Raw genomic sequence first — 60,990 nt, 5'->3', positions numbered from 1 at the left:
AGAACCATGTGTTCTTTTAAAAAATGATATTGTCCATTTTTTTCGTGCGAAAAATCGCACCCTGTCTGCAAAGGCCTTAACTCTAACCCTAACCCTAACCTCAGTAAGACTAAACCTAACCCTAACCCTAACTTCAGTAAAACTATGCCTGCCAGTGAGCCAATCAGACACAGGTAACCCATAACGTTTGTGGAATTCATAATGATGTGTCACTCCAATGAACTACATCGGCCAATGAGGTATCTATGTTTCTATATGTATGCTCCCCACCCCTTTCTATATGTATGCTCCCCACCCCCTCTACTCGGCCACACCCATGGTGGGCGTGGTCAGGAATAAGGTGCATAAAGCTTGGCATCAATCCAGGGCTCTCAGATCGGTCACCATGAAGATACTGGGGATATTGGTAGTCGTTGCCCTGTTCCTGGAGACTGTCTCCACCGCGTCTGTAAGTTTGACATTTCTCCAGTCATATGAAGTGTTAGTTTTTGTACTTTACATAAATACATCTGATGCAATTTGATTTAAATATAATTTAAACATGATCTCTAAAATAGAGACAGTGGTTCTAAAAGGGTTCCAGGGGGTCCCATGCAAAATTAGTTAATACTGTATAGCATCCAAATCAGTTTAACCACTTTAACCCTATATACATTCACTATTTGTAAATAGACGATCTACAAGCTCATGCATTGTGAGCTTGTAGATTGGCTATTTTCAAAATATCTTGATATATTTTTTTAAACTTGTAATATTTTTGATACATTTTAACAGCACAGATATGGGGGTCCCTGGCACAAAATATTTTCAGATGGGGGTCCACGGCAAAATACATATTGATTTGGGGGTCCTTGACATGAAATACATTTTCAGGACTTTTGACCTTGACAGCTGTCACTTTCACCAAATATTTAATGTTTCATTTTATTATTATTTATGTTTATTTGGAAGGGACAGCTCATATTACTGAACACCACGTACAATGCTGTGTAAATACACCAGATTTAGCATGAATGCTAATGTCCATCCGTAGTGCCCATACAGAAAACAAGCAACATTACAAGAAAGAGCACATTGAAAGGCTACAAACAGAAGAAAAAAACAACTGTAAAAAAAGGCCTAGTTTTGACCTAAAATACAAGACAAAAAAAAACAACATTTTTTTTGCCAATGTTTGATTGTCCATGATCCATTATTTTAGTTGGGCCTTAAAATATGTAAAGGATGGACACTCTTTATTGTACAGCCATGTGCATAATTGATCATTGAAAAATCCTGTGCTGTCTTGGAATAAACAAAACACATCGCCATGACACGTGGTACCAACATCCGTTCTCGAACCAACTGGTTCTGGAACAACTTCTACCTCTAAGATTCTTCATTTTAATTTAATGTATAGCTAGGAGTGGTGTACACAGAAGGAGGCATGGTGAAAGGGGACAGCATTCGTCTTGGATTTGGTCGTCGTATGGACGTCTTCAAGGGAATTCCTTTCGCTGACATCCCTGGGAGGTTTGAGAAGCCTAAGCCTCACCCCGGGTGGGATGGTGAGTAGAAACTCATTCAACATCTTATTGAATACTTCTATGGATTCAGTTGCATTCATTGTAAGTCTACTAACTGAATGACAAAGTGGTACATTTTAAGTTAAATATACTGTGACATAATTATTTTGTCAAAGGAGTCCTCTCTACAAATAATTTATTTATTAGGACAGACTGTTGAAAAACTGAGTAAATCGAATAAGTATTCCAAATGAGGCTACAGCAAGTAGGACTTGTTACTCATTTACTTGAGTATACCATGCACAGTATACATCTGCTGCTATGCTCACGCACCTTAGTATCTTATCTCAGGTGAGGTACCATGTGTAAACATGTAGATAATTTGTCATTTTGTTCTAGTTTTTTTCTTGTCCCCCCCCCCTTCTTCTTCTTCCCTTTCTTTCTTCTATGGAAATAACGATACGATGGGAACTATGCACAGAAACGAATTTCACCCTTCTTTACTCTGTAAACCTGTAATGTGACAATGAAGCTGATTCTGATTCTGATACTTCCCTGCCCAGACCATTCCTGCCACCATTGCAGGGGACTGAACTGGCAACCTTCCTGTCACAAGAATGAATGTTCCTTAAACCTTTAGGCTACCACCTGCCCGATCACCGCTGTTTCTTGTCTCAGGTGTTCTACCGGCCAAAGAATACAGACAGAGATGCCTTCAGAGCACCCTGACCATGACCTCTACCCGTGGCTCAGAGGACTGTCTTTACCTTAACATCTGGGTTCCTCAAGGCCGTACAGGTATAACCGCAGTGCTTTTAATTCTTCCATAAAAGATACATGTCATTTCTGAATAACTGCTTAGCAAAGTGCAGTAAAATGTTGGGTCAAGGAAATGCATGGAGTGTCACTCACTAGGGTGTAAAACGGTGTCCCTCCGGTGCTCTTCAGTTTGGGGATCCTGATAGTTTATATGAGCCATGAAATAGTGAAAGCTTTTTAAACCTATTACCCTCTTGAGTACCTCGCAGTACCTCCAGTAACTTTGAACTAGAGTATCATGTTATCAAACAAAATGTAACAAATGACAAAATATCTGGTCCTTCTCTTACTAGTATCTACTAACCTGCCAGTCATGGTTTGGATCTATGGAGGAGGATTCCTTGCCGGAGGTTCTATGGGACCTAATTTCCTGGATAACTATCTGTACAGCGGACAGGAGATTGGTGATAGGGGAGATGTCATTGTAGTGTCAATGGGCTATCGGTTGGGAACCCTGGGCTTCCTCAGTACAGGAGATTCCAGCTTACCTGGTACGTTTTAATGTATTTTCTATTTTATACCACAGTATATAAAAGGCCATGTACTGAATTCAGTTATATCAGAAACACATGTTTTACTTCCCAGATATGTGGGTGTTTCTTTGAAGAAAGCTGCTTCTAGCTCATAGCAGTTTCTACGTTAACAGGAAACTATGGACTGTGGGATCAACATGCTGCCATTGCCTGGGTACACAGGAATATTCGGGCCTTTGGAGGAAACACTGACCAGATCACAATCTTTGGCGAGTCTGCTGGTGGCGCAAGTGTCAACTTCCAGGTTAGCTGGACATTTGGCTTGTATATATAATATATATATGGTATATAAAGGTATTATTATAGGACCCGTTCTTGGTTTTCTTTTACTGATTAAGGATATGATTTTTTTCTCTCTCTCTCCACAAACAAGATTGTCAGTCCTCACAATAAAGGGCTGATCAAGAGAGCCATCAGCCAGAGTGGCGTTGCCCTTTGCCCATGGGCCGTTAACAAGAGCCCCCGGAAGCTGGCGGAGGAGGTAGCAAACAAATCCTCTCACCTGTGTAACCTTTCTGACTATACTTTGTATTATATATATTTTTTTTATTCATTCATATATCTCTGTTTGCCAATTACAGGCAAACAGTATGTAAACTGTATGACGGTCATTGTCAAATGACTCACAAGGGGGGGGGGGGGGAGTCATTTTTCTGCAACAAACAGTTGTAGCCAATTGCAATAGGATCTGAAACAAAATTTGTAAGAGCAAACAGTGTTTTGAAGACAATGAGAGAAAAAAAGGAGTGGCCCCATCTTCCTTGAACTAATTGGTGTGTTCGCTGTTAAGTTTGCTGCCAAGTGGTTTGTGAGATTAGACAGACAGGGGCGAAAACATAATCTCCACCTTCCGTCCTGGCAGAGATAAAAAGTGAAATAGGGGTGAAACCATGTTCAATCCCTATTTCATGCTGTGAATGTTTTTGTTTGTAGTAGTATTAAAGTATTAAGTATTAAGTTTTAAAATCCTGTGTTCTTCCCGATGAACATTCATCCTTATATATAGGTTGCGCTGAAGGTCAACTGTCCTACTGATGACAACATGGTAGCCTGTTTGAAAACGACTGATCCTGTGCTCCTCACCATGGCCGGAAATCCCAACCTCTCTAGCTCACCTGATAGTAAGTATACTTCACTAGACAGCCAGCTGCAAACAGTACAAAGCAAAGCAGCAAAATAGCAAACTGTGGACATTTATAGAACTGAATGTATCAAATCAATTATTTGGACATGATTTGGATTAAAAACACCCCCCACAAATCCATCTTGGTATACTCAAGGTACGTGAAATTGAGGTCAGGTAGGTAATTGTGGGCCAGCAATCGGAATTTGCCAATTAGGATGGAATATGAAAAATGGGACGGATCCGTCTTGATCTCTTGACTATAGAGATAATGGCCCTCATTTATCAACGCAGCGTATAAACCGGCGTATATTTTTCCATATATTCGGCCGTGCACCAACGTCGAAGTCACATTTATCAAAGGATCCTAAACAGCTGATCCGAGCGTACATCAGGTCGGGGCTTTGATAAATCTCACGTCTGAAAACGAGCGTCATTTAAATAACACGCCCTTAAATATTCTCAAAACGCCCCGATTTTACGACATGAAGACGAACCAGAATACGACCTAAGACATGAAAAGCCAATAAGAAATAGCTTCCCCCGATCGCCTCGTCACACACGCACACGCCCCTCTCTCTCTCTCACACACTCACACACACGCGCCTGCCTGTGTTTTTCATGTAATCCGCAGCGGTATCTTTGTCACTTAGGCTTAGCCTATATGAATGACATATTATGATAACAATCACATCGCCATGAATGGAATACGTTTGTATATTAATTTATTTACCCCATACCGAGCAGTGCGCGTTCAATTTACACTAAAATAAAGCAGTCAGACTCGGCCAGGCTGCAGTGATTCCGTGCCGCCACGTTAATAGAGATTGGAGCGTCGGGTTTATATCCTTAACCCAGCCAGGTTGTAGTCTTCATAACTCTCTATGACATAACGCCATAACATAGGACAAGCTACTGTAAGTTTGTAGTCCATGAAATGATCGTCGGGAGTCCCGAAAATGCGCTCGCATGAAGCGCTGTATATTTTGAAAATAGCCAATGCAACCGAATGACTGTTAAAGCAGTTTGTTTAAATTACTTTATAAAATGTTATATTTTCACAGGGATTATTTATTAGTGTAGATATACATTTTGGAGTGGATATATGTGTCCAGATGCCTGTCAGACCGTCAGACAATGCTGCTCCGCAGGTCTAGAATGGAATAAACGGGCGCAGCCAACGTCAACAACTGGTCTCGACCAGACGTGAGATCTCAGCGTAAAGTAGGATGAAGCCCACGTCAGGATATATTGATAAATGCCGAAAGGTGCGGTGATCTCGCCGTACGCTCATTATTCGGGCTGCACCGCGTTGATAAATGAGGGCCACTGTGTACCAATATATTTAAAAAAATGTTTTGCAAAAATCGGCCTCCTGGTGGCGCTATAATAGGGCAATGTTAAAAGGGTGGCATTTGTATCCTCAACGTAAATGCCAATGTCCGTGCAAACGCTGCTTTCATGATTTGCGGCATTTTGTTCAAAACGGGCCACTTCTGCAAACTTAAGATGTCAATCTTAGCCAATCAGGATGGAATATGAAAAATCTGAAAGATCACTTTCGTTGATTGACTATAGAGATACTGTGTACCAATTTGCGTGATGTTTGGACAAAATCTGTAGGAGAACTATCAAAAAATCTGCCTCCTGGTGGCGCTATAACAGGCTCATATGAAAGATTTGGGGCAGAGGTTCTGCTCTGGCATCCAGGGAGTGTGTGTGCACACTGCATATTTCGAAATATGCAGTATACACTGTACCAGTGATTCTTAAGCTTTTGAATATCAAGGACCCCCAGTTTGATATATAGGCCCTTTGATATCATTTTTTAAATCTCTGGGACCGCAATCTGTAAAATCCGAGTTAATTTAAGTCTGTGTGTGGCTGAACACTCTCAGAGTTACCCGTAAGGGTTCATTTTGACCCCTGGTGGCCCCCGGACCTGACGTTGAGAACCACTAACAAATTGAGTACAAATTAACATTATCTGCCCTCCTCCAGACCCCGTTGTGACCAAGCTGGAGATTGCTCCAGTGGTTGACGGAGACTTCCTTCCTGACCATCCTAGCAAGCTGTTCCACAACGCCGCTGACATCGACTATCTGGCTGGTGCCAATGACATGGACGGTCACATCTTCACTGCCATAGATGTCCCCTCAATCAACACCCCGCTGATCGACACACCTGTGTGAGTTCGTCTGACACAGAGGGAACCATGAAGCCCGAGCCGTTCATACTTCGTTGTACGCCGGTGTCGCGTGCCATTCCTTACCAAGGTGCCAAAGTACCAACAACTTAAGGATGCTGTTGTACAGCTTGGTTACAAATGCAAACAGCTTGTGTTCATATTTGGAAGCCGGTAATGTCCATACATTTGCTGTGAGAGGCCTACAGATTGCAGGAATGCCCAAGCCAAAAGCTAAGGCATTGGCAAAATTCTGTTCAGTGTCTGTGATAATTGGCAATCGCCACATATGGAGGAGGCGATGCTTCCTCTACCCGTGATCTGTATCCTGAAATACTTGTTCTCGTTGAGTTTTTCCAAGTTTGTGCATCTACTATTGTTTGTGTTCAAGAATTTCTTGTTAAATGTGAACGCAAATAAAGATGTTAAGTGTGTGTGTGTGTGTGTGTGTGTGTGTGTGTGTGTGTGTGTGTGTGTGTGTGTGTGTGTGTGTGTGTGTACACTGAGGTGGTATTATCTAAACGGTGTTTTACCATTAAACCAAATTTTCAAATAATTGCAGGGATAATGTTAAGAGACTCCTGGGTGCTTACACCAGGGAGAAGGGGCAGGCTGGTTTGGACAAGGCCTTCGACACATACTCCTCAACCTGGGACAAAAATCCTAGTCAAAGAGACATCAAACAAACTATCGTGATGATTGGGACCGACTACATCTTTATGATTCCTACGCAGGTTGCCCTCTACCTTCATGCTGCCAACGCCACGTGAGAACGTCTTTCTTAGGGTTCGATTTGTTTTTAAAAAACAGAGGGGGGGGGGGGGTATTTTCTTAACCACTTAAACCCTGTATACTTTATCGTATACGACAATAGCAAAAATTGCCGATCGACAAGCTCACAAGGCATCGAGATGCGTTTTGAGCTAGTAGATTAACAATTTTCACTATACAGTATACAGTGTATATATAAATATTATTAAGAAAAGATAGATTTAGACAGAATTTGACAAATAGAGACGCCACATGATGTTAACATACATTTTATATGAAATTGTGACATTATAAAACATAAATATCAACCATATCAAAAGGAAATATATTTAATTCAGTCTTTCCAAATGCAGGGATAAAATATATTCCCTCCTCTGGTTATAAAAATTGAGTGGGTCAGAGTCTCTTGCTCCCCCACCTCTGTGCAGTGGGGTTGAGCACATGGGAAGCTGATTGCCCTCTTAAATTAGACCCTAGAACGTATCTCCATATTCTGTTAAAATCATCCCCTGAGATCTGCTGATGCATTTTTTTTAAATTATATCCATGTTCCCTTCTTTCGAAGAACCGGTCGTACCTACTCGTATCTGTTCAATGAGCCTAACCGCCTGGGTGGTCTGGCGAAGCCCTACCCAAGCTGGATGGGTGCTGACCATATGGATGACCTGCAGTATGTGTTTGGAAAGCCTTTATCCACACCCCTGGGTTACTGGCCCAGCCACCGTGATCTCTCCAGATACATAATCGCCTACTGGACCAACTTTGCCAAGACTGGGTATAACTACAACTACAGACATACAACACAGCTACTCGCTCACGATCATCATTATGGCAATTTTAGCTTCAGTCATTGTTAAATCCCATGGCAGATCTGAGCAACAGAGGGACAATGATAAGACTATTGATAAGACTAAACATACAGTAATTTCTCTAATTCAGCTGCTGTTTGACTTGTCGTCTATACAGAGACCCCAACGTGGGAGGGCTTAATGTGCCCGTTACCTGGCCTGCATTCACCCATGCAACTGAGGAATACCTGGAGATCAATGCCAAGATGAACGGGAACTCTGGAAAGCGGCAACTGAGGCTGCGCTATGTCCAATTCTGGACTGTTTTCTTGCCCAACCTTCCATAATTAAAGGGATAAACGATTGTTAATAAACAAGCTTGAATTCAAATAAAATGGATAGATGTGATAAGACAGTAACAATTCATATATATATTAAAGCACTCCCTTTCTACACAGTGTACCTTACTTAAGTAGGTCTGAGAGGCTTATTGTCAGCCAGAGCGTGGGAGTCTATCCCCGTTTCACAATGCGCTAGACCTAAAATACCTCATGAAAAATGACGTTCTTATTTGTTTCTGGTCCTTTATCTTATCTCTAACTTCATGTTTTTGTTGGTTATTTTGAGAATCAGACCACCTGTTTCCAGTCAAGGTCAGTGTGCTTTGATCTCTAAACTGACAGGCAGAATGAGGTGCACAGTAAATCCTCAGTGTTAATTTACCTCCGAAGAGAGTACAAATGGAAGTAAATGGACAATTTAGACCCCCTTGGGTTACTGAGGTAGATAGGATATATATCCATATTTTGCTAAGAAAGGAAAATATATAGTATATAAAATATACAGACTATAAATGGATGAATAGCAACTCAAGAAGATATAAGATATACATGTAAGATATACTGAATGTATATTAACCCATTTAGGCCGGGAAAGTATCTGTGTCATTCTAGATTTCTTTGGCTATTAAAAAATAGCAGATATACAAGCTCATAGTGCGGCACTTATGAGCTTGTAGATCTGCCATTTTTTAAATATTTTGAAAATGTGTGCAAATCTTGTAATATATATGTTTTTAAGCAAACATTTGTAAAATATTTTGTTCCCGGGACCTCTAGAAGCAAAGATTAGTTAAAAATCTTTCAAAAAAATATATGTATTCAAAGATTTGCACAAAATGTTCAAGATTTAAAAAAGAATAGCAGATCTACAAGGCTACAAGCTTGTACAGTATATCTGCTATTTTTGAGTATAAAATAATGGTCATAGCTAAAAATCTAAAATGACAGTACTGTTACCGGTCTTAATGGGTTGATACAGAAGAATTGCAAATAGCAATAAATAATAACTATAACAATTCTGAGCTAGATACAATTAAATACATGTACAATAGCATGTGCTCTGTTGGTGAGCAGGTCATTACAGGTTAAAGACAGCTGGGTCCTAGTTCAGAGTTCTGATAGCCTGAGGGAAAGCCTCTCTGTCTCTCTAGAGATAATAATGATATGCCATATTGCAAATTATTGCTGTCGGATGGAAACCTTGCATGTCCTAAACCGTTTTCCATTTACTTTTCAGGAAAAGGAAAAAATGATCTGTGTTCAAATGGATCCAATGTAGTTATTAGTCACAAGCTCTTGTTAATACTTGTCATTGGTTAAATATGTATACAAACTCACAGACAGACTCAACCACTTTCAACCTGGTGTCCTTATTTTGCGAATGTCATATACATTAAGTGATTCTTTTTCTTTTTTTTTTATGTAAAAAATGAATTAAAAATAGCTGACCTAATGTGACTTTTGTACACCACTGTCATACAACGGTGTATAAAATAGGGCATTTGTTTAAGAAAAAGGATGAAATAGACACAAGGTTTATGCCCGGCAGCAACAAGATTGATACAGAATGATATTCCATGATTGACCCCTGGGTGTCTCCGGACACCACTCTGAGAACCATTGGTGTTGATTGTGTCCACAGTGGGGACAGGTCACAGATATATATAACACGCTTGGAAGAGTAGTGACAGATGTTTGTGGGGAGCCGTGATGAGAACATTATGGATTTTGATCGTTATTGTCCTCTTTGTAGAGACAACCTCAGCTGCCTCTGTGAGTGTATATTCTATTTTTACTCTGGGACAATGTATAAAGCAAAAGCATGTATAATATCTGTCGCTTTGTAAAACTCTTAAGATTGATTTATGTTGATCTGATTTTTAGGACAGCTCAAGCGAAGCGAGCTGTCCTCTATGGAGAGAGATGAAAGGCGTCTGAGGTATGTGGGATGTAACCTCTGCAGGCTTATAAAGAGAGGAGGTGGCTTAGGCGAAAAAGGGGCGTAACGGGGCGTGATTTGGTCAGGGACTCTCTGTTTGTGGGAAAAAGTGGGCCGGCTTGCTAAAAAAGGGTCTGGTTGCCACCGATTGGTTGCTGCAACTTGGATTCATGCAGGGAGACGCCCCCTCTTTGCTCCAAACACCGATTGGTTGCTGCAACTTGGATTCATGCAGGGAGACGCCCCCTCTTTGCTCCGAAAAATTTGGAACGGCTGCCTGTTGTCACAGGCACTCAGGCACTGCAGAGAAGTAGACACAGTGGTGGAAAAAGTACTCAAATTCTTTACTTAAGTAAAAGTACCAATACTGCAATATAAAAATACTCCGTTACAAGTAAAAGTCCAGAATTAAAAATGTACTTGAGTAAAAGTACAAAAGTATTGGCATCAAAATGTACTTAAAGTACCAAAAGTAAAAGTACTAAATATTTGAAAATAGCCGATCTACAAATATTTGAAAATAGCCGATCTACAAGCTCACAAGGCGTCGCGATGCGACGCGTTGTGAGCTTGTAGATCTGCTATTTTCAAATAGCCTATAGGTATGAAATAGGGCTAAAGTGGTTAATGTATATTTCATTATATCATAGTTTATATCTGAAAAGTAACTAGTAACTAAAGTTTTCAACTAAATGTAGAGTAAAAGTGCAATATTTGCCTCTGAGATGTAGTGGAGTAGAAGTAAAAGTATTGTAAATTGGAAATACTCAAGTAAAGTACAAATACCTCAAAACTGTACTCAAGTACAGTACTTTAGTAAATGTACTTAGTTACTTTCCACCACTGAGTAGACATGTAGACTATAGACTATGGAGGCATCAGAATTTTGTATTAAATTATAGAATGCACCAAAACATTAATAAGTGTTGACTTGAATCTATTTAAGCCACAATAAAGCCCCGCTTTTATTTTTGATTTTTATTTGGGGTTTATTTAGCATAGTTTTAGATGATTTTCTGTGCACATTTCTTCATTTAAGCATCGCGAGCTGCGAACGGCCTTTTTGCATGTAGTTGAAGCGCAAGGGGCGGCGGGGGGGAGAGAGTCGCAGATAGACAGCTGGAGAGTTGAATAACCTCCTCTTCAAATAACCAGATTTATTTACCAAAGTAGCCTATGTAGGCGACCTACATGTTTATGTTTTAGCTTAGACACGGGTAGCCTACAATAGTTGGTAGATGATTGGTAAATTATTAACCATGACAACGACTCAAAGACTTTTATTTTGTACTTTCTTGAACCACAAGCATATCGCTGCACCAGTAGGCTACATGAGAGAGAAAAAGGGGGGTGGGACCACTTGATACACAAAAACAAAGCTGGCAATGTATTGCTAATATCCAGGGATGCTTTGTTAGGCTACAGAGTGCAAAGCACTACATTTAGCCAGTGAGAATTGCAGTGTACATAAAGTGCGCTCGGAAAGGTTTATTTTAGGAGCGCTTTGTGATGCACCGTGCAGTCAAATCCGCGGTGTCAATAAATTCCACTGCCCGCTCTTTGATGAGTCCTCCATCCTCCATGAATCGAATACAAACTGCAACTAGTTCCCGTTTGGAAAGCGGGAAATCTTTATACGCGAGTAGGCCTATTGCAAAATATTGTCCAATGTCCACTGAGTTCAGCCTTTATTTTACCAAGCAGGACTGATGCTGCAGCCTGAAGCAGCTTGCCCTGAAAGTGGTTTAGGCGACCGTTCGTTTAGGCGTCCTCGCGTCGCTGAGTTTGCTCTGGACAAACTTTTTTTTTTACGCTGGTGCCATTGCTGCCTCTCTGCTGTCTCAAGAATCAAACATGAAGAGAACGAGGCCACTCAGGCCAGGACATGTGTGTGGTGTTTATATTGTGCGCTTATGTCAATAAACCGGTTCTGTGAATGAGGGACACAGACAGACACATTTCACACTCGAGTGTGAAATGGGATTCTGAGAATACACATTGGCTCAATTGCTCAAAAGACCCAACATCCTCCAGACACGCAGGACGTAGAGAGAGAATGGATGTGTATTACGTTATTTGTCAGCCTTAAGTATAGGGGCGATATTCATAGTAAATACACAAAAAGCTGTCTGGCGGAGTTAAGGCACAGTGGCCCTCATTTATCAACGCGGTGTAGCCCGAATAATGAACGTACGGCGATATCACCGCACCTTTCGGCATTTATCAATATATCCTGACGTGGGCTTCATCCTACTTTACGCTGAGATCTCACGTCTGGTCGAGACCAATTGTTGACGTTGGCTGCACCCGTTTATTCCATTCTAGACCTGCGGAGCAGACGGTCTGACAGGCATCTGGACACATATATCCACTCCAAAATGTATATCTACACTAATAAATAATCCCTGTGAAAATATAACATTTTATAAAGTAATTTAAACAAACTGCTTTAACAGTCATTCGGTTAGGCTTGCAGATCTGCATGGCTGCGTTGGCTATTTGAAAATAGCAGATCTACAAGCTCACAACAGGTCCCATCACTACGCGTTGTGAGCTTGTAGATCTGCTATTTTCAGCGCAGCAGCGATTCTGCGAGATAATTTTCGGGAGCCCCGAGTCCCCGACATTCTTTTCATGGACAGTGAGGTCCAGAGAGAGAGAGAGAGAGAGAGAGAGAGAGAGAGAGAGAGAGAGAGAGAGAGAGAGAGAGAGAGAGAGATAACCACGATAACGCAATGGTGATTATGAACCACGTACCCAAACCCGTTAAAGGCTGCTTTTCCCAAGCTGAACTATACTATTGTTCAATGAAAAGCATTGTAATCCGATTAGTGGCCATTTTTTCATAATGTATTCGAGTGCAATACACCTACCAACCGATAGGGTCACTCTGTTAAAAGCATATGGCCACCGATCAGATTAAAATGCTTTTTATTGAACAATACGGATGATACAGGTACTTTTGAGATTTCCCATGTTTTTAGCAGTGGTGGAAAAAGTACTCAAATTCTTTACTTAAGTAAAAGTACCAATACTGCAATATAGAAATACTCTTGTTACAAGTAAAAGTCCAGAATTCAAAATTTACTTGAGTAAAAGTACAAAAGTATTGGCATCAAAATGCACTTAAAGTACCAAAAGTAAAAGTACTAAATATTTGAAAATAGCAGATCTTCAAGCTCACAACGGGTCGCGATGCGACGCGTTGTGAGCTTGTAGACCGGCTAGGTATAAAATAGGGTTAAAGTGGTTAATGTATGTTTCATTATATCATAATTTATATCTGAAAAGTAACTAGTAACTAAAGTTTTCAAATACATGTAGTGGAGTAAAAGTACAATAGTTGCCTCTGAGATGTAGTGGAGTAGTAGTAAAAGTATTGGAAATTGGAAATACTCAAGTAAAGTACAGATACCTCAAAATTGTACTTATAAGTACAGTACTTGAGTAAATGTACTTAGTTACTTTCCACCACTGGTTTTTAGTGTATTGAAATAATGTCATGCATATTTGTCCAGTGCATAGCCTACTGCAGGCCTTGTTGACTAGATTTAGAATAGATTTTTAAGCTCTTGCTCCTGAAATGATCGATTATTTTTTAAGGGGAAACGCCATCATTTAACATGCAAGTCAATGGGTGAGAAGGACATTGCCAGGCACAAGTGTAGGTAATTAATGTATTTGTGCAAGATGACCCTGCTACTGTATATAAAATGTGTATATTACTCGTTCATCATGGTTCATGTTCAAATAGCTCAATCCAAAATATAATGCTGTAGGCCTAAGTGTTAGGCTGTATTTACGCACCTGCTTAATTGTAATTAATGCTTAAATATAGTTATGACCGGTATTTTTTATCAGATGTCTGATACATTTGATTCATTCCGGACATTGGGACCAGCAGGTTACAATCCTATATCGTAACCCCTGGTATTGACCACATTGCTTAGCAGAGTTCAGTGATGCAAATGCATGTCAAGTTGATCAACAGATTGTATTATTCTCCAATGCAATAACAGTACTGAAATGAAGGCTATAAGGGCAATAATGGGAGCCCTTTCTTTTTTAACTTCAAAGTTACTTTTCACAGTAACGCATTACTTTTTGGTGTAAGTAACTAGTAAAGTAACTGAGTTACTTTTACATGACAAGTAACTAGTAATGGTAACTAGTCACTGGTTTTCAGTAACTAGCACACCACTAGCACAACACTACAACGGTGTCTAACCGAGAGTTATACTTCTCCAGTACAACGGTGTCTAACCGAGAGTTATACTTCTCCAGTACAACGGTGTCTAACCGAGAGTTATACTTCTCCAGTACAACGGTGTCTAACCGAGAGTTATACTTCTCCAGTACAACGGTGTCTAACCGAGAGTTATACTTCTCCAGTACAACGGTGTCTAACTGAGAGTCCATGCAGATCACAGTTGACAAATATTATATATTATCGGAGCTATTATTAATGTTATCGGTTTTATCGTGATGACGTCATAATTCCTGATATCGAACCGATAATTATCGGGCCGATACTTATCGTGCACTAATAATTTTATCGCAAATTATTGTCTCCGCCAGGCCGAAGGCATGGCGAGAGAGTATGTTTTACCCCCTGTCCGTCCGTGTGTCTGTGTGTGTGTGTGTCCGTGTGTCTGTGAACAGCTAATCTCTGGCACCGTTGGCTTGATCGCAGTGAAACTGTGCACACACACTCCCTGGATGCCAGAGCAGAACCTCTGCCCCAAATTTTTCACATGGGCCTTTTATAGCGCCACCAGGAGGCTGATTTGTGCAAAAGACATTTTTGGACAGTACTCCTACAGATTTTATCCAAACATCACGCAAATCGGTGCACAGTATCTCTATAGTCATGTGATCAACACAGATCTGCCTGATTTTCCATATTCCATCCTGATTGGCTAAGGTTGGCTTCCAAAGTTTGCAGGATTGGTCCATTTTGAACTAAATGCCTCAAATCATGAACGCAGCTTGTGATTTATGTGAAATTTAACACGCATGTTCCCACTAGGCCGAGGAAGAAATGCCATTTGAAAATGTTCAAATCAGCCTCATGGTGGCGCTATAAAAGGCAGATTTGTGTTTTTAACTATCTGCACCGATCTGCGTGAAACTTTGCACACATACTCCCTAGAGGCCAAGGAAAAATATCTGCCCTGCATTTTTCACATTAGCCTTTTATAGCGCCACCAGGAGGCCGACTTATGTAAAACTTTTTTTTTTTTAGATTAAGCCTTCACATTTTTTCCAAATTTCACGCAAATCGGTACACATGATCTCTATAGTCATGTGATCAAGATGCATCTGTTTGATATTTCATATTCCATCGTGATTGGCTAACATTGACATCTAAAGTTTGCAGGAGTGGCCCGCTTTGAACAAAATGCCGCAAATCATGAACACAGCGTCCAATTGTGGTGGAACTTTGCACGCACATTTGCACTACGTTGAAGAACAAACGCCACCCTTTTAACATTGCCCTATTATAGCGCCACCAGGAGGCAGATGTTTCTTTTTTATATTACTTTTAATTTTGTCCAAACATGCAAATCAGTACACATGATCTCTATAGTCAAGTGATCAAGATGGATCTGTCAAATTTTTTATATTCCATCCTGATTGGCGAATTCCAAAAATTGCTGGCCCACAATAACCTACCTGACCTGGCGGAGACCTGTGCTCCGAGGAGCACTTTTTCTGGTTTTTATATTTTTCTCTGTTGTTGGTGACAACTCTAGTGCGACGCCACGACGGCACGACGGTGTCATGAATGCGTCCTTTCACAATATTGTGCGTCAGCGACGCAGGACGCAGGCCTATGAGCATCTCTGCTCAGTGCGGCTGCAGAGTTCATGTGCAACATCGCATGGCTGTGGCTTTACAGTTTTCCTTCGCCGTGTCTGTAGGTCACCCCCAGGGACCCCCAAGGGTCTCCAGGGACCCCTAAGGGGGGGGGGCGACCGCGGACCTCCTTTTTTTTTTTTTTTTTTTTTTTTTCATCCCATGCTTTTGTACCCCCAAAACTATTTTCTTTTTTTTGGGGGGGGGGGGGGGTCCTGCGCTGTCCATCATGACATCTATGTCATTCTTTCTTGTTTATTTAAATATATCCCACAAACATTTAGATATATACTCATTTGAACTAATACCAATTTGAAGATAAAATTATGACTTAAAGTTTGTCAGTAATAATTTCTACAATATTGAAGATTTTATCTATCAAAGTGTAAAGCTACTCACAATTAAAAAAAAACATTGGTATACAAATAATAACTTTTATGTGTTGCCTACACAGTAAAAACCTCAGTGTTAACTTACCCACTAGCTCAGAGTATACAAATGTGGGTACATTTGGTTACATTTATACACTGTCCAAGTTCCATTAACACTGATGATTTGACTGTGTGTAGCTGGGGAGGGTGGAGACAGAGGGGGGCTGGGTTCAGGGTCAGAGTATTCGCCTTGGACTCCTCCGTTCCATGGATGTCTTCAAGGGAATTCCCTTTGCTGCTCAACCCGGGAAATTTGAAAAACCCAAACGTCATCCTGGCTGGGAAGGTGAGTTCAAACACGAATATGTTTTCATTATGTAATACAGAACAGTTTGCAAAGATGTCGTCTCATACAAGTGTCTACTGGATCCATTATTGGTGTATACTTGCAAGCAGTGCAGGCCTAAGGTTTTTTGGGACCCTAAACAAAAATAAGTCTATATCGGGCCCTCTGTTTTGGTTGAAAACTACCCCCATTAAGCCACAGCCAGCAAGATCAGAATGAGATTTGAGAATGAGATTTATTGTCAGGTCACAGTTTTACAGTTGTAAAGAAGTGGGTGAAATTGTTGTTTTCATTTAGGCTCCATAATTTGCAGTTTTCCTTATCTGGCCCCCTCATATGTTTTCAATGAGTATAACGTGATTAAAATTGTGTTTGAAAGTGGACCTACGTATGAGGATGCCTGTCTGATAAAATGAATATCAAATATCTAATTATTGAATCAAGCAACTTAAAAACTGTCCGGGGTGCACACAAAAGCCTGAATAGATGTCAAAATTACCCCAGAAGTGTTTTAAATGAAAATACACCTTTAAGCCCTATTTTATACTTTGTTGTACAACAGTCTCACATGATCTACAAGCTCATAACACATTGCCTCGTGACATGTGAGCTTATAGAGCCGTTATTGTCACTATTTCTGAAAATGTATCCAGTGGTGTGTTCTAGATTTTTTTGGAGGGTATACTATGATTATTCCCTGCCTCCCACACGCACGGCATGCGCGTGTCTATAATTAATTAAACGTAAAAATTGCGTCTATACGCAAGACGCATCAGATGGGGTAAGAGGACGCTTACAAGCCGGGGCTGCAGCGAAACTCTTAAACAGATCGCTTTGAAAGAACTGCTTCTTTTTTGGCTGTGGTCGTGGTCCCATCTTCGTTTCCAAGAGTCAGGAGCAGACTGAACTAAAACCAACATTTCATTGTCTCGTTTCCAAGTACTCTAATCACTGCCTTATTAGAGTACTTAATTAGTATTCGCGTCATTGAGTTAATGTGTGAATTCCATCGCAGCCATTACTTATCACCTCAAGAACAATAGCTACACACATGATAAGCCATCAACTCAGAGTTAGCCCACATTCTTGCTGCCCCCAGCCACTCCTCCTGGGCAGCAGCGTATCAGACCGTATCAACATATCAGATACGCTGTTTTGAAGGTAACAGTTTTTGAAGGTATACGGTGGCGAAGAAAAAAATCTACAGGGCATACTACGTATATAGCGTACCACGGTAGAACACATCACTGAATGTATCATATTATTAAAATCTATAATTGTATTTATTTTTTCAAATAAAAAAGAAAATAAGTTATTTGATTAGTGTGTAAACAGTTATTAACTAATAACTGTTTCACCACTACATGTATTAAATTGAGCCCACTTGCAAGAGCTTTACAGCAATAGACAGAGAATAAGCTACAGTTGGCATGGTTGCATGATGGCTATGACTGTATTATTAGCATTTAGTAAGAAGTAGCTTTCATCATTACTCTCCGTTTCTGTATTTTAAAAATGCAATATATCCATTTAACACAAGAATGGCATGTGGAATTTATTATTCAATCTCTAATACATGTTTCATTATATTTCATATTTCATCTCACTTCAGGCATTCTGAAAGCTACCAAGTTTGCAAAGAGGTGTCTCCAGAGTATACTTGGAAGTCCAGCCTTTGGTAGTGAGGACTGTCTTCACCTCAACATATGGGTGCCTCAAGGCCTATATGGTACGTTTACAAATTAAACAAAAAAATATATATATATATATATGTTCATATATTGTCACTGTCGGGCAGAAACTTTGTATCATCATATTTGATATTCTCTTTTTCTCATAAGATAATGCCCTATTTTATACTGATGTGATTCATTGAAAGATGTGATTCATTGAAAAATGACAATTATTTCTTTTTCTCTTTGAGTGTCTACCAATCTCCCGGTCATGGTGTGGTTTTATGGAGGAGGGTTCCTATTTGGTGGTTCTATGGGGCCCAACTTCCTGGACAACTACATGTATAGTGGACAGGAGATCGCAGACAGGGGAGATGTTATTGTAGTGACAGTGGGCTATCGTGTGGGAACCCTGGGCTTCCTCAGCACTGGAGATTCTAGTTTACCTGGTAGGTTTAACCACTTAACGGGGCATTGAAAACCTGGGCTGATTTTGTCATTTGTTTTCTAGTTCAGGTTAAAAACTACTGCAGATTAAAAACACGGCAGGCTAGAAAGCAACGCAGCTGCAGACAATATTAATTATGGATTTAGGAGTGTCCAGAGCCATAGACAGTAGTCAACAGTATTGCGAATGCACATTGACACACCTAAATCTAACTCAACTATTAATAATTCGATTAGCTGCTGCTGTGTTGCTTACTACAGTATGTAACATCACGGTGTCCTACTAAGGGGCGGGCAGACTTAAGCAGCCTAATGCAGCCTGACATAGTTTGTAACCTGTACTTGAAAATAAATTACATCCAGGGTCCCCTGGCCCACTTTTTTTGTTCTAAACCGAAAATAGCGATCTACAAGCTCACAATACGTTGCAATGTGACACGTTGAGTTTGGCTATTTTCACCCATATGTTCGCCAATGTGATTCAGCCTAATCTACAGTGTGTTTCATTGTATGATATTTTCCTCTCGCCAAAATAACAGATTTTCTGTTGTTTTTGGTGAGTGACAACAACATCGAACAAAGTATTACTTAGACTTGAAGCAATGGTGGTCAAATTTTGAATGGGAGAAAACATTTGCTTAGTCATTGTTGGTTGTTTTATCTTATATTATCCAGTCACAATGGAACATAGTCAAATGTTTGTGACTCACAGTGGTCTTTATTCATGACAGGAAACTATGGTCTGTGGGACCAGCATGCTGCCATCGCCTGGGTACACAGGAACATCCACTCATTTGGAGGTGACCCTGACAGCATCACTCTCTTTGGCGAGTCTGCTGGTGGAGCTAGTGTGAGCTACCAGGTGAGGTGCTGTAATAATCTTTCATATCACTCAGATCTTTTTCTCTTTTTCGACATCTTGACCCAAAATAGAGGTCCATTGGTCACAGAGCCGGATAAGATGTTATCTCTCTGTGCTAATGCCTTAAACATGTAATGATGTTGTAGTAGGAATACACACAGAAGCACCCGGAAGGAAGCAGACTGTAAGGGGGAGGAGCCAAACCCACGTTCCTGTTTGAAAAAGGAGGTTGTGCCCCCAGAGGCAAAAACAAATAATAATTTGTCTTTCTTTTTACCGAATGGTTTCCCAGATTGTAACAATCGTTATTGCTTAATTGATTTTTTATCTATTTTTATTTGTACCTTCACCATCTCTTCCACCCCCTCCAGTGCAGCCCCAACAATGGAGCCAGCCTTTCAAACCAGACTGTTCAGATTGTTTGTGCCCCCGCACTGTTCTTATCCCCCCCCCCTCCAGCAGGCAATAATTTAACCGTAATGCAAGTTGATACTTCTCCACAGACTCTGAGTCCCTACAACAAGGGACTGGTGAAGAGAGCGATCTCCCAGAGTGGGGTTGCTTTCTGTCCCTGGGCTTTCAATAAGAACCCCCGTCAGCTGGCAGAGGAGGTACCGCATGTGAAATCATTCTGAAATATGTTTGAAAAATGTATGCAATTTTTGTTTTGTTTAATGAAGTGGCATTATCTAACAATAAATGCACGCACCTCTGAGTCTGCGTGTCAGTGTAACTGTCCTTCCCGTATCTTGAGAACCGTCCGTCCGATCAATCAACTTCGAATTCGATGTGTGAGCTGTATTCAGCAGAAATGCTAAACACAACATCAACATGACTTCACAACACCAACACAGCTACGCAACCCCAACATATACAACCCCAACACAACATCAAAGCCAAGTTAGCCAACTACCAACACATCAGCACAACTTCACAACACTTACATAGCTACACAATACTAACACAACATTAACACAACTACACAACACTTTAAAATGAAAATACTTAAAATGACACATTTATGTGAAACAAAATCCTCAGGTTGCCCAGAAGATTGGTTGTCCCACCGATGACAAGATGGCGGACTGTTTGAAATCAACTAATGCTAAGACACTGGCCATGGCTGCTCCTCAAAACTCAACTGGAGATCCATCAAGTGAGTATGATTTTGTCTACTAATGGAAGGATTTAATTCAAAAACTCTGTGTGTGTGTGTGTGTGTGTGTGTGTGTGTGTGTGTGTGTGTGTGTGTGTGTGTGTGTGTGTGTGTGTTAATGAATGTTATTACTTGCAATAGCAAGTAATAACATTCATTAAGTCATTGCAGCTCTTCTGTACATGGATAACACTACTAAATTACACTAATTATGACTCTTGTTTACAGACCCTGGTATGTTGACTTCCCCATGGCTGGCTGCTGTCGTTGATGGAGACTTCCTTCCAGATGAACCACATAACCTGTTCCATAATGCTGCTGACATTGACTATGTTGCTGGCATCAATAACATGGATGGTCACATGGTCATTGTCGAAGACATCCCTTCCATTGACAGCATTGGGGAGACCCCAGAGTACTACATTTTTTTTATAGTGTTACCACAAAGTAAAGCATCAGTGATTTAAATGGCTGTAATACGATAGTAATCACTGCTATAGATCTTGCTAAACTGTAGGTCTCCACATCTCCTCAGCTCTTTAGGAAACAGAATATACATTTTCAGATCGGGATACCAATTTCATCCAATCAGAGAGAACTCATACTAACAGGATAATAAACAAGTGAAATTGAAAGTGATGACACAAATCAATTAACAGACACAATTGAAGCACAATCTGATGTATTTTCAGTTTACTAAAGATTTGGAGAGATGGGGAGACCCATTACTGTACAAACACGCTCTATAACTATAAGAACTTCAACTTTTGTTTGTTTTGTTGAAACAAATAAATGTCTAATACACCTCATTTAAATCATTTAGAATACTGTGGTTTTAGAGTTGACAGGGAATTATTGAGAGTATGTTTTACCCCCTGTCCGTCCGTCCGTCCGTCCGTCCGTCATTCGATCTGTCTGTGTACAGCTAATCTCCGGTACCGTTGGCTTGCTCGCAGCCAAACTGTGCACACACACTCCCTGGATACCTGAGCAGAACCTCTGCCCCAAATTTTTCACAGGGGCCTGTTATAGCCAGGAGGCCGATTTGTGCAAAACACATTTTTTGACAGTACTCCTACAGATTTTGTCCAAAAATACCGCAAATCGGTACACAGTATCTCTATAGTCATTAAACGAAACGCGTCTTTCAGATTTGTCATATTCCATCCTGATTGGCTAAAAATGTCTTCCAAAGTTTGCAGGAGTGCACCTTTTTGAACATAATGCCTCAAATCATGAACACAGCATGCAATTTCCGTGAAATTTTGCACGCACATTCCCATTAGGCCGAGGAAGAACTACCATTTGAAAAATTTCAAATCAGCCTCATGGTGGCGCTATAACAGCCCGATTTGTGTTTTTACCTATAATTGCACCGATCTGTGTAAAACTTTGTATGCACACTCCCTATAGGTCAAGGAAAAACCTTTGCCCTGCATTTTTCACATCTGCCTTTTATAGCGCCACCAGGAGGCCGACTTGTGTAAAACATTTTTTTAATACTACTCCTTCCAATTTTATCCAAATTTCACGCAAATCGGTATACATGATCTCTATAGTCATGTGATCACGACGGATGTGTTTGATTTTTCATATACCATACTGATTGGCTAAGATTGACATCTAAAGTTTTCAATATTGGCTTGTTTTGAACAAAATTTTGCAAATCATGAACGCACCGTCCAATTGCGCTCAAACTTTGCACACACATTCACACTATGTTGAGGAACAAATGCCACCCTTTTAACATTGGCCTGTTATAGCGCCACCAACAGGTCTAATTTTGCGAAACACATGTTTTTAACAAAATGCCTCAAATCATGAATGCAGTCAGTGTCCGATTGTCGTGCAAGGCCTAAGAAGAAATGGCACCCTTTTCACGTTGGCCTATTATACCACCACCAGGAGGCCACAATAGCCTACCTGACCTGGCGGAGACCTGTGCTCCGATGAGCACTTTTTCTAGTTTACATAATGTATCCACATTAAGTGCCTACTTAAATACATTGACCTTCTGTATTTGTCACACATTGATGTTTGACTGTCATTCCAGAGAAGATGTGAAGAGTTTACTACGAGCTTACACAAAGGAGAAGGGCCAGGCTGCTTTTGATGTTGCTTTTGCTGAGTACTCATCGAATTGGGGACCAACACCAAGTCAGAATGCCATTAAGATCACTGCTGTGGACATCGGAACAGACTACACGTTTTTGGTTCCTAACCAGGTTGCCCTCTACCTACATGCTGCCAATGCCAAGTGAGAGCAAGTCTACATACAACTCTCAGTACACTGTAAAACCCATAGAGTCGAAAGAGTGTACAAATGTAGTATTGGGGGCAGACACTCGCGAATAATTAATCATCTTGGTGGTGTTTAGAGAAGTTGTCAAAAAACACTTTATGTGAAATGGTTAGTTAAAAAATATACCAGCGAATCAAAAATAACTTTTCATTAATTAAAAAAGTTATGTTTAAGCTCACAAATATGATGCTATTCTTCCCCAGATCTGGTCGTACCTACTCCTACCTGTTCACTGAGCCCAACTTCATGGCCGGTCCAGGCGGACCTTACCCCTTCTGGATGGGAGCTGACCATACAGATGAGATGCAGTATATGTTTGGCAAACCTTTCACTACACCTACGGCTTATGGGGACAGCCAGCGAGACCTGTCAGCATACATGATCGCCTACTGGACCAACTTCGCCAGGACTGGGTAAAAAAAAAAACTGAGGACAGTTAGGACAAGTCCGGGCTAAAATAACATATAGGCTTTTTTGCTACTTATATCTTATATAACTTATATACTTGATCCCAAATGACAGGCCATGGGGTCTATTTGCAGAATAGCCCCTGTCGTCCAGTTTCCCCAGCAGTCCTCAGCAGCCCTCATATAGCTTATCATATAGAGTGGAGCCCATAAGCATAATCGCTACTTATGCTATTTGTTGCAGTCAAAAGTGATTTTACACCACACTGTCATACGATGAGGTATAAAATAGGGCATTCATTTATGAAAAGAAATACAGATACAGATTCCCTTCCCTACAGCTACTATAATGTGCATAAATGTATTTGCCCCCACAGAGATCCCAACAAAGGACCACATAGTGTTCCTACTACATGGCCTGAATTCACCAGCACTGGACACAGATTCCTGGAGATCAATGCCAAGATGGATGAGACCTATACGAGGCAGGGATTGCGGACGCGCTTTGTGCGTTTCTGGGCCAGTACTTTTCCTGGCTTGCCATTCCCTAGTGGTGACACTAAACACAATAATGTTTAGAGTAAAATTAATAACAATAATGATCCAAAAATCTAAAATGGACTTGATCGACCTCATCCTTTTTACTCATGAAAAATAAAATAATAAAATCATGAAAAAGAGTAGTAAAATTATGTTTTACATGTGTAATAGGCTGCTTATCATTGCTTTTTAAATGAGAGGATGACATGGAGACAAGCTGACCCATGTAAAGTGTGAAATGTACTCAAGTACGCGGACACAGATGATACCGCCTGGCACAGCTGGCACATACACATCCCTGGTGAACAACGTACGCTCTTATGCACTGGTGGAGGTAATAAACGCACAGAGTTACATTTGTAACGCCAGCCTGCTATATACCAAACAGAGAGTAGAAGAGAACACACATCAAGGAGACAGCTTCATTCTGTTGCTTGTTATAGAAACCCTCACTGCAACTTACATCATATCGTTATGATTTTCAGATGACACATTCCACAATGCAGAGATGTGTGAAATCGATCTTGCGCAGCTTGACGCATCCACGTTCACATACTTGCATGGAGTATGTTTTAGGTTTTAGTGAAGATTACACTGCAGTGGAAAAGCATCATGTTATCTACAGTATATAGGACTTCTGTTCTGACTTCTGTAACCTTCTTTGACCCTGTGTTTAGGGTTGGATGTGCTATCTGCTGTTGATTGTGTAATGTGCTTCTACAGGTGTGAAGAACACAGTGAGTATAATATACAGTACTCACTGCGTTCTTCACCCACGAAAGGATTTTCCATTCTCCAGACAGGATAATAACGATAATTCCTTTTAACAGGTCGTTCATGAAAGTCCTTGCGGTCTTGTTTCCAATGAGAACCTGTGAGCAATTAGGGGTTAAGAGTCTTGCTCAGGGACAACATACAGCCGCATATTATGTGGCTGTCTGGAGATAACCTGGAGATAACCCTGTCACACACTGGTGAAGACCAGTCACCATACCTCACAGGCAGTTGTACAACAGTACCTGTGCTTTGCGCATTGTTTATATTATGGAATTCAAATAAAATGGATACATGTGACAGTAATAATTCATGTAGATATTAAAAAACACCTGTGCTACTTAGCATAAAAAATAAATAACAACAAACAAAAAAAAAAAGAGTTAAATTGTTTCTGGGCCTTCATCTTATCTCTAACTTGTTTATGTTAGACCTTTTGAGAATCAGACCACCTGTTTCCATGTGGAGAGAGACAGTCAAGGTCAGTGCAGTGCAGTTCTAAACTGACAGCCAGAATGAGGTACACAGTAAAATGTTAATTTTACCCCTGAAGAGAGATCTGCACAGCATAAAGAAGGAACCTAGATTCAAGATTCAACATTTAAATATATTATTTGTCAGATTGTTACATGCATTTAAATGTTGTTGTGAAGACTACTGGATTGTATAATAATAAGAATAAGAATAAGAATAAGATAAATATTTATAAAAACTTACTGATAGACCACTTAACCAATGTCCCTGTTTTGGGACAGTGCAATTTCATTATAGGTGAAAATTCTGGTCAAAAAGATTTTTTGCCCAACATCGACGATACAGACTGATATATAACATGATTAATGTATGAATTACAGTACATGTATGTTGTTTTCATGCTATGGATCAGTTCAGAGGGCAAATAGGGGTGGCATACGGTTAGAGATATATTACACGTGGTGGTGACAGTGGTGACACAACAGCGTTTTTAAAACATTTTGAAATGTTTGAAATAAAGTCATAGTTAAAAATCTTTCAAAAAAATATATGTATTCAAAGATTTGCACAAAATGTTCAAGATTTAAAAAAGAATAGCAGATCTACAAGGCTACAGGCTTGTACAGTATATCTGCTATTTTTGAGTATAAAATAATGGTCATGGCTAAACATCTAAAATGACAGTACTGTTACCGGTCTTAATGGGTTGATACAGAAGAATTGCAAATAGCAATAAATAATAACTATAACAATTCTGAGCTAGATACAATTAAATACATGTACAATAGCATGTGCTCTGTTGGTGAGCACGAGCAGGTCACTACAGGTTAAAGACAGCTGGGTCCTAGTTCAGAGTTCTGATAGCCTGAGGGAAAGCCTCTCTGTCTCTCTAGAGATAATAATAATATGCCATATTGCAAATTATTGCTGTCGGATGGAAACCTTGCATGTCCTAAACCGTTTTCCATTTACTTTTCAGGAAATGGAAAAAATGATCTGTGTTCAAATGGATCCAATGTAGTTATTAGTCACAAGCTCTTGTTAATACTTGTCATTGGTTAAATATGTATACAAACTCACAGACAGACTCAACCACTTTTAACCTGGTGTCCCTATTTTGCGAATGTCATATACATTAAGTGATTCTTTTTCTTTTTCTTTTATGTAAAAAATGAATTAAGAATAGCTGACCTATTTAATGTCACTTTTGTGCACCACTGTCATATAACAATGTATAAATAGGGCATTTGTTCAAGAAAATGGAAAAAGGATGAAATAGACACAAGGTTTATGCCCGTCAGCAACAAGATTGATACAGAATACAGATATTCCCTGATTGACCCCTGGGGGTCTCCGGACACCACTTTGAGAACCACTGGTGTTGGCTGTGTCCACAGTGTATGTGGGACAGGTCACAGATATATATAACGCACTTGGAAGAGTGGTGACAGATGTTTGTGGGGAGCCGTGATGAGAACATTATGGATTTTGATCGTTATTGTCCTCTTTGTAGAGACAACCTCAGCTGCCTCTGTGAGTGCATATTCTATTTTTTACTCTGGGACAATGTATAAAGCAAAAGCATGTATAATATCTGTCGCTTTGTTAAACTTTTAAGATTGATTTATGTTGATCTGATTGTTTATTTAAATATATCCCACAAACATTTAGATATATACTCATTATTATACCAATTTGAAGATACAATTATGACTTTATGAGTTTGTCAGTAATAATTTCTACAATATTGAAGATTTGATCTATCAAAGCTTAAAGCTACTCACAATTTAAAAATCACTTTGAAAGTACATTTTATATTGAATATATTTTGAAGTTGTGGATACCTCACTTTGGTATACAAATAATGACTTTTATGTGTTGCCTACACAGTAAAAACCTCAGTGTTAATTTACCCACTAGCTCAGAGTATACAAATGTGGGTACATTTGGTTACATTTATACACTGTCCAAGTTCCATTAACACTGATGATTTGACTGTGTGTAGCTGGGGAGGGTGGAGACAGAGGGGGGCTGGGTTCAGGGTCAGAGTATTCGCCTTGGACTCCTCCGTTCCATGGATGTCTTCAAGGGAATTCCCTTTGCTGCTCAACCCGGGAAATTTGAAAAACCCAAACGTCATCCTGGCTGGGAAGGTGAGTTCAAACACAAATATGTTTTCATTATGTAATACAGAACAGTTTGCAAAGATGTCGTCTCATACAAGTGTCTACTGGATCCATTATTGGTGTATACTTGCAAGCAGTGCAGGCCTAAGGTTTTTTGTGGCCCTAAACAAAAATAAGTCTATATCGGGCCCTCTGTTTTGGTTGAAAACTACCCCCATTAAGCCACAGCCAGCAAGATCAGAATGAGATTTGAGAATGAGATTTATTGTCACGTCACAGTTTTACAGTTGTAAAGAAGTGGGTGAAATTGTTGTTTTCATTTAGGCTCCATAATTTGCAGTTTTCCTTGTCTCGCCCCCTCATATGTTTTCAATGAGTATAACATGATTAAAATTGTGTTTGAAGTTCAATGGACCTACGTATGAGGATGCCTAAAAACTGTCCGGGGTGCACACAAAAGCCTGAGTAGATGTTAAAATTACCCCTGAAGTGTTTTAAATGAAAATACACCTTTAAGCCTTATTTTATACTTTGTTGTACAACAGTGTCACATAGATGATCTACAAGCTCATCATCACATCTCCTCGTAACATGTCAGCTTATAGAGCTGTTATTGTCACTATTTCTGAAAATGTATCATATTATTAAAATCTATAATTGAATTATTTTTTTTAAATAAAAAAGAAAATAAGTTATTTAATTAGTGTGTAAACAGTTATTAACTAATAACTGTTTCACCACTACATGCATTAAATTGAGCCCACTTGCATGAGCTTTACAGCAATAGACAGAGAATAAGCTACAGTTGGCATGGTTGCATGATGGCTATGACTGTATTATTAGCATGTGGAGTTTATTATTCAATCTCTAAAACATGTTTCATTATATTTCATATTTCATCTCACTTCAGGCATTCTGAAAGCTACCAAGTTTGCAAAGAGGTGTCTCCAGAGTATGGTTGGCAGTCCAGCCTTTGGTAGTGAGGACTGTCTTCACCTCAACATATGGGTGCCTCAAGGCCTATATGGTACTTTTACCAATAATACAAAAAATAAAAAAATAAAAAAAATATATATATATATATATATATATGTATGTTCATATATGGTCACTGTCGGGTCATAAGATTATATCATAAGATTTAAAAATGACAATTATTTATTTTTCTCTTTGAGTGTCTACCAATCTCCCGGTCATGGTGTGGTTTTATGGAGGAGGGTTCCAAGTTGGTGGTTCTATGGGGCCCAACTTCCTGGACAACTACATGTACAGTGGACAGGAGATCGCAGACAGGGGAGATGTTATTGTAGTGACAGTGGGCTATCGTGTGGGAACCCTGGGCTTCCTCAGCACTGGAGATTCTAGTTTACCTGGTAGGTTTAACCACTTACGGGGCATTGAAAACCTGGGCTGATTTTGTCATGTTTTCTAGTTCAGGTTAAAAACTACAGCAGATTAAAAACACGGCAGGCTAGAAAGCAACGCAGCTGCAGACAATCTTAATTATGGATGTGTTATTTTTAGTTGTGCCCAGAGCCATAGACAGTAGTCAACAGTATTGCAAATGCACATTGACACACTTAAATCTAACACACCTATTAATAATTTGATTAGCTGCTGCTGTGTTTACTTACTACAGTATGTAACATCACGGTGTACTACTAAGGGGCGGGCAGACTTAAGCAGACTAATGCAGCCTGACATGTTTTTAATCTGCTGTAGTTTTTAACCTGTACTTGAAAATAAATTACAACCCCCTGGCCCACTTTTTTTCTTCTACACCTTTACCGAAAATAGCGATCTACAAGCTCACAATGCGTTGCAATGTGACATGTTGACTTTGGCTACAGTGTTTCATTGTATGATATTTTGCTCTCACCAAAATAACAGATTTTCAGTTGTTTTTGGTGAGTGACAACAACATCGAACAAAGTATTACTTAGACTTGAAGCAATGGTGGTAACATTTTGAATGGGAGAAAACATTTGCTTAGTCATTGTTGCTTGTTGCTTATATTATCCAGTCACAATGGAGTATAGTAAAATGTTTGTGACTCACAGTGGTCTCTATTCATGACAGGAAACTATGGTCTGTGGGACCAGCATGCTGCCATCGCCTGGGTACACAGGAACATCCACTCATTTGGAGGTGACCCTGACAGCATCACTCTCTTTGGCGAGTCTGCTGGTGGAGCGAGTGTGAGCTACCAGGTGAGGTGCCGCAATAATCTTTCATATCACTCAGATCTGTTTCTCTTTTTCGACATCTTGACCCAAAATAGAGGTCCACTGGTCCCAAAGCCTGATAAGATGTTATCTCTCTGTGCTAATGCCTTAAACATGTAATGATGTTGTAGTAGGAATACACACAGAAGCACCCGGAAGGAAGCAGACTGAAAGGGGGAGGAGTCAAACCCAAGTTCCTGTTTGAAAAAGGAGGTTGTGCCCCCAGAGGCAAAAACAAATTATAATTTGTCTTTTTGTCTTACCGAATGGTTTCCCAGATTGGAACAATCGTTATTGCTTAATTGTTTTTTTATCTATTTTTATTTGTACCTTCACCATCTCTTCCACCCCCTCCAGTGCAGCCCCAACGATGGAGCCTGCCTTTCAAACCAGACTGTTCAGATTATTTGTGCCCCCGCACTGTTGTGAGCCCCCCCCCGCCCCCTCCAGCAGGCAATAATTTAACCGTAATGCAAGTTGATACTTCTCCACAGACTCTGAGTCCCTACAACAAGGGACTGGTGAAGAGAGCGATCTCCCAGAGTGGGGTTGCTTTCTGTCCCTGGGCTTTCAATAAGAACCCCCGTCAGCTGGCAGAGAAGGTACTGCATGTGAAATCATTCTGAAATATGATTGAAAAAGGTATGCAATTTTTTTCAAGTTTAATGAAGTGGCATTATCTAACAATAAATGCACACACCTCTGAGTCTGCGGGTCTGTGTAACTGTCCTTCCCGTATCTTGAGAACCGTCCGTCCGATCAATCAACTTCGAATTTGAAGTGTGAGCTGTAATCAGCAGAAATGCCTAACACAACATCAACATGACTTCACAACACCAACATATACAACCCCAACACAACATCAAAGCCAAGTTAGCCAACTACCAACATATCATCACTACTACACAACACATCAACAAAACTACACAACTCTTACATAGCTACACAATACCAACACAACATCAGCACAACTTCACAACACTTACATAGCTACACAATACTAACACAACATCAACACAACTACACAACACTGTAAAATCAAATACTTAAAATGACACATTTATGTGAAACTAAATCCTCAGGTTGCCCAGAAGGTTGGTTGCCCCACCGATGACAAGATGGTAGACTGTTTGAAATCAACTAATGCTAAGACACTGGCCAGGGCTGCTCCTCTCTCCCTCTCATCTGGAGATCCATCAAGTGAGTATGACTTTGTCAACTAATGGAAGGATTTCATTAAAAAACTGTGTGCGTGCGTGTGTGTGTGTGTGTGTGTGTGTGTGTGTGTGTGTGTGTGTGTGTGTCTGTGTGTGGGGGGGGGGTAATAAGCAGTAGCAAGTAATAACATTCATTAAAGGGATTGTAGGCGAGTTCAGAGATAATCAAAGAAAAAAACTGTTGTCAAACACCGCCCCTCCAGCAGTTCGTTTCCCCGACCACCAGGGGGTGACGCAGGGGAGACTTCTAAATGGGCCATGCCCAAAATAGGTTGCTTTATTCGGATACAATTCGCGGAACTGCCTGCCCCTAAGGTTCTCTGAATTTTTATTTTTAAATAGGCTCTTTCATGATAAATTGACCACATATATGAAGTTAAACAACTAAATTCTATCCACACGCTATCTTAAAAGTAAATTCTGTGCCTCAAAAAATAAGTTTGAGAGCGTTTTAAAACCGAAAGTAAAAAGTTCACACGGGCACGGACGCGCACATGCGTGCGTTAATTTACGTCCCGACAAACATAACATAAACACAAACAGTAGGGAAAATACGGATTTCAGAAAGAGGACTGTGTTTCAATGCAGGAAAACACCCCAGCATCATTATATAGTGGCTGATAGAGGGGAGAAAATGCAAAATATATATAAATATTTTTTAAATTTAGGCTTAATGTTGCCTACAATCCCTTTAAGTCATTGCAGCTCTTCTGTACATGGATAACACTACTAAATGACACTAATTATGACTCATGTTTACAGACCCTGCTATGTTGATTGCCCCATTTCTGGCTGGTGTCGTTGATGGAGACTTCCTTCCAGATGAACCTCATAACCTGTTCCATAATGCTGCTGACATTGACTATGTTGCTGGCATCAATAACATGGATGGTCACATGTTCACTCTTTCAGACATCCCTTCCATTGACAGCAGTGGGGAGACCCCAGAGTAAAGCTACATTTTTTTAAAATAGTGTTACCACAAAGTAAAGCATCAGTGATTTAAATAGCTATAATCCGATAGTAATCATTGCTATAGATCTTGCTATACTGTAGGTCTCCCCATCTCCTCAGCTCATTAGTAAACAGAATAAACATTTTCAGATCGGGATACCAATTTCATCCAATCAGAGAGGACTCATACTAACAGGATAATAAACAAGTGAAATTGAAAGTGATGACACAAATCAATTAACAGACACAATTGGAGCACAATCTGATGTATTTTCTGTTTACTAAATATTTGGAGAGATGGGGAGACCCATTACTGTACAAACACGCTCTATAACTACAGTACAAGAACTTCAACTTTTGTTTGTTTTGTTGAAACAAATAAATGTCTAATACACCTCATTTAAATAATTTAGAATACTGTGGTTTTAGAGTTGACAGGGGATTATTTACAGAATGTATCCACATTAAGTGCCTTATTAAATACATTGACCTTCTGTGTCATTTGTCACACATTGATGTTTGACTGTCATTCCAGAGAAGATGTGAAGAGTTTACTACGAGCTTACACAAAGGAGAAGGGCCAGGCTGCTTTTGATGTTGCTTTTGCTGAGTACTCATCGAATTGGGGACCAACGCCAAGTCAGAATGAGATTAAGATCACTGCTGTGGACATCGGAACAGACTACCTGTTTTTGATTGCTAACCAGGTTGCCCTCTACCTACATGCTGCCAATGCCAAGTGAGAGCAAGTCTACATACAACTCTCAGTACACTGTAAAACCCATAGTGTCGAAAGAGTGTACAAATGTAGTATTGGGGGCAGACACTTGCAAATAATTAATAATCTTAATGGTGTTTAGAGAAGTTGTCAAAAACACTTTATGTGAAATGGTTATTGTTAAAAAATAAATTAAAAAAGTTATGTTTAAGCTCACAAATATGATGCTATTCTTCCCCAGGTCTGGTCGTACCTACTCCTACCTGTTCACTGAGCCCAGCTTCATGGCCGGTCCAGGCAGACCTTACCCCTTCTGGATGGGAGCTGACCATGCAGATGAGATGCAGTATATGTTTGGCAAACCTTTCACTACACCTACGGCTTATGGGGACAGCCAGCGAGACCTGTCAGCATACATGATCGCCTACTGGACCAACTTCGCCAGGACTGGGTAAAAAAATAAAACTGAGGACAGTTAGGACAAGTCTGGGCTAAAATAACATATAGGCTTTTTTCCTACTTATATTTTATATAACTTATATACTTGATCCCAAATGACAGGCCATGGGGTCTATTTGCAGAATAGCCCCTGTCGTCCAGTTTCCCCAGCAGTCCCCAGCAGCCCTCATATAGCATAGAGCGGACCCCATAAGCATATCGCTACTTATGCTATTTGTTGCAGTCAAAAGTGATTTTACAACACACTGTCATACGATGAGGTATAAAATAGGGCATTCATTTATGAAAAGAAATACAGATACAGATGTCCTTCCCTACAGCTACTATAATGTGCATAAATGTATTTGCCCCCACAGAGATCCAAACAAAGGACCACATAGTGTTCCTACTACATGGCCTGAATTCACCAGCACTGGACACAGATTCCTGGAGATCAATGCCAAGATGGATGAGACCTATACGAGGCAGGGATTGCGGACGCGCTTTGTGCGTTTCTGGGCCAGTACTTTTCCTGGCTTGCCATTCCCTAGTGGTGACACTAAACACAATAATGTTTAGAGTAAAATAAACAACAATAATGATCCAATAATCTGAAATGGTCTTAATCTACCTCATCCTTTTTTCTCATATAAAATCGTGAAAAAGAGTAATAAAATGATGTTTTGCATTTGCAATAGACTGCTTTTCATTGCTTTTTAAGTGAGAGGGTACATGGACACAAGCTGACCCATGTAAAGTGTGAAATGTACACGGACACAGATGACATGTTATCTACAGTATATAGGACTTCTGTTCTGACTTCTGTAACCTTATTTGACCCTGTGTAGGGTTGGATGTGCTATCTGCTGTTGATTGTGTAATGTGCTTCTACAGGTGTGAAGACCGCAGCGAGTATAATATACTCACTGCGTTCTTCACCCACGAAGGGATTTTCCATTCTCCAGACAGCCGCATATTATGTGGCTGTCTGGAGATAACCTGGAGATACCCCTGTCACACACTGGTGAAGACCTGTCACCATACCTCACAGGCAGTTGTACAGTACCTGTGCTTTGTGCAGTGTTTATTTAATAGAATTCAAATAAAATGGATACTTGTGACAGTAATAATTCATGTAGATATTAAAACACACCTGTACTACTTAGCATAAAATAAATAACAACAAACAAAAAAAAATAGTTAAATTGTTTCTGGGCCTTCATCTTATCTCTAACTTGTTTATGTTAGTCCTTTTGAGAATCAGACCACCTGTTTCCATGTGGACAGAGTCAGTCAAGGTCAGTGTAGTTCTAAACTGACAGCCAGAATGAGGCACACAGTAAAATCCTCAGTGTTCATTTTAACCCTGAAGAGAGATCTATTCTGCACAGCATAAAGAAGGAACCTAGATTCAAGATTCAACATGTTGCATGCATTTAAATATTGTTGTGGCAGACTCTGCCAGACTGTGCTAACAATGTCCAGAAGATTTAAGCAAACTATAGTGCAAAAAGCAACAACAATATACAGACATTAGAGAATGACCATAGATAAGGCATAATAGTGCATATACAATTTAGAATAGCATATTCCCTGCGTTCCTGAGGTATATATCTAGATATGTTGCAGGATCAGTTCAGAGGGCAAATAGGGGTGGCATAGGGTTAGAGATATATAACACGTGGTGGTGACCGTGGTGACACAACAACGTTTTTAAAACATTTTGAAATGTTTGAAATAAATAAATAAATGTTTGCCTATAGCCCAATAACACGCCCACAAAGGGATGCCAGGGGTAATGTGGTTAATATTCCCAATGTTTTTGTAGTCATGCATGGGGCATGTCATTAATGTTGTATGAATGATGGAGGCTTTGGTTAGGGTGATGGTGTAGTGTTACGTGCTGCTAGAGTTACTCGTCAGTGGAAACCTTGTGTTTACTGCGTGGCTGCAGACCGCACTGATGCTCGCTGTGAACTCCCCACCACTTCACACTGGGAAACAGTAGGAATATACAAGTATCATGGAGGTAAAGTATTAATACTTTGTTGCAAATGTCTAATTGATTGTGGCTGACTTTGGTTTTCAGTAATAAGTGTTCTAGTTTAGTTTTTTTTTCATCGTTGATTCATTTGATCGTGAAACAAACACCTGCTGGCTGCTGGCCAAGAGCAGTTAACCACTTAAACCCTACAGCTGATATTGTGTGCTTGTAGATTGGGCATTTCTTTTTAATTCTATTAATGTTGCCTATTTTTGCCAAATGTTCGCCTATTTTTGCAGAATTTTAACCTATTACTGTATGACAATGCCCAGAATAGAGACACTGGCTTTCATGTGTTTACAGATTTGGGTTCATTACATTTATTGCATCAGCCTACATGTAATTTCCCATTATCCTCTTTTTTCCCCTCTATCTGGTTTTCCAGTTCTCTCTGTGCCGGTTGCGTACCCACCAATGGTGTTTTCTGCTTTTCAACGTTTTACTTTTCCACGCCCTGTTGTTTGGGGCCGATTTTGTCGAGGAGTACCTGCTCCAGCCTACGCCAGGTGTGTACACGGACGGTTCGGTGCTAGATGTTCGGGAGAGGGCCAGGAAGCTAGACCTGGGCCTCGAAAAGGAGAACGTGTCGCAGGCCTACTCCATCACCAATCCCGACGCCTGTCGGAACCCCGACTTATTCCTCCTGACTGTAGTATTTAGCTCCCCAGCCAACATCACCCAGAGGGACGCGGTGAGGAGCTCCTGGGCCAATCAGACACACGTCCAGAGTTATCCGGCACAGACTCTGTTCTTCTTAGGGTCGCCCACAACCTCTGCAGCACAAGATGCCATCAATAAGGAGTCCCGTCAACACGGTGACATAGTCCAGGGTCACACCACGACGGACTCTTCCCTCCACGGGCGCATCTTGAAGACAGTGATGGCGCTTCGTTGGGTGATCGCTTTCTGCCCTGTGGCCCGCTTCGTCATGCTGACAGAAGACTCTGTGTTTGTGAATCTACCTGCCTTGGTAGGCTACCTGCTGGGGCTGCATCGGCACCCTGAGGATCTCTATCTGGGGAGGGTGATCCATAGAGATTCCCCTGACCGTGACCCTAACAGCCCTGGTTACCTTCCCTTAACCCTCTACCATGATAAGTACCTCCCTGACTACTGTGCGGGCACAGCATACGTGCTGTCCCAGGATGTTGTCCGTAAGGTATACGTGGCCTCCGCAGTCGTCCGCGCCCCTGTGCCTGCCGATGTCTTTGTGGGGCTCTGTGCTCAGAGAGCTGGTGTGGTGCCCACACATAGCGCCAGGTTCTCAGGGAAGAAGCACATCCACTACAACGCCTGCTGCTACCACTATCTGTTCTGTTCAGCAGGAATGGGGAGTCAGGAGCTGGGCACGGTGTGGGCAGACCTGGGGCAGGAGGATGGCCAATGTTCACTGTTGAAGACGTATTATGGTCTGGTCAAATGCAAGGCTCTAACCTACCTGGATATAATCAAGACATAATGGACATGGAGAGTGTTATGATGGAATTCGGCACCTGTGTTTTGTGTGTGCGTGTGTGCGCGTGTGTGTGTGCGCGTGTGTGTGTGTGCGTGTGTGTGTGTGTGTGCGTGTGTGCGTGTGTGTGTGCGTGTGTGTGTGTGTGTGTGTGTGTGTGTGCACGCGTGCATGTGCATGTGCATGCGTGCATGTTGAGAGGTCTCAGCTTTTATCATATGTAAGAAGGGGGGGCTCTAAGGAAAAAGGTTTGGGAACCACTAGTGGTGTGTTAAACAACATAACTACACATCTGCAGTAGTCGGAGACGTGGTCTCCCTACTCTTCCATCGAGTCATTTTGACCCTGGTGTCAGGTATAGGACACCTGCTGGTTGACAAGTAGTACTGCCTGAACACCATAAACCCAATATTTCCACCCTGTAGTTGTACCATACTATGTGTGGCCCCTCAGATTTTTCCTGTTGAGATGTGTATTTATTTTGTATATAAAATGCACTTTGTTTATGTATGCATGCATGCACATGTGCCATGTTTACCTCTGTGATTAGGCATGCCATGCATGTATATGCATGTCCAAGGGAGATGTGTACATTTAATGTGACATGCACTCTGTATAGGCCTATGCGTTTTATGGATGATTCTATCTATATATTTTGTGTTTTGGCTTTGGTTTTATTCTCAGTGGTGTCTCTCCAATACTGTTAAAGAGGCCTTCCTGATTATTATACTATATTTTTTAAAGGTAGATTTGACATTAACGGAAGAGGCCTTGAGTACAATGGAATGAACTTTGCAGAGATCATTTAGATCTTAGAAATGTTATTAAACTCGAGATATACTTTGTCGTACGATGGAGCATTATTCATTAAATCCAGACACAATTGTGTGTGTATTGGTTTGTGTCTTATAGAGACGTTTATGACAACAATAACATGTTCCTTATTCTGCTTTTTGTTAAGCCAGCTAGATTAATACGCAAAACAGTAGGCTACCTAAATATTATGTTTTCATTTATTTTTCTTTTATGTACTGTATGTATCATCATACATTTGAGTTCTAACTGTAACTATCTAATTGACCTCTATCATCTATCTATCTATCTACAGTACAATGCAGTCTAACACTACAGGTCTGATCCAATGTATTTATTGTTAACATGTATACTATTCTCAAAATGTAGCCATCCCTAGTTATGAATTCATTTTAAACTTGATGGTTATTTTAATTAGAAAAGGGGAAAGAAAACACAACTAAATCACTCAACATCAAATAATCAAATAATTGAAAAACAGAAGAACAAAACAGTTGTTGTGTTCAATACTACGTTTAAGTATTTCAACAGTTCAAACTGTCCTGAAAAAGCATCTGCCAGAAAACTACAAGATCCCCTTGAAATGAGAGGTCTTACACTGCCGCAGATTTTCCCTTTTCTTTTTTCTCCTCTGTAAATATAGCTATTTGTATTTGTTGATGACATGTATTATTGTTAATATTCTATGCTCTGTTGATGAATTGAATACATGTCGGACCACTATGGAAACAAGTTACAAGTTTTTTTGTGTCTTTTAGCATGTTTACTTTTTTGACTAATACAGTATTCAATCAATCAATAAAATAAAAAAAACAGCAACAGTAGCCTACATCAAAGTTAGATTAAAAGAGCCAAAACTGGAGTCCCTATAGGAAATGTCATTATTATAGGTGAACATCGTCAAAAATTGTGAAAAAAGTTTAATGTACAGTATTATGACATTTTTCCAAAATTCGGTCAAAAAAGATAAAAGGTCAAATATAACCTAGCAAAAATAGTCGATCTACAAGTTCATAGGGCTTAAGTGGTCAAGAAAGTGTCAGCACAAGAAACACATGGATCCAAACCCAAGGATAGTACATGGGTTTTATAAAATCTATGTCATGATTCAATGTCTGTCAGACATAATCATTTGGCCATTAAAAAAGTAACTAATTTGTAGAAGAACTGCAGAGAGGTGAATGGATGCAAGCACAACACAGGTTGTAAAAATAGTAGGCCTATACCTTCCTGCTGTCTGAGGCCTGATTCATAAGCCAGGCACTTTGGTGTCGCGAGCGACACTGTCATTAGACGTAGTATAAATTAAGAATAACGCTGTCTGCCTAAAAATGTGTACAACAAGTTGTAACACCGTACCTCAATTAAAGACATTAATTACATTACTGGTTCCACTAAGCTATTTTGTAGTCATTTAATTCATCCTCACGCCCACTACAAGAGAAGATATGATAGGCCTAATATTTGACATTGATTAATATACAGGATAGAAACCTTTCAAAAAATGTTTTTCATGGTGTAGGCCAAACGCCATTGTACCATATAGGCCTATATTAGGCTATACATACAGGAATAGTTATAAAGGTTTAACTATAGGGTTGCTGAAAAGGACTGCCAAGCACTGTTTCGGGGGACATCTGGTGTTGAGCGACAGTTATAGCACTGCAATGCTATGTGACATTTTATTCTGACCGGGGGAGGTGCTAGAGGGACCACACTGAGTCTGTCTGTTCACCATGTCTTTTTGGGACATGAGAATGGATCAAAGGGTCTTTTAACCGGGTTAGGGTTACTCCCTATTTTGGGCATGTCTCTATAGCTCACAACATGTCGCATCCCTTTCATTACAACAATATTTTAAAGGGCAAAATAAGCTTTATGTTACTAAACAATATTTAGAATTGGGTCTGACTCTGAATCAAAAAGAAAATGAAATGATGTCCTATTTCATTTTAACCCATTCATTCATAATACATGATCTAATTATAAAGAGGTTTATAATTAGTGATTATTCAAACGTGCGCCTCCTTCCACAAGTGAAAGAGTGAACTGTAAAAGTTCCCACTACTGCAAGTGTGTTATTTCAGCCACCTACCAACAGAGGGGGCTAGAGACTGCAGCTCCTCCAGGTATTATGCTTATAATTTGCACAGCCCAGTGTACAATTATAAGTATTCAAATGTACACAGGGTAATTCATATTTTGGCTGTCCTTCTAGTGGCAAGTGCTGCCCAATTAACCGTGGCCTACACAAATGAACACAATTATTTCCATCAAAATGTTTCACAGGCATATTGCATTACAGCTTGCTACATCATGGACTTTCGCCGGAGCAAAGATACCCCCAGCCCCTGCATAAATCATGGGGAGGCAATGGTGTTCATGGAAACCTACAAGTTCACACCTGAACAATAAGCTGAACTGGACTGATAATGCAGAGGCCCTCTATGAAGGGCCAGAGCAAACTGTTTTTCCTGAGGAGCCAAACGTAACAGGATGCTGCAGATGTTGTAGCCCAGTGGTTCTCAACCAGTGGGTCGGGACCCCCTAGGGGAGTCCCCACAGGATTTTGGGGGGGTCCCCAGATGACAGTGAAGTGACAATTGAAGGACTTTAAGACCTTTTCTATACCTCCAAGAAAAAGAAGAAGACCATTACTGCATCAAAAGTAATCGACAAACTATACTATAAAAACTGATCAAACATTGGCCAAATTGTCAAATAATATAAGAAAGAGGCAAAAAAATAGAAAACAGCCGATCTACAAGCTCACATCTCCTCGCAATGCGAGGCATTGTGAGCTTGTAGATCTGCTATTTTCATCTGTGGAACCGAGTCAAACTAATTGTAATGCCTCCTACATTCCAAGTGCTTATGGTCCCCAGTTCAAATATGATCAGGTTGAGAACCACTGTTGTAGTCTACCGGTCTGTTGTGGCCAGCGTCCTCTTCTCTGCAATTGTATGCTGGGTTGGTTACATCAACAAAAGGGACAGTAACAGGATGAACAAGCTAGTGAAAAAGGCTGGCAAACAACAGGATGGTGTGGAGGTGGTGGTGGAGGTGAGCAAAAGCTGGTGGCCATCATGGCTAACCATAGAGTTATAATATACTAGACTAGAGGCTATTCATCTCTATGAAAGTTGCTCAGTGACGTTTGAAGCACCCGGAAGTCTGCCGGAAGTATAAAATTGGGTCCATTGGGATTTGGGTCTATGCAATAGTCTACCGGAAGTACCAATATTGGGTCCTGAGCAGGCACACAAACGGTAGATGCACGCAGTAGCATTTTAAATGCGGAAGTGTTGCATTCTCAGATTGACCACCAGGTGACGGCCGCTTCACTGTTCTTCCACGGCTCTAGGGGCTTGTAGCTAACCCTTCCCATCTCCCTCAAGAAGGAAATAGAAGGGCAACAATGCAGATTCATCTTTTCAGTACGGAAGACAGACGGACTGGGTTAGTCCTTTGCGCAGGCATACCACCAGGCATCCGGCAGGTCCGTGGTCGTGGTGGTTGAATGATCAATATGACTCTGGTTCTTGCGACTCTTAGGGACTAAATCACGTACAGTATATGCACGAATGCCCACGCATGCACGCACATGCAAAAACCTTGCAAGGCCCTATTTTAAACATTGGCAGGACTAAGGACTAATGAATGTGACTCTTGTACTGGTGTCTTTGTACCTTTCTGTGTTGCATTCTCATCATCTGTCTTTTGTATGATTGCTGTAACTGCCTTGCGACAAAATTTCCCTTCTGGAATCAATAAAGGGCCAAGGCCTATCTATCTGCAGTGGTTGGAGGTGGTCTGTTCTCCCTACTCTTACATTTAGAAATGTAGGCCCTGGTGTCTGAAGCATTACTGCCAGAAGCTCAACATACAATATCTTCCAGGTCAAGTGGGAATTCTGTCTTAGTTCAGTAATAAATTAACTCTGAGAGCATTTTACTGTGTAGGAATAGTCTGTATTCAGATCCCCTCCATCCATGGCCAAGCTTCTGGCCTCTATGGCAGGTTGTGTGTTGGTCCACTGTCATCCTATTGAATTGAGCATAATGAGTTTGAGGTTCAAGTGAAGTCAGTCACAGCTGGCTTCAATCTTGATCTTGGATTTTGATCTAGAGGTACCCTGTATGCCTGAACATTGCTGCAGTCAAATGCTGTGTTAATTTAACTCTGAGAGGGTACAAATGTAACCAAATGGACCCGTAAGGGTCCAGTATACATTTGTACATTGACATTCATCTGATCTCAAAAGGGCCTGGCTCCCATCCCGTAACCTAATGGGATTTACTGTACTCTGACTCTGAATATAAAAGCATGGAAGCAAATAAGCAATGCCAATGCAAAATATGATTTAATGACAGGGATTAGGGCCTCAGGTCACTGTTTTAAGTATCAGCCACATACACCACAAATCCCTCATCAATTCATCTGTCAAGATGTTAGGATTTTCGAAGAGAAAGTGGAACAAGAGAGACACTGGCCACAGTTACATGGACCATCATGTATTCATTCAGAATGAATTCATTCAGAATGAACTCATTCTGAATAGAGGAATCTGATCCACTCACCTGTTTACATGGGACCTGAATAAAAGTATTCCTAGTTTACATGACCAAAGCATTCATTCAGAATATAACTTTTGACATGCGCAAAGTGGTTCCCGCCTACGCCCGGGCATGGACCAGGGGCCACTACCCGGAGCAGAGCTTCCCCTGGTGGGCATGGGAGGAGGCAATAACCCCCTTGTGCCTCCGCGGCGGAGGTCTATCGGTCGTAGGCAGGCCCGGAAGCAACGCACCAGGCAGCGTTGTATGCGGTGCAAGCCTGTGTTCCTTTGTCATCGCCGTTTTAATGCAAAAGTAGCAGATCTACAAGTTCAGACCAGTTTCTTTTTTTGTATTGGTACCAGACACGGTAAAACGTAGGCTAGCCTATAGTATTTGTCACATTTCTCATGTAGGTACCGTACGGTGATGTCATCGCGCATTCGCACATGGTCATTATATTATAATAATAAATGGAGAGAGAGAGAGAGAGAGAGAGAGAGAGAGAGAGAGAGAGAGAGAGAGAGAGAGAGAGAGAGCGCGCAACACTACAGTCTATGATCAATGCGTTTCTGCGTTTACGTGTGGATAGGGATTTTAAAAAAAAATCTTTGTCATGTGGCTAGGGATTCTTTTTAAAAACTGAGGACTAAAATACCTGTTTAAAAAAAGATCCATATATAAGTGTAGCCTAGGCCAGCAATCCTCGGAGCGTCCGTTCTCCTGGACAAGTCTGGGCTTAACCATTACAGGCTTATTAAATGACGCTATTAGAATCATTAATTTTATCCCGCAGGAGCGAGCGCTTCTCAGCACCAACCGTGGCCGAATTAGAGATTTGATAGGTCATTTTTGGACAATTCTGACAGCCCTACTAAGCACGGACATGCGCAAAGGAATGCATGTATTCCAAACAGACAGGAGCGTTTGGAATAAAGTGTTTACATGGTCAATTCCGATTGATTTAACCCGATTCAAACGGTCTATACCACCCCTCCTATTCCGAATGAAAATGCATTCGGGTCAGACTGGAATGGAATATTCTATTCCAATTGGGGTGTTTACATGAGCAAATCTATTCGGAATGAATTCATCCATTCATTCATTCCGAATAGAAGTGTATTCATTCCGAATACAACTGTCCATGTAACAGCAGCCACTGTGTGTCACAGCTGCGACGCGTTGTGAGCTTGTAGATTAGCTATTTTCGGTATGCAACAGCAGGCTGTATCCCAGCAGGCACAACTACGTAGGCCTATAAATAAGGCTCAACTGGTTGAACACAACCCAATGCCTAAACCTTTGCCTATCCCCAAATACTTCATCCTAACCTGAATATTTTCCTAGTTGTAAACCTAATTCTATAAATATATATATTTTCAAACTATAGAACAACCTTTTCTGTTGTGAGGACCAGGACAATTGTCCTCACAATGACTATTTCTCAAATTCTACTATACTTGTATTTGGCACTCGCAAGTATAGCTGCGCGCGCGCGCACACACACACACACACACACACACACACACACACACACACACACACACACACACACACACACACACACACACACACACACACACACACACACACACACACACACACACACACACACACACACACACACACACACACACACACACACACACACACACACACACACACACACACACACAGCCTGCTGGGATTGTTAATGTGAGGTGGAGGGGTTGGTCAGCTGCATGTGGGTGGCGCAGCGCTCTGATGAATGCCTCCACTCAGAGCGCTGCATCTCTGCACTAACATTCATCAAACCAGAGAGACACAGTCTCATTTCAACAAGAGTCGGGGGCTCCTCAGTTACACTGGAAATCTGTTGCTGAAAACTGATTCAACCACTTGAACCCCAGCATCCCTATTCTGGGGGGAACATTCACCAAAAACCAAATCGCTTCGCCAAAAAATTGCCAATCTACAATCTTGTAGAGTGGCTATTTTTGGCGAGGGAATTTGGTGTAGACGGGAAAAAAGCGATCCAAGTAGCCTACAGTTGTAACTCAAGTCTGTTTCTCTAAGAATAGAGGGTTTAAGTGCTTACAACATTAACCTTGGCGTTTTGTGTTTGTCTCTACAGAATTGTGGGATTTTCTTTTTCTTTTTTCTTTTTTAATAATAATGTTTATTATTATTATCATTTTAAATGGCAGATCGACAAGCTTACAATGCGACACACTTACAATGCGACACATCGCGACTCGTTGCTTGTGAAAGTATAAAATAGGGCCTTGCAAAATTTTTGCATGTGCGTGCATGCGTGGGCATGCGTACATATACGTGATTTAGTTCACAGCACATTATTTTCATGGTCGTTTTCTCTCAGAGCATAGCCTCTGTATTCATGTGGCTCCTCCGACCTACTTTCGCTGACGTAAGAGCAGCAACCTCAGGGATGAACCCCTCGTCTTCTTGACATGTGGTTTCACTCCTTTCCCTTTTTGCAAACTTCATCTTTCAATTGAGGTTTTTGGGGAACCTCAGGAAGCCTGTTTCAAGGCAGTTGCCCTAGAACCCAACTACGTACTGCTGCTTTGGACTTTTTCCCTCTTTCTCCACGTTTGTGCTCTCCTTGCAGTGATTAAGCGAAAGCTGGAAGTGAACTGTGATACATCAGCATAGTTTTCTCACATTGTAATACACAGCATTGTGAGCTTGTAGATCAACAATTTTCACACAATGTTTGCCTTTTGTGAGATGCTCCGAATAGGGATGCTAGGGTTCAAGTGCTTAAAAATTAAAAACAAAAATACCTTAAATTATGCTGAAAGTTATATACAGTATCTAGTAGCTGGTATGTGTTTGTGTGTGTTGGTATATTTTGTGTTTGCGTTGGCTGTGCTATTGCAGATTTACTGTATACATTAAATAGATACATCTTACAACTCATTCTCTCTGCCCAGCAAACATGTGGCTGGCCTTTTTACACGTGTTTGTTTATAGGGAGTCAATTTAAAACATGACAGAGTCATGCAAGGACTCATCAGTCACTGCTGTCACGAATGGTGACGGATGGGTGGAGACCTGCTCTGTAATAGAGTGTATCAGATCACAGGTTATTAGAGGGTTACATTTGCTGATGGTTTCTGGTGCGGTATTGGCAGGGCTGTCACAAAGAGATATTATATATATATATATATATATATATATATATATTTATATATATATATATATATATATATATATATATATATATTTATATATATATATATATGTTGAATATCGTCGTCGTTGCTATGGTGGAAACCTTGTATGTCCAAAACCGTTACTTTTCAGGATGAAATAACCTCTGTTTTAATGTGTCCAATGTAGTTATGATTTAGATACAAGCTCATATTAATATTTATTGATTAAATATTTATAATACCAGCAGACAGATGTTAACACTTTCAACCTGGTGTCCAGCTATTTTGGGTATAAAAAAAGAACAATTCAAAAACCTTCTAAAATAGCTCATAAAGCAGCAAGCTGAGAGCTTGTAGATCAGCAATTATTGCTACTTTGTGCGATGAAATATAAAAAGGTTTCTGCCTGGCAGCTATTATGTTGTAAGGAACCCATGGTATCATTTACTTTTATGTGGCCCAAAATTCGTGACAATGGCCCTATATTTCCTTCTACTTTAGCAGATTCTATTGATACTGCTTTAATGTTACTTCCAGATAGACAGTCACAGCCCTTCTTTCTTCCTTTCTCTCTTTATTTCTTTCTTTCTTTCTTTCTTTCTTTTGAAGGCTTAACAAACTGCATTCAAATTCAACAGTAATGTCTAAATGGAATATTATGGCTCCAAATTGTATCATTATTTTGGATTGATGGATGCTATACTAGCATCTACTGTTGGTATACTATGCATTTGACCACAATAGTTAAGAATGTTATTTAGATAGTATGCTTTTTAGATGTATGCTAGCTTTGATGTTTACCTGGTATCTTAGTTTCTTTGAAGCATTATATTGTTCTCCTTGCACTCTACTTACCGTATGTGACTACTTGTCGTTAGTTGACTAAGGTTTATGCCATTTACTCTGATTATGCACTTGTAAGTTGCTCTGGATAAGGGCGTATGCTAAATGCCTAAATTGTAATTGCATTATGCAACAAAATACAACCAGCCACACTTTGATACACCTAGTTATGCAGATGTTCCTGAGAAAAGTATATTTCCCATAGAGTATTGAATTGTCATGACACAGTCGCAGTGACTGCTGTCCTGTAATCACTCCAGTCAAAGGGTTAGGGAAGGGTGTGGAGCTCTGAAGGGGCCCAAATTGGAATCTACTGGAGATTGAGGAAAACACCAGTAATACCAGAAATTACAAAGCTGGGTTTCCCAATAAAACAACCTCATCATGCAACACATCTCATTAAAACTTCCTCCTAAGAGCTACACAGGGCTCCAGGGAGAATTTCTACGGAACCTTCGGCTATGTTCACAATGGCAGCCCAAATCAGACTTTTGGCCTACGCAGATTGGAAATTTAGCAAGTCTGAAATGCAAAGCAAATGATAAATAAATTAAAATGGAAACCGATTTGACTTTTACTTAGATTTGAACTATATATAGTGATTTGAAATGTGATTCTAATTATATGTTGCAGTCTGGACACTCGGACACTGAAGCCTAATTTATACATGTTTCTGTAAATGACAGATCTAGAAACTCACTTTCTGTCTGTCTGTCTGTCTGTCTGTATTTCTTTCTTACCTCGAAGCACTTCGAGGTAGAGGAGCACTTGATGACAAAATCATTAATAACGCAGTTTTGAACTACAGCAGTATTTTGTGATCCACATTTTTCAACAATCTACTATCCTGTTTCCTATACTATCCTACAATAAAATGAAGAAAACTGTCATTCTATCTGGCCTCATCCATTTGTCTCCTCAGTGGATTGACCAATCGATCTGAAACTGCACATGGAAATTGATCATTGACATGCAGCGAGTGAGAAAGCGGATATTTCACTTAGCATTTTTGTCACAGGCTATGGCATCTGTAGTCACATTTACGGTTCGGACGGACGGCGGGTGGACATGGAGGGAGTGACTCACAGGAACAGTGACAGGGTATATGATCGGCAGGTGTTTCCGTTTGTCTTAATGTGCTCTCCACTTTACAAGCTGGAAATGGCACTGCGTTGAGGCTACACACACCACAATGCCAGAGAGATTGCCAGCAGAGAGAGAGAGAGAAAGCTGTCTGGAAAAGTTACAAAGGCAAGCAACAGACCCAGCAAGGCTGGGCTATATAGAGCCAATATAATCCTGGGTTGTTGTTCATGTACATGTGTGTAGTCAAAACGCTGAAGCTTTAATTACAAAATGGTCTCATCAATCGTGTCAGCAAGAAACCACAGTAGCACTCTATCCTACAGTGACATAACCACCAGTCGTCAAATGGGGAAATGTATACAGTTAGGGTGCGTCACACATGCACGACTGAAACAGACATGTCCTGTTCACTATGATCGATCGATCTGAAACTGTCAAATTGAACATGTGCATTGCCATTGGCATAAGGACTAACGAAGCTCAGCCTGTTGTTTATTACTATCTTTTAACACAGGCCACCAACTCAGTGGCCTTGTGGTTAGAGTGTCAGACCTGAGACTGGGAGGTCGGGTATAAATCCTGGCTGAGCTATACCAAAGACAAAAATGGTACCCAATGCCTCCCTGCTTAGCCTTGGATTAGGGTTAAGTCCCCATGCGACATACTAGCGCCATGTCTAAGGGGTGCGCTTGTACATCATGGCATCACGGTACAGAAACAGGAGATAGGCTCTTGACCTATGGTCCACGTGGCTCGGTTCCCAAGGCTACCTTCACATGAGCCATGGGATCTTTAGTTGCGGTTGTCACAAGTCTGCATGCAGTTTGTGTACACACATCCCTGGGTATGAACTACTAGGTCTACTTTGTTATTTTAGCATACCCAGTTAGGCATAGCAGTAAATAATCCAATAAAACTGTCAGTTTGATTAAGATTAAGATTTTACCAAGCACTTTTAAAGCCCTGCATGGACAGGCTCCCAGTACAATACGGATATGCTGAGCCCCCTATGCTTGGCCTCAGATCTCTAGGTAGGGCCCTCTTGATTGCTCTTAAAACTCGCCTCATTACCCGGGGTGATAAGGCTTTTGCGACCCTGGGCACCTAGGCTCTGGAAAATCCTGCCTGAGGATCTGAGGCTAGCTAAATCAATTTGCTTCTGAAAACACACCTTTATGTGAAGTGTTTATCTTAAGTTTATTTGTCTATGACAGCTCTTTATAACTTGATTTATGTTGTACTTGCTTTTGTAACTTTTTGTAAATTGGAAAAGCGTTTAAGATACAGTAGCAGTTGACGTATAGGTTTTTACAATAAATAATTTGGAGAAGTGGCATAAACCTTGTTTGTTTCACCTGGGATGCCATATTCTGTCAAGCCTGACCAGCAGCTTTATGCCATTTGTGTTGCATTTTCGAATGTTAAAGATAGGACACTTGCAAACCTCAACCTTTTGGGGAAGTCACAGAATGTTCTTTCACAACTATGCATGCACGTTGCATGTCATAGTTGCTTCTACTTTTGTTGTTCTGTTAAAACTGAAAGACAGAAGAAGAGCTGGTATTTGAGAGCCATTTATGTTCCGCAAAACCACAGAAATGGATTGCACGCATTTGAAATATTTTAACTATTACCACAGCTACTGTTGGAAACATAACTGTTTACCATTGTCTCTCATCGAAAATGATTCATGACATCCAATTAACGTCTGGTGCCTTTCATACCAGTCTAAATACCACTTTAAGGACCCACGTTCCACTTTCAACCTGGAGTCCTTATTTTGTGCATGTCATAAAAATGTATGTGTGTGTGTGTGTGTGTGTGTGTGTGTGTGTGTGTGTGTGTGTGTGTGTGTGTGTGTGTGTGTGTGTGTGTGTGTGTGTGTGTGTGTGTGTGTGTGTGTGTGTGTGTGTGTGTGTGTGTGTGTGTGTGTGTGTGTGTGTGTCCATGTCCATTTGGCCCGATTGCCGTGAAACTGCACGCACACTCCCTGGATGCCAGAGCAGAATCTCTGCCCCATATTTTTCACATCCGCCTGTTATAGCACCACCAGGAGGCCGATTTTTTACAAAACAAATCTTTTGATATTGCTCCTACAGATTTTGTCCAAACATCACGCAAATCTTTTGATATTGCTCCTACAGATTTTGTCCAAACATCACGCAAATCGGTATACATTATCTCTATAGTCATCTGATCAAGGCTGATCTGTCTGATTTTTCATATTCCATCCTGAAGCTAAAGATTGGCTTCCAAAATTTGCAGGTGGGGCCCGTTTTGAACAAAATGCCTCAGATCATGAATGCCGCATCCGATTCCTGTGAAACTTTGCAAGCACATTCCCACTAGGCCGAGGAAGAAATGCCACCCTATGAACAATGCCTTATTACAACAACCATAGTATAAGTTGTTCTTTTAAACATTTGCTTTTTTTAAATAAAATAAAATAAAATCTACACATTTTCAAAAATAGTGAAAATAGCAGATCTACAAGTTCGTGAAGCGACGTGTCGTGAGCTTGTACATCAGCTATTTTTGCTATTTACATTTACAGAGTGATAAGACCACGTGCTATAGAAGCTATTTTGCACAGATATGAATACCGGTGTGCCTTGAGATTTTAACTTTGGTGCCTTGAGCACAAAAAGTTTGAAAACCACTCGTCTAGATGATACAGTACAGTCAATTGATGACTATTATAGAGGAGAACGGTTGTATAATGTATAGGCTAACAGCTAAAATTTAAAAAAGGTTTAAAGAAGCTTCCGTTCCAACTAGCTTTATAATTATTATGCGGGGGTTGTACCCAATGTTTTACCTGTGACAGATACGACCATTTGGATCAGTCCAGATCAAGTCCTTCCACTGTTATTACCATGTAGACTGATTATTAAAGTGCACTGTGATCTTGAACGAGGTAGCATTCTAACTACAGCAGTTATCTAGCTACAGTACAGTGATTCAGATTCAACTTCATTGTCACATCACAAGATTACAGATTTTTAACGAGTGGTTGAAATTCTTTTTCGTACAAGCTCGCAGCATTTGCAGTTTCAAGGAAGCGTTAGAAAGGGGGTAGGGGGGATTGGGGATTGCCGGCCGATATAAACGTCAGAAAGTATAAAATCACAGTTGTGTATGGTTAAAGGTGCTGTAAGTGATATTCTTTTGTTAAGAGAAGCATTAAATAGCTCTATATTCTGTTTTTTTTTTCAACATTCTTAAAGATTTTATAATAATGCCAATAATGACCTGCCCAAAATAGTGACACCAGTTTGAAAGCCGTGAATGTCTTCAGTAAATGGTGACAAACAGTAGCCTAAAACAACAGAGGAAAACAAATACAGAATAGCATTAGCCAAACGAAAGGCTATAATTGAGTCTAAAACTGACACAGACTGAAAATACAATGAAATGTAGCCTATTGAAGACAAGCTAGTCTATAATCATATGTTGTTGTGCTACAAAACCCTTTTCTAGTAACACATTGTTCTGTTTCGTCTGTTAGATCAGTTCGCCAGTGAATTGTTTTTGGGACTGTTGTGTAGGCTACCTTCTTTTGTGTCTTGTTATGTCATTTTGTAATTTCTGGAACATATTAGCTCAACTGTTGCTATTTTACCACACTAATTCTCGCGACCCTATTTTTGGAATTGCGTAATGTTTCACCATTATTTTATTTTACTTCAAGAATAGTGAAAATCGACAATGCATTGTACATTTTCAGCAAAGATATTTGTGTGGAGCGAAAAGAGGAAGGGATCTAGTAGAGCCCTTGGGACACTGGTCAACTAAGTATATAGGGTTAAGTGGTTAATACTACTACACTCATCCTATGTGTAACTGTGTATCGCCACAGTGCATTTCATCCACTTGAGGGACAGTTCATTTATTTCAGTGATGGTAGCTTTCCATCCTTTGGGGTTTCTATTCTAAAAAGTCATAACCACTGAGTAATTCCAGAGGGGGACAGACAATCCAGCTGGCATCTTCACGGGCATCCAGCAGGGTCCTTAAATCTATCTATATTCAGCAGGGAAATTATTTTACACCAGAGTTTATGAGAGCTGGAAACAGTCCTCATTAGACTCTTTCAACTTGTGCTCCATCACACTAACCAGAGACCTACCCATGGATTTGCATTTAGGTACAGAGATTAGAGGATGTGGCACAACACAATGGAAGAGATGGGAAGACAAAGCTGATGGCTTCTAAGATGAATGGAGGGACAAATGATGTAGAGTAGAGTAACAATAAAAGACATGGAATGGCTGTGACAGAGGCAAAGACAGAAAGAGTAGAACAATTGTTTGTTATAGGATGGGAGTCACGTGTGTGTGTGTGTGTGTGTGTGTGTGTGTGTGTGTGTGTGTGTGTGTGTGTGTTGATAGTGAGAAAATGTAAAACAAACTGCAAACTCACCTCAAAGACATACTATGTTATGGGAGTACAGCAATACACCTGTGGTGGTGGCTTTACGTGCGCGCGTAGAGTGCTTGTCTGCATCTGTGTGCAGGTCTGTATGAGAGGGACAGAACTTCTGTGTGAGCAAATGTCACACTCACAACACCATTTGTCCAGTTCTGTTTGTGAAGCCAATCTCAGCTGTTCACTCAACTGTGCAAATCCCACAACATTGTTAAATATTACTATTTCTTTATATTCAAATGGCTGGTGAGACCTGAATAACAGTGGTGAAAAATAAGAACATTTACTGAAGTGCTGTAACCTACTTCAATCATTTCTCCCTATGCTTTTTCACAGCTGAGCAGTGCAGTTTGTGTACATTACATTGACCCATTTGTGCCCATGACAGTGTGACTGATATTTTTGTACAAAAATAGTGTTCTAGTGGCTTGCCTGAGCACAAATCTGAAGAATCTTTCAACATCTTTGCACGGTATGTGAGTGAGGTGCTCATATCTATATTCCTTATAAAATGTAACAGAACTATTATTATTACAGCAAACATTCGCTTCAGGAGCCACTCCACTCTCCATTTGTTTCAATGGGTTGTTTCAATCATAGTTACAGTTTCAATACAGTTTCAGGAAGTAATGTCTGTTTGCTGATATAAAATATTTTTTAGATTACAGTATAGCAGTGGTCTTCAACAGGGGGTCCGGGACCCGCCAAATCTTTGTGTGATATGATTTTTCTTTTTACATTAACCACTTAAACCCTAGCATCCCTTTTGTTTTCTTAGAGAACTTTAGCCAAAAATAGCCGATCTACATTAAGCTCACAACAACGCCTCACAGCACGAGACGTTGTAGATCTGCTATTTTTGGCAAAGATCTAGGTGTAGAGGGGAAAAAGAGCAGCAAAAGTTTATCTGAAACACAATTTTATACAAAATAGAGGGGGTCCCTGCTTCATCTCTCTCTCAGCTAGGGTCCCTGGCCTGAAAACGTTGAAGACCCCTGCATTATAGGAACCTCTCGCTCGCACGCGCGCGCACGCACGTACGCATGCACACAGACACAGCCATAGAATACCACTCTCTTAGATGTATTTTATGATTTTGACATTTTCAATCTACGAGAGTCGTAGACACTATCTCCCATGAACAACTGTACTCTCAGCTCCTAGCCTGTACGGGCTCCAAACATGTACAAATGCAAAAATAAAGGTGCTTACCCCCACGCCCCAAATGTAAACTAACTGTCCGGAGTTCTAGAGCAATGTAATAATCCATATTCTTCAATAAATGAGTATTTTAATCCCGTCTGTCTCCCCCCCTCGTTGACTTCCTGTTTACATTTTTTGTATTTCCGCATGCGCTTCGTCACAACCGCCCATTGTGAATTTCCGACGGAATCGGCCACAAACGGCATTAAAACACTTCTTAATTGAAAAATATGTATTATTACATTGCACTAGAACTCCGGACATTTAGTTAACATTTGGAGCGTAGGGGTAAGCACCTTTATTTTTGCATTTGTACATGTTTTGGAGCCCGTACAGGCTGGAGCTGAGAGCCCATTTGGCCATGGGGATAGTGTCTACGACTCTCGTAGATTGAAAATGTCAGAATCATAAAACACATCTACGAGAGTCGTATTCTACGGCTAACAAAACACACACAAATTAGGTCAGCCACTGATTGAAAATTAGGGACAGCTGTATCAAAGAGGAGAGTTACCTTCGTAACATGATATGATGGAAGACTGGCGGAAAAGGAGTCACAGGTTTCAGAGGCACGGAACTATAATTGCAGTCTTGGGAGTGAGATGCATTGCTCTAATATGCTACTATATGTGTGTGTGAAGCAAGCTTCTTCCATCTAGCGGAGCCAGGTGACTAGGTTAGCTTCATCTTGTAGCTACCATGTGCAGGTCATGTTTTGCCTCTACCTAAACCACGCTTACTGAAAAACATAATTGTTTGTTTACTATCAGAAAAGGCGGTCAGCTGTCTTCAGCTGTGTTCCGTGAGCAGAAATAACGGAGCAGAAATAAGACTTCCGGTTGACGATCTCTTCAGAATAAGAGTACCCTCTAGAGTAAAAAGAAACCATTGAAAACCATTGAAAAACGGTTCATTTGCACATTAAAACTATAAATTAAGCATTTAAACGAAGCTAGAAAACACATATTATGTATATTTGTAATAAAAAAAGTTTCTAACTGTTTTAATAACATTAAAAATGTATCTAAATGGATAAATGCTGTTCACTGGAGTGCATTGACTTCACAAATTGGACGCTGGACACGAGACAGCTATTTGCGGGGGCACGTGTGACATACGTACGCGTTCAGGGAGACCCCCTCTACAACGCCACACTCTCCGCTAAGCCAGACAGGTGTATTTGGAAAAGTGGCGGGCCGTCCAATGAGGTCAGGGGTCAGAAAACGGTCCATTTTCAGTGCATAGACTTCACAAATTGGGCGCTGGACACGAGACAGCTATTTGCGGGGGCACGTGTGACATACGCACGCGTTCAGGGAGACCCCCTCTACAACGCCACACTCTCCGCTAAGCCAGACAGGTGTATTTGGAAAAGTGGAAGGCCGTCCAGTGAGGTCAGGGGTCAGAAAACGGTCCATTTTCAGTGCATAGACTTCACAAGTTGGGCGCTGGACACGAGACAGCTATTTGCGGGGGCACGTGTGACATACGCACGCGTTCAGGGAGACCCCCTCTACAACGCCACACTCTCCGCTAAGCCAGACAGGTGTATTTGGAAAAGTGGCGGGCCGTCCAGTGAGGTCAGGGGTCAGAAAAGGGCCTTTTTCAGTGCATAGACTTCACAAATTGGGCGCTGGACACGAGACAGCTATTTGCGGGGGCACGTGTGACATACGCACGCAAATAAGTGTAAATAACATTGTGCAAATAAGTGTCAATTGGTCACCTGGTAGTACCAGGTGACACTTTGCCGACTGGGACTGTACGTGTGGGACTGGGACTATTTTAAAATAGTTAAAATAGGCGATATACAAGCTCACAATGCGATTTACAATTTAGGTATTTAGGCATTTAGCAGACGCTCTTAATCCAGAGCGATTTACAGTAAGCAAGGTAATACATCAAATGCATAGAAATAGTAATCTAGGATCATATGTAAACGAAGAATCATCAGTCTAACAGCCCCCTATCCCCCCAAAAAATCTATAATCTCTACATTGAAACTATTCAAACTATAGGATGCCAGGTCAACAATGGCCTGGCATCTGTCTACATAACATGGTATCTAATTACATTTTAGCCTTTGCATAAGCCTGCAAGCCTGCAATGCATTGCTATCTTCTATTTTTGCACATTTGGCACTGCTGCTACAGATTATCATACATGTTTTAAGAGTTTTATCATACATGCCATTCCATCTGTACTTTCATTTTTGTTATCTATAATTTTAAAAAGACATTGGTTGTGTTAGCACAGTCTCTGTAGAAACAGCTCCCAACATTTCACTGCTTGTACCTGTATTGAGTAAGTGACAAATAAATCCCTCTTGATTCTTGTTCAGATTAGTTCCAGAGTTCTCTTTGAAAATGTCACACATTTTGAAATGGCTCCACATCCATTACCTGATAGAAGAGAGTTGCAGATTTTCATGGAACTTGGTAGAAATGATCTCTAGGCTGCCCTATAAAAATGGCTCAAGGTCACAATCATAGTCACAGTCAATGTTACATCAGTCATATCTCAGGAACGGAGAGAGACACAGAACGAGATGTTGGTGTGTGCCTTTATTAATGGTATTGAAATTTTATACTGATGTCAAACTGGGAAACTGAAATAGAAGCAAGGCTTGTCCATAGCCATGTCTGTTTTGTGGGAGTATCCACACATATCCATCAATAACTGGTCAACGCAACAGTACTGTATACACAGAAGATGCTTTAAAACTTCCTGATGAGATTCTGTGGCACTTCCTGGGACTTGCATCCTCTTCCAAAAAGCCAATGAGTAGGTTTGATTTATTATGGAGTCATAAGGAGGTGACATCAATAGAACTTTTTAAAAGGTATTTTATTTAATTTGATACCTGAAGTCACAGCAGTAGATTGGCTAATTTCAGCATGCAACCAAGTGTAAAATGTAGCATTACGACGCCATCAAGGCCCTCTAGGCCAGAGTGACAGCATTATTACAACAATGGACAAACAATACAAAAACAATACATATATGTAACACACACAAATCAATATCCAGTTAAAGTGCAAAACAGTGCTAAGTGCACATTTAATGGGGGTCAATAGCCAATTTCAAACTGGAACAACCTGGCACTTAGAAGTGATCTAGTATAAGCCATTTAAAAAGACATACTGTACATCATACATTTTTTTTTAATACAATTGTGTCATTTTTTAAAAACTTGCCACTTAGAAGTGTTTTAATATGAGCCATTTAAAAGGCATACATCATAAATGTATTTTTAAATTAGATTTGTGTCTTTTAAAAAACATAAAAAATTCACGATCTTATTTTGAAGGCAACCGGAAACCTTATTTCTGCTAGCTCAAAAACCGGAAGTCCAATTTCTGCTCACGGAACGGAGCTTGCATCTTCAATGATCAACTGAACTGCTAGCCCAAAGAAAGCAACAGGTAGCTATATTATATGAACTATAAAGTAGAATGAAGTAGAATAAGATATGCACACACTTGCAGGGTAAAACATATTTCTATATATCATATTTCATATTGAAGACGTACACACAACTTTTGCATTTTTCTCATTTTTCAAAGATCCTGTATCTTTTCATGTGATTTAAAAATATCAAAGTTACATTTTAACTTATGCGGAAGTAAATACAGTCTTTGGGCTCAAATGAGGATTGTGCATGGGCTAATGAAATATGTAGGAAATTGTTCCCAGATAGCCTATGAGAGTTATAGAATTATTTTAGCTCAGACACACACGCACGCACGCACACGCACACACACACACACACACACACACACACACACACACACACACACACACACACACACACACACACACACACACACACACACACACACAAACACAAAGGGCCTTTCTGTGTGGAGTTTGCATGTTCTCCCCGTGTCCCCTAGGGCAGGGGTTCTCAAACTTTTTCATGTCAAGGACCCCCAAATTGACACTTATTAGCCCACGGACCACCATTTGTAAAGATAAGCCAGGGACCCCCATAAGAGAAGATTTGTACGGCTCTAGCAGTGATTCTCAATCATTGTAATTTAAGGACCCCCAGTTTGACGTGCATTAGGCTACAGACCCCCATTTAATGGCATTTCTATCTCTGGGACCCCAATTTGTATTGTAAAATCAATGTTAATTTAACTCTGAGAGTGTACAAATGTACAATTTGTACACTCTCAGAGTTACAGACCCATATAAGGGTCCATTTGGTTCCATTTGTACACTCTCAGAGTTACAGAGCCATAAGGGTCCATTTGGTTCCTATAAATCATTTAGTGGGGACCCCCTGGTATCCCCTCAAGTACCCCTGGGGGTCCCCGGACCCCACTTTGAGAACCAATGCCCTAGGGTAGGTACCCTCACAAAAAACATGCAGTAATCCTGGTCTCTATACTGCCTCCCCCTGGTCAGCCGGGGCGCCTGATGGAGGGGAAAGGAACTGGTTGGAATAACGTGTTCCTTCCACGCGCTACGTCCAACTGGGGAAAGTCCCCCCTGTCAGGTGATAAGAAACGGCTTGCTAGCTCCTCATGCATTGAAGGAGGAATGAGCTCAGTTCTGGGCTCTCCCTAGGCTGGCAGAGGGAGAGTAGCGGCCAGGATTACAGGCAATTGGCACTGGGTGAAAAAATGGGTTAAAAAATCATGGGATAAAATTTTTGAATTAAACAAAGCATACTCATATGGGGAATTAACCCCCACATGAAGTACACTGATGTCATCAATATGACATCATAGACTGTCCTAGACTCCTTATTTGGGCATGGAACTCATATATGGGCATAAAAGAGACAGAGACAGAGAGACCAGTTCAACGGGTATTGCATAACTGGGTGGGGCATGCATTTCCAACTTGCATTGTTCCCGAGTAGGCTGGTGCCCAACGGGCACCTGTCTTATGTAATATGTCATTTAAATGTAAACTCAATAAGATTGTCATGTCGTTTTAACCACTTTCAACCTGGCATTGTTATTTTGGTCATGTCACTATTGTCAACATTTTTCAAAGATTGTGTGTGGGTGCGTGTTTAGTCCGATATGTGTCATTCGATTTACGTCCGTCTTTCTCAGGCACTTATTGGATTGACCCCAACCTGGGCTGCTCTTCAGATATGAAAGGAGTCTCCTGCAACTTCTCTGGAGGAGGATAGACCTGCCTGAAGACAATTACAGTAAGGTAGCTCTGAACGCTGTTTGGCATTGAAAGGTTTTGGAACCTCTGCCCTAGTAAGCTGGTCCAGTTTACTAGTTTCAATGTTTGAATGACTTTTCATCACCTCCTTGAGAACAGTGGTTCTCAAAGTGTGGTCCAGGGACCCTCGGGGTTCCTTGAGGGAGTTCCAAAATTGTGTACACTCAGAGTACACAACATTTGTACACCATAGGGGTAAGTAAAAATGACTGTGGTATTGGCGTTATTCAGTGAATGTGAAGGTTGACACAGGCCAAGTCAGTGCTGGCTGTCAGAGTGTGAGTGCTGTGTGTGTTGGTGTCCTCCATAGAAGAAAGTGTAATGTTTAGACTTAGGGGTGCGCTGTGTCTTTTGATCTTGATATATATGTTTGCGTGTACATACAGTGTGGACACGCCAGAGGCACACACATAAACATTCTTTCCAACCCTGTGGCAGCCTTGAATATAGTCTTTAACGCCAAGAAGAGCCCCACCCACCACCATTTAAGTAGAAAGATTTTATGAATATGCAGGATATGAATGTAGCCTACTCATTTAAGTGGGAGAGCCTTAATTTCACCTCGCATGTGTCAACCCTCAAACATTTTTGTTGAAGGCTGTGTTCAGGACAGAAAGAAAAATTGTTGAGCATCATTTGGTGGTGAAGCTGGTGAACGTGGCACTATTACTGACTGTACATGTCTTGATGTCGTCCGGTGATGTTTGAGGTCACGCCATCTTATTGTCTCCGCCAGGCCGAAGGCGTGGCCGAGACTTAGCATGGTAAACCACCCCGGCCGTGGAATTCAATTTCATTTTCATGAATGAAAATGAAATTGAACTACGCGCCCGGGGTTCTTTACCAGGCTAACCGCCTTCTTCTTCTATCTTTTGCACCCTGTCTGTTCGTCCGCGTGTGTGTGTGTGTCTGTGTGTCCAACGGCCATCTGTGAGCAGCTAATCTTCGGCCCGTTGGCCCGATCAACGTGAAACTGTGCACACACACTCAATGGATGCCAGAGCAGAACCTCTGCCCAAATATGTTCACATTGGCCTGTTATGGCGCCACCATGAGGCAGACTTTAAAAAATATATATATATCCTACTATAATTCTAGTAACCTCTGTGCGTGCGTTTGTAGTGGTGGTGGTGAAGCTACCCGGTTCTCCCCACTGGCTGGACCAATTGCTCTGATTTTGCACACAGCCATTGACCATTACCATCTGAACTTAACTGTGAAGCCCGTTTTTCAATTTCATCAAATCTCGGCTTCTTATTAGCGTTTTTGTGTCAAAGAATGTCGTCCCATAGCTGCGGCTGCCCAGCTATGGGACGAACTGCCTCCCGGGTTGCCAGATCATGTGCGCATATCCCCCAATGGATGCGCTGCGCCGACCGGGTATGGTCTAGTATATATTGTTCCTATAGATTTTGTCCCAACATCACCCAAATCAGTACACAGTATCTCTATAGTCATGTGATCAAGACGGATCTGTCAGATTTTTCATATTCCATCCTGATTGGCTAAAATTGGCTTCCAAAGTTCGCAGGAGTGGTCCGTTTTGAACAAAATGCCTCAAATCATGAACGCAGCGTGCCATTGCCATGAAACTTAAATTTGCACGCATGCACATTCCCACTAGGCCAAGGAAGAAATGCCACCCCTTTCACATTGGCCTAGCACCACCAGCAGCATTTTTTCATATTACTCCTATAGATTTTGTCCAAACATCCTGCAAATCGGTACACATTATCTTTATAGTCATGTGATCAAGGCTGATCTGTCAGATTTTTTATTGTCCATCCTGATTCACCTCCATAATAACTGAATTCCGAACATTGCTGGCCCACAATAACCTACCTGACCTGGCGGAGACCTGTGCTCCGAGGAGGACAGAAAAGCTCAGATCAGAATGTTTCACTTTTTTTACCATGAAAAAGGTTGAGTGCTCTCTATGGCTTTTTACTAAGCCACTTAAACACTTTCAATCTGGCGTCCATATTTTGTGCATGTCATTGTACTGTAGGCGAAAATTGTAAAAATGTCCAAACATTGTCAAGAATTGCGAGAATGGCCAATCTACAAACTCACAATGCGTCACGACACATTGTGAGCTTGTAGAGTGAATTATTTTGCAGTGCAACACCATCGTACATTGAAGTATGAAATGCGGCGTTGTTAATTGATTTGATTATTAGCCCTTTATCCCAAGCCTGCAGTCTAATACGCAGAACTGAACTGCGGACCAGGGCATTGCCACATGATTGATTGATTGATTGATTGACTGACATTGTTATTGACAAATGCATATGCATAAACATGCATATGCATATTGTACATATCTGTCAAAATTATAAAACATGGGAGTTTGAATTCATCCCGAGGTCCATTGTTGTATGGCCTTCTCCTTCCCTCTTTCCTGCCAAAAAAGGCTTGAAAATGCTCCCACAAAATGACTTAAAAAAAAAGAAGATAAAAGACAACAAAGCTCGAGAGCTTTTTCCATTGTGGTCCTTTCAGTGTAAATGTATCAAGCCTGTCCTATCGTGCCATCTCCTGCTCCTAAGATATAATAACTGGAGGATATACCAATATGTAGCAGCTTATTAAATTTGATTTATTACATTAAGGCTCATTAAAGACATTAGTTCTGCAATAAGTGCTGTAATAGTAGAATAAGTGTACTGTAGCTGCAATCTTCTACCCCATTTGTCAATTTATTGTCAGATACTTTGCATAACATAGAATATAATGACTATCATATTGCCAACAGTATACGTGGCAGGCCTGATCACTTCAGCAGAACCATATGCACAGTTTACTACTTTGAATGGATTTTTTTTAAATATTGAAATAAAAAAATTGTAAATAACTTTATTGACACATCAAAAGTTTAAAAGTGGTATGCTCTACAGGACAGAATGGCATAGGTGGGTGGCAGCGTAGAGGGAGGGCCCGTAAGTGAAATTTGGTATTTGCAAGGAGGAGCTCAAACATAACATCCATAAACCGGCCATGAAGGGAACATGTTCTGGAGTGCTGCCCTACAGAACAGCTTGTCAGAACAATAAAGGAGTCTGGAACAGTGGTTCTTATACTTTTTAATTTCAAGGACCCCCATAACTCTGAGAGTTTACAAATGGAACCCATTGGACCCTTAAGGGTCCCTCGTACGACGGTGTCGCGTGCCGAAGAAGGCATTGTGAGCTTGAATATTGGCTATTTTTGGTGCGCAACGCCGTCGTGCGGTGAAGTACGAAATCGGGCTTAAAACGGTTCGGTCTCGGAGTCGTTGAGAATCTTTGGTTTGAACTGGGCTTAAAGTACTTTCAATGTTT

At 40.7% G+C, this 60,990-nt stretch overlaps 4 protein-coding genes across 4 annotated transcripts; all 4 read left to right on the top strand.

Annotated features, from left to right (window-relative positions):
• Positions 1-385: 385 nt before the first annotated feature.
• Positions 386-8,071, top strand: LOC311037838 (bile salt-activated lipase-like; the record flags this gene model as incomplete). Its single annotated transcript, XM_084047128.1, has 11 exons — positions 386-448; positions 1,400-1,547; positions 2,184-2,303; positions 2,618-2,815; positions 2,971-3,101; positions 3,231-3,338; positions 3,864-3,978; positions 5,982-6,168; positions 6,728-6,931; positions 7,502-7,711; positions 7,903-8,071. 11 exons carry the CDS (start codon positions 386-388, stop codon positions 8,069-8,071), a joined length of 1,653 nt encoding a protein of 550 aa, XP_083903254.1.
• Positions 8,072-9,775: 1,704 nt separating this feature from the next.
• On the top strand, positions 9,776-31,736 carry LOC311037837 (bile salt-activated lipase-like; the record flags this gene model as incomplete). The annotated part of the gene is made up of 20 exons (XM_084047127.1): positions 9,776-9,838; positions 16,433-16,580; positions 18,193-18,309; positions 18,505-18,702; positions 19,432-19,562; positions 20,066-20,173; positions 20,604-20,718; positions 20,947-21,133; positions 22,772-22,975; positions 23,224-23,433; positions 23,805-23,950; positions 24,691-24,704; positions 26,656-26,748; positions 27,221-27,368; positions 28,252-28,368; positions 28,517-28,714; positions 29,421-29,551; positions 30,061-30,168; positions 30,649-30,766; positions 31,546-31,736. The coding sequence occupies 20 exons, from the start codon at positions 9,776-9,778 to the stop codon at positions 31,734-31,736; spliced, it is 2,745 nt and encodes a 914-aa protein (XP_083903253.1).
• Positions 31,737-32,252: 516 nt separating this feature from the next.
• Positions 32,253-33,793, top strand: LOC311037836 (bile salt-activated lipase-like; the record flags this gene model as incomplete). Its single annotated transcript, XM_084047126.1, has 4 exons — positions 32,253-32,476; positions 32,697-32,906; positions 33,271-33,400; positions 33,788-33,793. 4 exons carry the CDS (start codon positions 32,253-32,255, stop codon positions 33,791-33,793), a joined length of 570 nt encoding a protein of 189 aa, XP_083903252.1.
• Positions 33,794-34,916: 1,123 nt separating this feature from the next.
• On the top strand, positions 34,917-36,396 carry b3galt9 (beta-1,3-galactosyltransferase 9; the record flags this gene model as incomplete). The annotated part of the gene is made up of 2 exons (XM_084047125.1): positions 34,917-34,922; positions 35,323-36,396. 2 exons carry the CDS (start codon positions 34,917-34,919, stop codon positions 36,394-36,396), a joined length of 1,080 nt encoding a protein of 359 aa, XP_083903251.1.
• Positions 36,397-60,990: the final 24,594 nt, after the last annotated feature.

The sequence above is a fragment of the Gymnoscopelus microlampas genome (assembly GCF_963454915.1).
Source record: "Gymnoscopelus microlampas genome assembly, chromosome: 21".
Taxonomy (NCBI): Eukaryota; Metazoa; Chordata; class Actinopteri; order Myctophiformes; family Myctophidae; genus Gymnoscopelus; species Gymnoscopelus microlampas.
The sequence above is the reverse complement of the archived record's forward strand: the minus strand, read 5'-3'. Positions and strand labels throughout refer to the sequence as shown.